The sequence below is a fragment of the Microcaecilia unicolor genome, chromosome 1 (assembly GCF_901765095.1).
Source record: "Microcaecilia unicolor chromosome 1, aMicUni1.1, whole genome shotgun sequence".
NCBI classification, from domain to species: Eukaryota; Metazoa; Chordata; class Amphibia; order Gymnophiona; family Siphonopidae; genus Microcaecilia; species Microcaecilia unicolor.
In genome coordinates, this window is record NC_044031.1 from 424,509,217 (window position 1) to 424,581,305 (window position 72,089).

General features: G+C 40.8%; 1 long non-coding RNA gene across 1 annotated transcript; it reads right to left on the minus strand.

Annotated features, from left to right (window-relative positions):
• Positions 1-25,873: 25,873 nt before the first annotated feature.
• LOC115475846 lies at positions 25,874-52,779 on the minus strand. Its single transcript, XR_003943112.1, has 4 exons — positions 52,769-52,779; positions 50,439-50,445; positions 42,379-42,390; positions 25,874-25,958 (listed from the first exon to the last, which is right to left on the minus strand). It is a non-coding gene; the product is annotated as an uncharacterized LOC115475846 (long non-coding RNA).
• Between the last annotated feature and the right edge of the window lie 19,310 nt (positions 52,780-72,089).

The following is a 72,089-nucleotide window of genomic DNA, read 5'->3' on the forward strand; positions in this document are numbered from 1 at the left end:
ATGTGTTATCAGGCCATAGCAGTTGGGCCTTGCCACATTGATTTTTTGCTGTGATTTATTATCATATTTAAGAAAAATCATTTTGTGATTATACGAGGAAATAGACCTTAGTGAGGGTGTAATTCTTTTGTATCACTTTTGTTGTGTGGAGGACGGGCCAATTTCTCAATTGTGGCTAAGATTGCTGATAGCCTTCAGTGCTTCCTCTGTTCGGATTCCGCCGGTTAATGCTTTAAGCCTGCTAGGTCTTGTCATTAGGAATAATGGGCACTAGGATTACCTCTTTAATCACAACAAAGATTAACAGATGGCATGAACCTAACATCTTAAAATTATCTAGTTATTAACAAGTACTTCTGTTAAACACATTAATAACAGGTTTCAGTTTACTGAAATGGAAGGAATGAAGACACCATCTATATAACACCGTGACCAGCATAATCAGAGAAGGTGTGTATTGCTCTTTGTCTAAATACACAAGAAGGATATATTTGTATATGTGTGTCTACATTTGTATGTACAAATATATGCACAAAAATCCCTTAATTCTATAAAAGTCACCAAACATTGGACGTGCACATTTCTATACGCAATTTAATTGAATAATAAGCTAATTAGTGCTTTCTTATCTGCAATTATTGGCACTAATTAGATTTAATTGGCATTTACACACGTAAATATAGGTACAGGATCCGCGCCTAAAATTTATGTGCAGTCTGAAAAAGGGGGCACAGAAATGGGAGGGTCACGGGTATAATGTGGTGTTCCTAAAATTAACATGTGTTTTTATACAATAACAGCGATGTGCAGCTAATGTAGGCACATCCATGTTTCAGTTGGTGCAAATGACCATGGCTAAAACTTAGGTGCAATTCCTGGGCATAAGGCTGTTCTAGAAATCATGCCTAACTTTAATCGTGGCTTATGGAATAGCGCTTTTCTTCAGCGCTGATATTTTTTGGAGCCATATATAGAATCTAGCCCAAAGCACATATAAAACATGTTATAGGTTACCTCTTTAGATGAGTATTGCAGTGTGAACAGGTGTAAAATGAAGCCAAGTGCATTTAAAACATCATTACTGCTGTTATATAGAGACTTCATTAAAAGATAATTAGAATTGTATTAAATATCTTTATGATTATATGTGAAATTTGTACATAGTCCATGGATATTAGGAAGTCAATTTTCACTACTACTACTACTATTATAAATCATTTCTATAGCGCTACCAGTCGTACGCAGCGCTTCACAATTTTCAAACAGCACTTGAACATTTGGGGGAGATTCTATATATGGTGCCTAAAAAATATGCACGAAAATATTTCTAAGAGTATTTTATTACAGGCGCCTAGATGGGATGACTTCCTTATGAGGAAAGGCTAAAGGGGCTGGGGCTCTTCAGCTTGGAGAAAAGATGGCTGAGAGGAGATATAATAGAGGTCTATAAAATAATGAGTAGAGTGGAACAGGTAGATATTTACGCTTGCCAAAAATACTAGGACTAGGGGGCACACAATGAAGCCACAAAGTAGTAAATTGAAAACAAATCGGAGAAAATATTTCTTCACGCAACATGTAATTAAACTCTGGAATTCTTTGTCAGAGAATGTTATAAAAGCAGTTAGCTTACTGAGGGGTCCTTTTACAAAGGTACGCAGAAAAATGGCTTGCGGTAGTGTAAGCGCGGGTTTTGGGTGCTCGCTGATCCATTTTTTAGCGCGCCTGTAAAAAAGGCCTTTTTAAAATTTTTGCCGAAAATGGACGTACAGCAAAATGGAAATTGCAGCGTGTCCATTTTGGGTCTGAAACCTTACCACCAGCCATTGACCTAGCGGTAAAGACTCACACGGTAACTGGGCGGTAATTACCTATGTGTGCCAAATTCCACCTGGCGCGTGTCCATTACGTGCGCCCAAAAATAATCGGACGCACACCAGAAATGAAATTACCACAAGAGCCATATGGTAGTCGGGCAGTAACTCCATTTTGGCGCACACTGGGCACACATAGATGCTTACGCAGCTTAGTAAAAGGGCCCCTGAGATTTTAAAAAGGCTTGGATATCTTCCTAAAAGAAAAGTCCATAAGCCATTATTAAAATGGACTTGGGGAAAATCCACTGCTTATTTCTAGGATAAGCAGCATAAAATGTATTGTTTTGGGATCTTGCCAGGTACTGTGACTTGGATTGGCCACTGTTGGAAGCAAGATGCTGGGTTTGATGGACCTTCGGTCTGTCCCAGTATGGCAATACTTATGTACTTATGTGGGAGGAAATATTTTTTCACTCAACGAATAGTTAAACTCTGGAACTCTTTGCTGGATGATGTAATAACAGCAGTTAGCATATCTGGGTTTGAAAAATGTTTGGACAAATTCCTGGAGGAAAAGTCCATAGTCTGCTATTGAGGCAGACATTGAGAAGCAACTGCTTGCCCCGGGATTTATAGTATGGAGTGTTGCCACAATTTGGGTTTCCTCCAGGTACTTGTGACCTGGCTTGGCCACTGTTTGGAAAACAAGATACTGGGCTAGATGGACCATTGGTCTGGTCCAGTATGGCTACTCTTATGTTCTCTTATATTCTTACTAGCCGTTAAGCCCGTTAAAACGGGCAAGATTTCCAGCTACACTCCTCGCCGCCGCTCCCTTCCCCCTCCGTGCCGGGCCCCCTGCACTGACCTGACAGTGCCTCTCACCTCAGGTCAGTGCAGGGGGCCCGATACGGAGGGGGACGGGAGCGGCGGCGAGGATTGGGGGGGAGGGGGAGATTGGTGTGCGCGATGTTCGTTTCCAAGCGGCAGCGTCCGACAGTCCGACTCCATTTCCCTCTCTGTTCCGCCCTCTGACGTCATCACGTCTTGATGCGAGGGCGGGACAGAGAGGGAAGTTTCTACTGTGCATTTGCAGGTGAGTCGGTCACTTGCCATTTATATGTTTGATGATATCCCAGCACCTAAAAATATGTGCCTCCATTTACACCATATTCTATAACTATATGCATACATTTCAGAACGCCCACAAAACACCCATTGCCCCATCCATAACCATTCCCCTTTTGCCTGCGTACGTTAGAAGTTAGGTGTACCTCATTACAGAATACGCTTAGCAAGTTGTGTGCGTAAATGCTAATTATTGACAATTAGTGATCATTATTGCTTGTTAAGTGCTGTTATCAATGCTAATTAGCTTGTTAAGCTAATTAAGTTACGTGCATTTTTATAGAATACGCCTGGATTTCGGCAAAGATCTCTAGGCGTGCTATATTGAATCTGGGGATTGATGCTGTGCCAGATGTCTAAGTGCCACTTGAGTTTGGAGACTAATTGTGAAGGGATGGAGGTGGACGAACGTATGGATAGTATGCAGAGACACGTGTACAGTATATAGGAATTATCAATGTTGCTTTTCAATAGACAAGTACTGCAATGTGCTGCAGCCTTCTAGTTCTCTCTCTTCCTCTACAAAAGCAGCCAGAAGCAGCTACAAAATGGCTGTTAAAAATGTTTGTTCCTGACACCGGTTTAGGTTTTCATTCCAATGGAACTGGAAACAGCAAAAAAAAAAAAAAAAGTGAAAAAGAAAATAAAATTTGGGGGCCAAAAAGAGCTGAGCTCATAAAATCAGGAGGCTATACGCCTCCTATTTTCAGTCAAACAGAAGTTTTCTGCTCTTAAATTTAAGCCTGCCATTCATTTTCTTAGATTTATGAGCCTAATTTGGGGCCCTATTTACCAAGTCATGCTAGAGGTGTGTTAGTGCTTTTAGCGCACGCTAACCATTAGCGTGCACTAACTGTGTAGGCGCCCACAATATTCCTATGGGCGCCTACACAGTTAGCGCATGCTAATTTTGTGCACGCGCTAAAAACGCTAGTGCACCTTAGTAAACAAAGCCCTTAGGTTCCTAATCAGTGATACATACCGAATTTTTTCCCCAACCTAAATCTATCCCATTGCTATCAACTTTTTAGACTCCTAAATTTAGGAGCTTAGAGGGCACTTCTATGACTGGCACCTGTATTTAGGCACCCAAGAAACCGTGGAAGGAGCCTAACCCATACAGGAATCTAGGCACCAAGGTTCCAGTATAACATATTTATTTATTTATTCATTTATTTAATACATTTATAACCTGCCTATCCAAATATCTAAGCAGAGTACAATAAAACACTCATGAAATAACATAGAAACATATGCTATATGGAGTGGAGGAGTGGCCTAGTTGTTAGGGTGGTGGACTTTCGTCCTGAGGAACTGAGTTCAATTCCCACTTCATGCACAGGCAGCACCTTGTGACTCTGGGCAAGTCACTTAACCCTCCATTGCCCCATGTAAGCCACACTGAGCCTGCCATGAGTGGGAAAGTGCAGGGTACAAATGTAACAAAAATAAAAAAGCACAGCAATACTAGTGTAACCTGGTATTGACAAGTCTAACATTCATGCTCACCCTATATATCTGCTTGGCTCAAATAATATTGCCTAAGGGTTGAAGTGTGCATATCTGATAGATCCAACAATATTTCAATAACTGTTTTGCAAAGAGAAGTACATAAGTACAAAAGTATTGCCATACTAGGACAGACCAAAAGTCCATCAAGCCCAGCATCCTGTTTCCAACAGTGGCCAATCCAGGTCACAAATACCTGGCAAGATCCCCAAAAAAGTACAAAATATTTTATACTGCTTATCCCAGAAATAGTGGATGTTCCCCCAAGTCCAATTTAATAATGGTCTATGGACCTATCCTTTAGGAAGCTATCCAAACCGTTTTTAAACTCTGCTAAGCTAACCGCCTTTACCACATTTTCTGTTAATGAATTCCAGAGTTGAATTATATGTTGAGTGAAGAAAAGTTTTCTCCGATTCGTTTTAAATTTACTACTTAATAGCTTCATCGCATGCCCCCTACTCCTAGTATTTTTGGAAAGCTTAAAGAGATGCTTCACGCCTACCTGTTCCACTCCACTCATTATTTTATAGACCTCCATCATATCCTCCCTCAGCCATCTTTACTCCATGCTGAAGGGCCCCAGCCGGTTTAGCCTTTCTTCATAGGGAAGTCGTCCCATCCCCTTTATCATTTTTGTCGCCCTTCTCTTCACCTTTTCTAATTCCACTATATCTTTTTTGAGATGCAGCGACCAGAATTGAACACAATATTTGAGCTGCGGTCGCACCATGGAACCTTTTGAATATATAGAAGATAGGCTTGATGTTGGTGTGATATTTTTTGACTCCTCCTTGACCAAAGAAATTGCTTCTGTGCTGTTAGGTGTGAAAAGATGAACAGTGGCCCTTTTAGTGGGTCAAACTAATAAACCAACACCTAATATTGTGTGTACTTTGCGTTTCTCTCATATTGCAAGTAACATACAGCATATCATATGCAGACATTGGCATATTCTGCAGGGACCAGTGGCGTAGGAAGGGGGGGGTGGGAGGGGCGGTCCGCCCTGGGTGCACACGCTTGGGGGGGGTGCCGGCCCCGCTGGTTCCCTGCTCCCTCTGCCCCGGAACAGGTTACTTCCTGTTCCGGGGCAGAGAGAGCAGGGAACCAGCGGGGCCAATGCAGCTCCGAGTGACGTGCACTCGGGACGGATCGGCCCTGCCGCAGGTAAGAACGCGGTCCGGGGGGGGTTCGCTCCAGAGGGGGGTGCGCCACAGGGGGGGGGTCGCACCGTGCTGCACCCGGGGGGGGGTGCGCAGTGGCGACCCGCCCCGGGTGCCATTAGCCCTCGCTACGGCACTGGCAGGGACATCAGAGTTTCAGGGACAAGAAGGAATCCTGTTTACAAAGATTGGATCCAAAGAAGTTTAGCAGAAATTAAGTAGGAAAGCTTTAAGTAGGAAAGCAGGTGCTGGGCAGACTTCTATGGTCTGTGCCCTGATCAAGGCTGAATAGATTTGGATGGGCTGGAGTGGAGCTATTCAGGGATTTTGACAACAACTTCAGAAATTTCAGAACAAGGCCAGTGCCGGGCAGACTTCCAGGGTCTATGCCCTAAAAAAGGCAAGGATAAATCAAGATCAGGTATACAAATGATGTATCACTTCATACCATATGCAATGACCTGGCTGAACCATACAGGTCTTTATCTGCCATCATCTACTATGTTTCTATAAAAATGCTGGAAGAAAAAACGCTGCGTTCCATAGTAACCAGTCCTCTCTGCGTTTTTAGTTCCAGCATTTTTATGGTTTCCTCCATGTACATTCTCTGCGCCAACCAAATTATCTGAACCATTTTGATTCCTGCGCAAGGCATTGGGCCGAAACTTTGCCCGTGTAGGGTCTTTTGGGTCAGTTTACTTTGGCAAATAAACTTTGGGATGCTCTTAGTCCTCATTTGCCTTGGTCATTTGGAATTGTCCTCGCTTTCACCCTTGCTTTTTCTGCTTGACTTTTTTTTGTGGAAATTGTGAGGATTCCCCCCTCCCTTGTTTCCTGCTTGGACTATGTTATTATGTCATTACATATTCTAGAGAGAAAAATCTTTACGAGAAACTAGTACACTCTGCATTACCGATGATAAAATCTGGATTAAAGCCATGTCGACCACAGGAGCCATATGCAGTGTGGTAGATGCAGTGTCTGTCAGCACTCTGCCATGACCTCTATATTTATAAATCCTCAAACACAAAGAACTTTTAAATTAAATAATACATCTGATTGTAATATAACTCATGCACCTTTATGTCCTTGTTCACTGGTCTATATAGGTAAAACAAAAAGGATGGTCAAAACAAGAATTATAGAGCACTGCAGCTACATAAGTTGGAATACTGTCACAGCTCCTTTGATGACTCATTGGAATGAAATGGGCCATTCAATTTGATGGATTTGTTTTTTTCCAATTAGGGGGAGCCAGGGGTGGGAAGGGGAGTGGGAGAGAGGGGGAAGGGTAAGTGGTGTTGATTTAATGTGCTGTTAATTTTTCATGTTATTTGAACAGATTGTTGCTGTATTTTTTTTTTTAAATATATTTTATTGAGTATTATTGAAAATACAAAAATATATAGTTAAATTCAGGTATAAACAAGTCACAAATGTATAATATTAGCAATAACAGTACAGCAAATACTACAGAGACAGCATGAGTACAATGAGTGAATATCCAAGATCAAATTATAAATATTCTCAGATAATAAATAACAAAGTGGCTGACCTTTGTGATTTATATACTAGATAAATAATTTTATTTATTTTAGTTATTTATTAGGATTTATTTACCGCCTTTTTGAAGGAATTCACTCAAAGCGGTGTACAGTAAGAACTTATCTAAAGTCTTCCATTTTAAAAGTTTACGAGATTTCTGGAAAGTACAACTTAAATTATTTTCATATTTCTTATACAATATAACCCAATTCCAGCACATGTGGAAAGAACGAGGTGAATTATCCTTCCAATGATTAACAGTGAGTTTAAGGGCAACAGATATTAGAAAATCAAATAGAAATTTGTCTGATTCATCAGATATTTCAGGTAGGATAATTGATTTCCATATAATAAGTTTCAAGGAGATAGTAGTTGACAAATGAAGGATATCAGATATTTTACATCGGACCAAAAAATTTGGAGAGTGCTATATTCAAACAACATATGTGAAGGTATGCCAATTGCTATGCAACATGACCAATCACAAAAGAGAGGGTAAAACAGCATACAAAATAATACAGAAACAGAAAAAAGCAACAAGCACCTGCCTCAGGGGTCAGAGAATTTGGCGGGCTTTTCTGCACCGACAGCGTTCTGTGTACTGACAGCGTTTTTTGAGCCAAGAAATACTACCCATATCAGAGATATTGTATCCTGCCTATTTGGTTATATATACATCTCTGAGAAAGTCACGAACAGGATTCTCTGACCCCTGAGGCAGGCGCTTGTGCGCCGAAACATGGCCCGTGTCGGGTCATCACTCAGTAAAGGAGGTCATTTATTATCCCAATCCTGGAAGCCCAGTGTTGCTTTTTTCTGTTTAAGGAACATGGCCAACATTGATCCGACAGCCAAGTTACTGTATTCTTACTCATTGTTCCTTAATAAAAATGATTTAACTATTAGTGATTTGAAATTTTTAGTCCTCAAATGTGAAATCCAATTGGAAAGGGGGAGATATAGATTCAATCCTTTTACGTGAGGACAGAGGTTAATTTATAAATTTTATTCAGAATATATTTTGGCACAACCTTTTTTTTATTTTACATATATACAGTATTTATAAGAGATAGCAATATACATAGATACGTTTCTTTCAATACTGGTATCGGCCCTTCTATTCCTTTGCTTACGGCATCAGAGGTTTTACCCTTGTCTACAAAGTTATTTGGTAAGCGGCTCTTTTACAATGTGGAATTTGTTTTTTTAAAGTGAGGCTTAAGATTCTTTAAAAGCACTGAACAGTGCAGCTGCGATCATTTCCCACGTTGCTCTTCTTTAGACGCCAGCGCGAGCTTGTGAGACACATGCCTAAAGGTTAGCAATATTTTTACTTTTCTATTGCACTTTAAGCTTTTATGTCGATTATCGATATAGAGTCACAGAACTTTTAAGTACTCCACATGTGACCAAGCTTTAGATCTTTTTTACATCCTCTGAGGGGACAGATTACCACCATTGCTCTCTTTTTTTATGGAAGACTTGGTCCTTATGAACCCACTTACCTTCACTCGAGTTTTAGCTTTCTTGCTAGATATAAATGCATATTAGCATGTACATTTTAGTTTTCCACACATGTGGTCTATGCACATATGGATATGCAGTTTACATATGTTTATTTATGCACTGTATATTATCTCAAGTAAGGACTGCACTGTACACCATGTTGTATGGTATCCTGTCCATGGCTGGTACCATTGTTTCATTTGTTTTTCATAACAATTGGCTGTTATTTTTATCATCTACCCATGAGTGGATGTGTTTTTGTTTTCTAAGCAGCAGTAGTATGTTTTATGGCACATCGTTTTGTGATATAGATAGATAGATAGATAGATAGATAGATAGATAGATAGATAGATAGATAGATAGATAGATAGATAGATAGATAGATAGATAGATAGATAGATAGATAGATATGAATGAGCTAAACAAATATTGCTTGTTTAGCAAGAATGTTTTCTGAATGTTGCTTTGTTCCCTGCTAAAGACCAATGGCGCAGCTGCAACTGCCTCTTGTGTTGTTCCGCTTAGATTCTGACGCAAGCACATGATTCATGTTATGATTACCCTGGGTCATGTGCTCCTTCAACCCTCCAGGCAGTTGCCCAACTCTCCCAGTCTTGTAGTTCCCACAAGTTCAGGTCAGAGCCGCAAAGCGATCCAGTCCGGGGTTTTCCCCTTTATTCCAGCCAACGTGTCTTTCAATAAGTCCAGCGAACAAAAGAAAGCAAAAATGCACAGTCCAATAATCCAAAATCAATACTGAGAGTCTTTAGGGCCCTGTGCTGTCCCCCCCCCCCCCCCCCACCCCCACCCCGGGATGTCCAGTTTAATATTCAAAGGTTCAAACAATCTCTTCTCAGCAGTCTGCCCTCACGTCCCACTCCACAGCTCTATTCTCGCTATGCCTCCCACAGCTGCCTTTACAACACCTTGAATTGTCCTTCAGGAGGATTCCCACTTCATCTCACCTTCTTCTGCTTCCCCAGTAGAGTTAGGAGTTCCTTCCTCTGTGTAATACATAACTTCAGTATTTGAGAGAGAGAGAGAGCATCCTCCAAGTCCTCCCTCTTCTGGTTCAAGCTGGTCTGTCTTCAGCTGGGCTGAAAAAACTCTTCCCCTCACTTCCAATATTCAATGCCAGCATCTGCATTCCTAACCAGGCAAACAGAGGATTGCTTTTTATGTAGATCTATCTACCCAGTTAAGCATGCAGGCACCAGCAGTGACTATCACAGTGCCTGCAGATCTTTCAGCTCTGCCCTGACTCCACCTTGGACCACCCTGGCACTGCCCAGATCATGAAGGGGTGGGCAGAGCCAATATTGAACGGACTACCTGGTTAAGTGCCACTGAATATCAGCAGCCAGCCATGCAGTGTAGTTTAAAACCCTTTAGTGTCCAATGTTCCCATCAATCTGTTCCCATATGGCTTATTACGGGAACATTGCACACTAAAGGATTAAGCAGGCAGGAGTCTCTTCTACCCATTTAAACCACACCGAATATCGAGTGCTTTATAAAAAGAAATTCCATGTGTGATGGGGAGGAGCATAGTGGTGGAGGTATACTATCATCCAGAACTTTCTTACAGGTAGAACCTTTTTCACTGCCTTCCCAAAATGCCCCATGTTTATGGTAACCAAATGCCCAGATTTTAACCCAAGAGTTCAGGTACCTCTTGTAAGTAACACTGTAATGTCTGGTCAGGCAGACATTTTTTTTTGTTTTGTAACATTCATTTTCACCTGCAGGCTGACTCTGACTGCTGCTGCCTCAGCCATATCACCCCCATACCTGCACAGACAGCAACAATAACCCAGAAAGGAAATGCAAGGCCTTGAGTCCACACCTGCACTGAAATCTCAACCACATCTGTCCCTACAGGAAGTCTGTTTTGGAAGGATTGGGATGCAGTTGAGGTCTCAATGCAGGTGCAGTCTCAATGGGTTATTGCTACTGGTGGCAGCATATCTGTGGATGAAACAGCTAAGGTGGACCTTTAGCCTTGAGGCCTAGGAAATGAGGGAGAGTAAGTGCTGGGATTGGCTGGAGGCTGGGAATGGGGATGGGGAGAGAGAGTGCTGGGGGACTGACTGGGGACTGCAGAGGGCAAGAGGGCTGAGGACTGGCTGGATATTGGGAAACAGAGATGGTGCTAGAAGGACTAGCTGGGGACTAAGAAGGAGGAGGGTGTAAGAGGACTAGGGAGAGGGTAAAGGTGAGGAAATGGGTTAGCCAGGAAGCAAAAGAAGAAGTAGGTAGCAAGGTCGATGGGTCTAGGTCAGTGCTTCCCAATCGTTTTGAGGCTGTGACCCCCATGATTGCAGCCAAATAAAATTGTGTGACTCCCTGAAGGTGCTGAATAATCATGCACCTATGGAGAGGCCATCTAAGTCATGACCCCACACTTAAATTTGTGACCCCATTTTGGGGTCCCAACTGAGAGTCAGGGAAGCTCTAGTCTAGGTGAAAGGTAAAAAGTGGGAGACTGAGAACTGGAAGGTGAAAAGAAGAGGTGAAAATTGAATAGGTAGCAAGCAGAAAAGAAAGAAACAGAGAAAATAGCTAAAAAGGCAAGATCGATGTCAGCGACAGATGCACAGGAGAAATGGAAGAAGACAAGAGAAAGGAGAAAAACCTAATGGACAGCAAACCCTGGGAAGAAAATTAGGAGAAGAGAGTCAGTGGCAGGCAGAAAAAATAGACTGACCCCAACTGATTGGAAAAATAAAATGCCCAATCAAAGTAGAAAATGCATTAATATGATTTTGTCAGCTTTGAAAAATTAACCTCTCTGATATCTTTGTATTTTGCAAAGAAATGCATTTCTAATGTCCTTTGTTCTGTTTAGTGACAGTTTGTCTGTGTTACTGTATTTTCATATATATAACCTACACACATCTATACCACACACCCATGTATATACCCTGCAGGAAAAAAGCTAATTTTGTAAGTAAAATCATATATACCCCACACCAGTGCATACCCTGCATTTATTGCAATAAAATGTAAAATTGTATATTACTCCTATTAAAAAGTACTGATTTTGTAAATAAATTTGTGTATAACTTGCACTTGTATATATCCCGCACCTCTTGCAAAAAAAATAATGTTCCATACCTCTCTACTTTTAAAAAAATGTAAAATCGTGTATGACCCTTGGATCATATACACAAAATTACGGTACTCAAATATTGATGAAAGTGGTGAATACAAACAGAAAAAGTGGCTATACACTGTGCATGGATAAAACAAAAATTTGAGCATACCTATTGCATTACACATTAAACATTTGCAGTCAAATTAGACAGTGCAAAGTCTAAGTTCAAAGGCATGCCACACTGCACCTTTAATTTTCACATATACCTTTTTTGTGGTCATATTGGGGCCGACATTAGGCCGTGGCAAGCAGCACGTTTGATGTCCTTCACCAGTGTTAAACCCGGATATTCATGCCGGGCTGTATCCAGTGACCGGCATTGAATATCCGGGTTTATTTTGGCCGCTAAAATCTTAACTGGCTATACTGATATTCAGCACTAACCAGTCAAGTCAAAGATAGGTCTGCTATTTAAGCAGCCTATTTTGACCGCTCAACATAGCCAGTATGGCGTTGAAAATCCACGGCTAACCGACTTTGTCACACTGGCTATCTCCTGCTAAATATCCATGGTTAGACACTTACGGAGTCTTCTACTAAGCCATGGTAATGTTTTTAGTTCAAGGTAGAAATTAGCTGGCGGTAAATGCCGAGACGCCCATTATATTTCTATGGGCATCTCAGAATTTACCGCCAGCTGATTTCTACCATGAGCTAAAAATGTTACTGCAGCTTAGTAAAAGGATCCCTTAAGCACTATTTAACTGGCCAGGAGCTGTTCCTGGCAGGTTAAAAAATTTTGAATATCGAGGGATTCACTTTACTGCAGTTCGGTTCTACTTTCATTCTTTATGTAATCTCTTTTTTTTTGCCTGTTTCACAAATTCATAAATTTAAATATGCATGTTTATTCTACTATTCAAATTTGCAAATGACATAAAATTATTCGAATTCCTTAAAGCAGCAGAAGATTGTGAGGTTTTGCATAAGGGTTTTGTCAGACTAAGACACTGGGCTTTTAAATAGTAGAGTGATTCACATAGGGGAAAATAATCCCAATTACAGGTAAAACAAATGCTGAGTTCTGAGTTAGGACTCGCCATCCAACAAAAAGTCTTGGAGACATTGTAAACAGTAGGGATTATCTGAAAAAGGAAGGAGAACAAAATGGGGGTAGGTAGGGATGTACGAATAGCCCTCCAATCCAACACCAGAGATGTATAGAAATGCTGAAGAAATTTTTTTTTAAGAATATCAGAAATATGCAAGCAGACTCAACATGGACCCGGATGTTTTGGCACACAGCGCCTGCCTCAGGAGTCATGTATCTGGAGCAAGGCTTGCATGGTCACGGTTTATCAAAACATTAGTAGCAAAAATGTCTTATCACAGACCTCATAATCGCTTAATACTCAGATCACCACTGGGTAGCGCAGAAAAACAGCCATTGTAGGGTTGTTTTCCTTTTTTTGCTGTGTGGTTGAACAAAATGAGAATATCATTATGCCTCTGTATAGGTCTCTGGTAGAACTGCACCTTAAGAACTGAGTGCAGTTCTGGTCTCCCCATCTCATGTAGTGCAACTGTAATAGGTTTAGAGTAGAGAGTTGCATGGGGACAGAAATCTTACCTGTCTCCGCCTGTCCCCGCTGGAATCTAACCCATCCTCGCCTGTCCCTGCAAGAATTTAATAGTACCAAAAAAAAATGCCGGTTGGCTCTCTCAGTCTTTCTCTGGGTTTGAGCCGCAGCAGCGCAGGCAAGAAAGAAAAGGAAGTTGGAACTTGGAATACTCTGGTGCGCACATGTAAAACTCAGTGGTGTAGCTATGGGGGGCCACAGGGGCCTGGGCACCCCCAAATTGGCTCTGGGGCCCCCGGTTTGGCTGGCAGGGGTCCCCGACCCCAAACCCCCACCAGCTGAAGCATTTATCTGTCCCACGCTGGTCTCGCACTTGCCTCCTCTCCTGTTTCCAGTCGCGCCATGCATGCTCTCGTTTTAATGAAACTGAGCACGCATGGCTGAGCATGTAAATATGACCAAATTCTATTAATAGTGCCGAGAAATCAGCACTGAAAAAAAAACACGCTAAGTGCTACTCTATAAATGGTGCTGAAAGTTAGGTGCCATTTATAGAATATGCTTAGCGCCAGGATCAGTGCCTAACTTTAGATGCAATGGTTTACACCAAGTAAACTCTGGTATAAATCCTCATGCCTAAATTACACACAGATACCTCTTATTCTATAATAGCGTGCATACATTGTAGGAACACCCCTGATCTGCCAATGACCTCCCATGGTCACACCCCCTTTTTGGTGCCTTTCATCATAGGGAAGTCGTCCCATCCCCTTTATTGTTTTCGTCGCCCTTCTCTGTACCTTTTCTAATTTCACTATATCTTTGTTGAGATGCGGTGATCAGAATTGCACACAGTATTCGAGGTGTGGTCGCACCATGGAGCGATACAAAGGCATTATAATGTCCTCATTTTTGTTTTACATTGCTTTCCTAATAATACCTAACATTTTATTTGCTTTCTTAGCCACCGCCACACACTGAGCAGAGGGTTTCAATGTATAATGCCCACATTCTTATCGATGATTGTTATACATTGACCATGTTTCCCGTTATCCTTATTGCTGTCCCATATCCATTCTTCTCCATCTTCCTACGCCTACCTTCTAATGCTCATTTCCTTCTGCACCCAATTCCTCCTATCTTCAATTTACTTATCCGTTAACCCCATTAATATTGCGTTTACTACAAATTGTATATTCTTTGTTTACAACTTTGTAATTCTTCTTATTGTTACTATGTAAGCCACATTGAGCCTGACATGTGTGGGAAAGCGCAGGGTACAAATGTAATAAATAAATAAATAAATCATCAACGATGACACCTAGATTCCTTTCCTGGTCAGTGGCTCCTAATGTGGAACCTTGCATCACATAACTATAGTTCGGGTTCCTCTTTCCCACATGCATTGGGACTGAAGCCCAAGTCTATGCTTTTACTGAATTCATTTAGTTGCTGTGACCTGGCCAACTTTTCTTCTTGTTAAGACTTGCAAGCCTTGCTGAGGTCTGGCTGTGGCCAGGTCTGAGTCTGAGAAAGGCTGAGAACTTACAGGCTGTTTTTGGGGTGGGGCAGCCCCACTAGCCACAGACAGCTTGGCCTGCTAGCCGGAGGCCTGCTGAAGACTGTTACTAAATAAGAGAAACTGTTACATCTGATGTTCCTGGCCTGTGAAGCAGGGCTCAGGTGAGTAAAACATTTACTTTCACATATATATATACCTTGTCTGGCTGAGTTATTCACAGGGCTACCCCATAACCCTCGCCGGGGATCCTCACAGAGTCCTATGTGGGAAGTCCCAAAATGCATCCATAGTAAAGCAATATAGGCACCTATGTGCTTTTGTCATAAAGACTACGAGAGGCAGACCCAGCTGCACACTAAGCTGACACACAAATTTACACCTGCTCTAAAGTTGCTGTAAGCATGTACTGTATGCATCTGCCTATATATTTTATAAAATATGAAGGAAGTTCCAGCTCTGCACAAAGTATGCCCTTGGGAATTCATCTGAGTACATACAATCTTAGAAGCATGAATACATATGGGCTAAACTCTAAAAAATTGGCGCTGAAAAAAAAATGCTGAGCGCTATTCTATAAGCTGCACCTAAAGTTAGGCTTATAGAATAACACTTAAGTCCCAGGGCTCACGCTTAAATTTAAGTGCATCCATATGTACCAACAAAAATGTGGTGAAATGCTTACACCTAAATTTAGGTGTGAACGGAGGCCCCTTATTCTATAATTTGTAGGTGTAACCAAAAATCACGCCCACAACCCACCCTGAACCACCCATGACCCTCCCATTTCCGTGCCCCCTTTTCAGGATTCATGTAGAATCTAGGCACAGATCACGTATATTTAATTGAGTCCAATTAGCACCAATAACAGCTTGTTAAAAAGCCAATTATTGGCACTAATTGGCTAATTAGTCAATTAAGATACACCCAAATTTGCACACCCATCTCAAAGCACCCTTTATAGAATTAGGGGGTATATGCGTAACTAGCTGCTCAGTTTTACAGTAGGCCTTTCTGGATAAAGAAATGGTTTTTACACAGAGAAAAAAAAACTTTCAAAGCTGGTATGAATGTGTGTGTGGGTATTGATGCTTTATTGGGACCTGTTCTCAGAGCCTCTTAAATTGACCCAGAATGACTACTACTACTACTTATCATTTCTATAGCACTACTAGATGTATGCAGCTCTGTACACTTGAACATGAAGAGACAGTCCCTGCTCGACAGAGCTTACAATCTAATTAGGACAAAGAGGACAAATTAGAGATCATGGGGGTAATAAAATAAGGGTACTGAACAAGTGAATAAGGGTTAGGAGTTAAAAGCAGCATCGAAAAGGTGGGCTTTTAGCCTAGATTTGAAGACGGCCAGAGATGGAGCTTGACAGACTGGCTCAAGAAGTTTATTCCAGGCATATGGTGCAGCAAGATAAAAGGAGTGGAGTCTGGAGTCAGCGGTGGAGGAGAAGGGTGCAGATAAAAATTACTACATCAAGCCCATGGTAAATATAAATTATTACTGCTCAGAAATCATGAAATGAGCGTGTTTTATAGCACACAGCTGGCAATTAAGGGGGATTATCTATATTGAGAGACTGGTGAGGGAGTGTGTGTCTTATATCCGAACCAGCCAAATAATGAGTGCTCTGTGCAGATGCAGCTTTTACAGGAAACCCCTCACGCATTTAACACAGCAGTACTAACAATGCTGAGGAACTGCTTTTACTCGCATAATAGGGAAAGAGATAGATGGTGGGGTGGGGGGGAAACAAAGCCAGCTATATCCAAACTCTAAATTTGCACTTCTGTCTAATTTAGCATTCTGAAGAGAGAGAGAGAGATTAAGCCAATGATACAGCGTCCCTTTCTCAGCGCTCGCTGGTGCAATCACTTCAACGCGTACTTAGTTGTTGGCTTTAAACATTTAAACAGAAGATTTAAAGCATTACAGGGAAATTGCTTAACCATTCCGTTCAGTTTTATATGCAGTTTGTTTCCTGTCAATTGTAGTGATGAACTTAGCGAAGGAAAGCTAATGCCTAGTGGTTGTTAATAAACCTAAAAGGCCTTAGGAAGAGCAGCAAAAAAATGTAGAAACAGCAGTCCGCAATGATGCTTTATTTTACATTCCAGTGTAGCAGGTGAATAGCTGAAATATTCCTCAGAGTAGCTCTGCGGTGGAATGGTGTTTGTCAGTGTGTGGCATTAAATGTTCTCTCTTTCACTGAAGAACAATGTTGCTTACCTGTAATAAGGGTTTTCCTTAGACAACAGGATTAATAAAGCACACAAATTGGTGATGTCATCTGACAGCGCCAGGACAAGCCTTCTCTCCCATGGCTCAAAACTTAGTGTAAAGTTCTTAACTTACACTTCCCCAGCTGTAAAGGACTAAAATACAAACTTATACACGCGACCTCCTTCTCCTACATGAGTACGCAGTTGTGGAACGCACTACCAGCTGACGTGAAAACAATCAACAAAATATCCAACTTTCGTAAATCCCTATAAACGTAGCTCTTCAATAAGGCCTACAAAGAGGACCCATAGCTTAACTATACCGCCTCACCAATCCACCCCTATCCGAAAGTCATCTTTCTATATCTATTTTCTTAGTACTTCTTTTCATCCTTAATCTCTTTGCAGCACCAATTGTATCTGACATCCTGGAATGGCAATGCCATAACAGACCTCTGTAAGCCACATTGAGCCTGCAAATAGGTGGGAAATAAGCATGCGCTGTCCTTCCCTTATACTGTGGATAAAATAAGCCAGTTGATATTGTATATCTGGATGTTCAAAAGGCATTTGACAAAGTACCTCATGAAAGACCCCTGAAGAAATTAGAACATAGTAACATAGTAGATGACAGCAGATAAAGACCTCTATGGTCCATCCAGTCTGCCCAACAGGATAAACTCATAGCACATGATACGTATGCTTGATCTTGATTTGTCCTTGCCGTTTTCAGGGCACTGGCCTTGCTCTCCAGTTATGGAAGCTGAATCTGCCAGCCATGTTCACGGCACAGACTGTAGAAGTCTGCCCAGCACTTTGTTTCCCAATTACTGGTGTTGCCATATAATCGCTGCTAAGCTTGTTTGGTTCCACGCCTTCTATACAGGATTCCTTTGTGTTTATCTCAAGCATATTTGAATTCTGCTACCATTTTTATCTCCACCACCTCCTGTGGGAGGGCATTCCAGATATCTACCACCCTTTCTGTGAAAAATGTACTTCCTGATATTATTCCTGAGTCGTCCCCCCCCCCCCCCCACCTCAATTTATGTCCTCTAGTTCTACCACCTTCTCGTTTCACTAAAAGGTTTGTTTATAAATTAATACCTTTCAAATATTTGAATATCTGTATCATATCACCCCTGTCTCTCCTTTCCTCTAGGGTGTACATGTTCAGGACCTCAAGCCTCCCCGCATACATTTTGCAACACATACCATTTTGGTTGATTTTCTCGGAACTGCTTCGTCTTTTTATGTCCTTAGCAAGATGTGGAGGGGCATAATTGAACAAAAACGTCTATCTCCATGGGCGTTTATCTCCGAGAACGGGTCTGTGAAGGGGCGGACCGAACCGTATTTTCGAAAAAAATAGACGTCCATGTTTTATTCGACAATTTGTGAGCTGGGCGTTTTTGTTTTTCAGTGATAATGGAAAATGAAAGCGCCCAGCTCAAAAACGAATAAATCCAAGGCATTTGTTCGTGGGAGGGGCCAGGATTCGTAGTGCACTGGTCCCCCTCAAATGCCAGGACACCAACCGGGCACCCTAGGGGGCACTTTTACAAAAAAAAAAAAAAAGGTAAAAGAGCTCCCAGGTGCATAGCACCCTTCCCTTGTGTGTTGAGCCCCCTAAATCCCCCTCAAAACCCACTGCCCACAAGTCTACACCATTACTATAGCCCTAAGGGGTGAAGGGGGGCACCTACATGTGGGTACAGTGGGTTTGGGGGGTTGGACGACTAAGCATTAAGCAGCACAATTGTAACAGGTAGGGGGGGATGGGCCTGGGTCCACCTGCCTGAAGTCCACTGCACCCCCCAACAACTGCTCCAGGGACCTGCATACTGCTGCCAGGGAGGTGGGTATGACATTTGTGGGTGAAAATAAAAAGTTGTGAAACATCATGTTTTGTGGTGGGAGGGGGTTAGTGACCACTGGGGGAGTCAGGGGAGGTCATCCCCGATTCCCTCTGGTGGTAATCTGGTCATTTAGGGCACTTTTTGGGGCCTTATTCGTGAAAAAACAGGGCCCAGGAAAAGTGCCCTAAATTCTAGCTACAAACGCATACGTTTTTTCCATTATTGGCGAAAGGCGCCCATCTCTCCTCGGCCGATAACCATGCCCCAGTTCCACCTTCGCCACGCCTCCGACACGCCCCCGTCAACTTTGTACGCTTCCGCGATGGAGTGCAGTTGAAAACGTCCAAAATCGGCTTTCCATTATACCAATTTATTCGTTTTTGTGAAATAAACGTCTATCTCCCGATTTGGGTCGAAATCTAGGCGTTTTTCTCTTTCAATTATAAGGTGGATAGCCTCACACAATACTCCAAGTAGGGCCTCACCAATAATGGTGGAGTATCAACCCCTCCTTTTTTTCTGCTGGTTATACCCCTCTCTATGCAGATAGGAGTAACTAGTGAGGTAATTAAATTTGCCAATGTCACAAAGTTATTCAATCGCAAGAGAATTGTGAAAAATTGTAAGAGGACCTTATGAGACTGGAAGATTGGGCATCCAAATGGCAGATGATGTTTAATGTGAGCAAGTGCAAAGTGATGCATGTGGGAAAGAGGAATCCGAACTATAGTTACATGATGCAAAGTTCCACATTAGGAGTCATCGAACAGGAAAGGAATCTAGGTATCATTGTTGATGATACGTTGAAACAGTCTGCTCAGTATGCGGCGGCAGCTAAGAAAGCAAATGGAATGTTAGGTATTATTAGGAAGGAAATGGAAAACAAAAATAAGGACGTTATAATGCCTTTGTATCACTGCATGGTGTGACCGCACCTCGAATAATGTGTGCAATTCTGGTCACTGCATCTCAAAAAAGATATAGTGGAATTAGAAAAGTTACAGAGAAGGGTGACAAAAATGATAAAGGGGATGGGATGACTTCCCTATGAGGAAAGGCTAAAGCATCTAGGGTTCTTCAGCTTAGAGAAAAGATGGCTGCAGGGAGATATGATAGAGGTCTATAATATAATATAATATAATACAATGAATGGAGTGGAACAAGTAGACGTGAATCACTTGTTTACTCTTTCCAAAAATACTAGGATTAGGGGGCATGCAGTGAAGCTACAAAGTAATAACTTTAAAACAAATTGGAGAAAATATTTCTTCACTCAACATGCAATTAAACTGTAGAATTCATTGCCAGAGAATGTGGTAAACACAGTTAGCTTAGCAGGGTTTAAAAAAGGTTGGATAGCTTCCTAAAAGAAAAGTCCATACGTCATTATTAATATGGACTTGGGGAAAATCCACTGCTTATTTCTAGAATAAGCAGCATAAAATGTATTGTGCTGTTTTGGGATCTTGCCAGGTACTTGTAACCTGGATTTTCAGGATGCTGGGCTTGGTGGACCTTCGGTCTGCCCCATTATTAGCATGACTTATGTACTTGTGGGATAAAGACCGTAAAAGTCTGCCCAAAGCTCTCTCCAGCCCATCCAAAACCAGATCGCCATATACTCAGACCTTACAAGCCAGCCCAGCACCGGCCTTAGTTGATGCAGCCAGAATCGCCACCTAAGCACCACTTGACAAGCTAACACATATGCAACCCTTTAAGTTTTGTTTTTTATATCATTCATTTTCTAATTAAAGATCCTCTGTGTTCATCTCACACCTTTTTGAATTCCACCACAGTTTTCTTTCTACCACCGACCTCGGGAGGTCATTCCAGGTATCCACCACCCTCTCTCTGAAAAATAATTTTCTGACATTACTCCAAAGTCTACCACCCCGCAACCTCAATCCATGTCCTCTAGTTTTACCATTATCCCTTCTCCGGAAAATATTTGTTTCTATATTAATACTTTTAAGTTTTTAAACATCTGTATCATATCTCCCCTGTCCCTCCTCTCCTCTAGGATATACATATTCAGGTCTTCCAGTCTCTTAGTCTCTTCTCATATGTCCTTTGGCATAAGCCCCATATCATTCTTGTCACCTTCCTTTAGACTGCTTCAAGTCTTCTTACATCTTTAGCAAGATACAACCTCCGAAACTGAACTCAATACTCCAGGTGAGGCCTCACCAATGACTTATACAGAGGCATCAACAACTCCTTTCTTCTGCTGGTTACACTTCTATTCAGCCTAGCATTCTTCTGGCTAGGCCAATGCCTTGTCACACTGTTTCTTCACCTTCAGATCCTCAGATACTATCACCCCAAGATCCCTCTCCCTGTCTTTGCATATCAATCTCTCACCGCCTAGCACATACGTCTCCCTTGGATTTCTACTCCCTAAGTGCATCACTTTGCACTTCTTAGCGTTGAATTTTAATTGCCAAACATTAGACCATTCTTCTAACTTCTGCAGATCCTTTTTCATGTTTTCCACTCCCTCCAGAGTGTCCACTCTGTTACAAATGTATTTTATTTATTTAGTCATACTTGTATCCCACAATTATCCAAAACGAGTTTCGGTTCAATGTGGCTTACATTTAACATTTGTTAGAGATTACATTGATTCAATTACATTGACAAGGTTGTATGATGCTGTGTTTTACAGTGGTTGGCAAGATAAGTATTAATACATATGGAATAGTCATTGGGTTTCTTGAAAAGATATGTCTTAGTTCATTTCTTAAATGAAAAGATGCAGTACAGTTAGAGGTTGTGTTGTGTATTGTTGTTCCAGAATGATTAGTGCATATTTTACTCATAGAATTTCCTGAAGAGGTAGGTCTTTAGGTCTTTTCTGAACTGGAGGTAGTTTGTGATGCCTCTTAAGATTAAGGGAATTGAGTTCCAGCATTTTGAGCCCAGGTAGCTAAATCCCGCCATGTAGGTGGAATTGTATAGTACATTTTTGCAGTTGGGCAGGTGGAGTAGTAGGTAACCTCTGGTTCCTGGGTTTGCATTTCTTGGTGATAGTTTGATCATGTCTAGCATGTAGTTCGATGACATGCCAAACAGTATTTTGAAGATGATTGTGCTGGTTTTGAAAAATAGTCTGGCCTTGGTCGGGAGCCATTGTAGCATTATAAATAGTGGGGTTGCTCTATCTTATTTTCACTTTTGATATTCAATCAATCTCACTGCTGTATTTTGGACAGTCTGCAACGAACATAGTAGGTTTTCTTTGCAGCCTACATACGCTATATTACAGTAGTCTAGTTGGGACAATATCAGCATCTGTACTATAAGATGGAATGACTGTGTGGGAAATAGTCTCTGATTCTTCTCAGTTTCCATAGTGTTTTGAAGCTTTTTGAAGTGATTGCAGCAACTTGGTCTTCAAGGGTCAGATGTTTGTCGAGAATGATTCCTAGTATTTATATTTGTGTATCGATTCTGTAAGATGTTGATCTATTATGATGTTTTGGTAAGTAGTGGGATTCTGCTGGCTAAATAAAACCAGGAATTTGGTTTTGTCTCGGTTCAGTTTAAGTTTGAAAGTTGTAACCCCATTTTCCATGAGGTTGAGTCCTTTTTTGGTCTTATCCAAAATCTCTGTCATGTTGCTGCTGAAAGATATGTAGATGGTGACATCATCTGCAAATATGAATGAGTTTAAACCCATTTTTTCAAGTTTCTTGCCAAGTGGAGCCATCAGGACATTGAATAATATTGGTGACATCAGGGAACCCTGAAGGATCCCGCATTCAGGGATTCAGGAGGCTGAAAATTCATTGGACATCTTGACAAGGTAAGATCTAGTTCTTAGAAAACTGTTGAACCAGGGTGCTATTGCTCCAGTTATTCCTACGTTGTCAAGTAGGGTCATTCATATTGTGTGATCTACTAGGTCGAAGGCGCTTGTTATATCAAATTGTACTAATAGTAATGACTGGCCTTGGCTTATCATTCTTCTGCATTTTGTGATCAGGGTGGTTATGACTGTTTCAGTGCTATTGCATGGTTTGAAGCCTGATTGAGAGCTGTGAAGGACTGAGTAGTGCATTAGGTATTCCATTAATTGTTGTGCTACTAGTCCCTCCATTGTTTTGTCAGCAATGGTATTGATGCCACTGGTCTGTAATTAGTGAGTTCACATCTTTCTGGTGGCATCTTTAGGGATTGGAGTGAGTATGATGTTGCCCTTGTCAGAAGGGAAATGACCTTTCGAGAACATGTATTCTGTGTTCAGTTAAGAGGTCAATGAACCAATCTGGTGGATTTTCCATCATGTAGTTTGGGCAGCTATCTAGTAGGCAATTGGCATGTAGTGCTTTAACTGAGCTAGTTGTTGGTATCTTAATGGAGGACCGGATTCTGTTGTTTGTGTTGCAGCTAGATTTGAACTTATTTTTCTTATTTTTCCTTGAAATATTGTGCGAGCTCATCTGCCGTTGGTGTTTTTTTGCTTGACGTTAACAGAGCTTGTGTGTTCAGTACATTTTTCATTAGTTCATATATTTGTTTTCATGTTTATCTCTTATGGGCACACATACGTGCTATAGTATTCCGCTTTGGCTCTTTTTATGGTGTGTTTGTACTTGCTTAGGGCTTTCCTCCATGTGGTTTTGTTCATGTCTGATTTATTTTTGGACCATTTTCTTTCCAGTTTCCTGCACAGTTTTTTCATCTCTAATAGTTCCTCGTTGAACCCAGGGTGAAGTTGTCATTTCCTCTTAGTTTTTATTTTGAGTAGTGCTATTTCATTTAGTGTGTTTCCACTTAGTTCATCCCAGTTTCTCATGAAGTGAATGCTAGTGAGTATTATGTTTGGTCATTCAACGCTGTTGACCAAAAGCTATGGTTGTCCACTTTTCCTCTGGTTAGGGCAGTGTGTGGTGTCCTCGGTTCTCTGTTTTTGCCGTTCTCTTTCTATTGAAGTGTGAAGGTGAGTTTGTTATGGTCTGACCGTGGCACCTCTGCCCAGTTATAATTCTTTATTATATGGCTGTTATTAGCTAAGAGTCTGTAAGCTAGTATGTCTCATTGGTGACATTTTACATGAGATGAGGTGGCTGGTGCCGTTTTGAAGATCCATTGGTTCAGGAAGTTTGTTAGAAGCCTGGTGTTGGCGTCATGTTGCTTGTCTAGGTGTAGATTGACAGCACCTAGTAGAAGGGCATTTAAGAAGTTTGTGTTTGGTATGAAGTCCATGAAGTCATCTTGGGCGATGGGCCATCTTCCAGGCAGGCGGTAGAAAATTATACTGCATAATTGATCAGTTAATGTTGAGTCTGTGATTTTGCATGCTATGATTTTAATCACAGGGGACATATGTTCAGCTATGGTTTCTATTGTAAAGAAGGATTTGTATATTAATGCGACCCCGCCTCCTTTCTTTTTAATTCTGTTGATGTGTGTTATTTTATATCCTGGTGGGTATAAGTCAAGCAATATTGAGTCGTCTCACATTTGCAACCACATTTCTGTTAAGAATAGTAAACCTAATTGCTCGGTTTCAATCCAGTCTCTAATTATCGTTGACTTGTTAACCGCTGATCTCACATTTATGTAACCTATAGGAATGGGTACATAAGTATCAATGTTGATGTTGGTGTACTTAACAATCTGTAAATGTCTGTGCGTTCTATCTTTTTTTATGCTGTGGCCATTTCTAGTCATTTGTTCTTCAGCTTGCGCTTTTGCTAGATGTATATCACTGTTGGCTTCTTTCAGTTTTGGAAACCAACTCCACTTGTAATAATAAAGCAGCCTAGTAATAGAAAAGCAGGTTTTTTTGGGGGGGGGGGGGTTGCTGTTGTTGTTGCTCTGGGGCCTAGGAAACATCTAAACCAACAAATCAATTGGACAGTGAGTTGCAGTTTAAACAACAGATATCACGAGTCTTATGCGGTGGGTTTTCAGCATTTCAGATGCTGTGAGCTGCCATATTGTACTTTGATTCTACAGTTTTGCATGTTTTGTTGCACTTATTTGTTATTTCTAAATTAGATTCTAGCAATGTATTATATTTGGGATTACCAAAATACTTGTGGAGGCGTTTGAGGACCCTGCAAAATATTACCATCAGATTATTGGGGGAAGTTGGTTCTAAGCAGCATGTTACACCTTTATATAAACATTTTCAATGGCTACCTGTCCAATTTAGGGCATCTTACAAGGTTTTAACGTTTGTATATCAGGTTATACATGAGAGCTTGCTGACATATTTGCAGGCCATGATTCAGCTGTATTATCCAGGTAGAACCTTAAGACCTGGCTTTGCCCATTTGCTTGCTGTTCCTTCTAACTCAAGCACGTGACTGGTTGCAACCAGAGAAAGGCTTTTTTTTTTTTTTTGGCAAGCACCAATCTTATACACCAGCTTACCAGTTCACTTGCGAACAGAGGTTTGAAGCAATTCAAAGGAAAACTGAAAGCTTTCTTCTTTCAAAAAGCTTTTGGGGATGTTTCAGGATTAGAGTTTATTTAGGACTCTTTTATTAACTTTATAATAAGTAGTTTTTGAGAATGAGAGGTTGAGTGCTTGTTCTTGTGTGGTTTGTGCATTCTTATCATTTTAATGGCATTTCTTTCTTTTAACTTTTATTGAATTTTACTGTAAACCACCTTGATTATTCAGAAAGGTGGTATATCAAATTATATAAACTATTAAACTATTAAGTAAACCCAGAAGTACAGGGCAACCTGTCTGTTCTGTCCCCCGACAGCCTTACACTAGGTTATAGTGTGACTCTAAAATGTGTTTAATGCCTTTATTGTCACTCACTGCAAAGATATATGAGCAATGCATTGTGTGAAATGTAGTCTCACATGAACCGCAGCCACCCCTGCTTATTTGTGTAAAGTCTGTTATGAGTGGTCTATTCTCCTGCAAAGACCTCCTCCCTGTCTCACCAACCTTGATTCCTTTGTTTACCTACTGCCATTTCCTAACTATTTCTACTGTCTCTGTCCTGATGGGTCAGCCAGGGTATGACCTTTCTCTCCAATTGAAGACTGCCCTCTAGGACTATCTCTGCTACCCAATAGCAGGTTCTGTCCCTATTGGTCCCTTCACCTCCTCCTCCCTAGGCTTGTGTGGGGCTTTTCCTGATCTCCCTGTCTCCGTGAGGCACATTCTTCATGTTGCCATCACAGCACTTGTCTTTCTGCTCCCCTGAAGAAAACTTATCTTTTTCACCTCATTCATTCTTTCCCATAAGATATTGCACAAATCCAGCACCCCATCTCTGAACTGCTTTCATCTATATAATCACCCTCCCATCTCTGCATCTCTACCTCCATCCACCCCTGCAGCTCTCAGAACTATGAACCCTCTTGCCTTGGGGCATGAACTTCTGAACATCTACTAACTGTGAGTAAAATATCTACATTTACTCAGGGGGTCTTTTACTAAGGTGCGCTAGTGTTTTTAGTGCATGTTAATATTTAGGGCACACTAAACGTTAGAGACATCCATATATTCCTATGGAAGTCTCTAATGTTTAGCATGCTAAAAATTCTAGCGCACCTTAGTAAAAGAGGACCTCAATAAAGTAAATTTCAGAAAAAGAAAAGAGACTTCTGGGTGTGCTGATGTGGCAAGGTTACATTTATTGGATATTAAAGTCTTAAGAATATTATGCTTTAAAAGACCTTGACACTATCAGAAAAGATAACATTTAGTAAGATGTTAATTGTATTACCATGATCAGGGCCGAGAGCAATGTCAAAATTTCTTACTAGAAGATTCCATTAAGCCCAAATATGGGCATTCACTGGAAAAAAATCTAAAATGAAAAAAGACCTTTGTCAGTCACATTCTGGTCCCCTGTTTTATTTCCACTACATTCTTGTACCTACTTATGTTCTTAGTAATATGGGGTAAATTCTCAAAAGGTCACCAAAATTTAGAGGTGGTGTGCGTTAACCTCCAGATTCTATAAAGCGTGCATAGAGATCCATGCCAAAATCCAGATGGATTCTATAACAATGCACGTAACTTAATTGGCTTAATGAGCTAATTAGTGTTGATAACAGCACTTAACAAGCAATAATGAACACTAATTGCCAATAATTAGAATTTACATGCACAACTCACTAAGTGTGTTCTGTAAAAAAGTGCACTGAACTTCTAACATGATCAGACACAAAGGGGTGTGGTTATGGGCGGGAAAATGGGCATTTCGTGGGTGTTCCAAAATTTACACGCGTAGTTATAGAATATGGCCCAGTGCCTAAATCTACGCTGCGAGATTTATACCATGTTTTCGTTGGTGTAAATGGGCATGTAGTTTTAGGCACTGGAATATCAACTAAGCATGTTAAATTTGTTGGATTATTTGTAGTAAATAATTAGCAGATTTTAGTACACACAGCTTCAGCTTTAGAAATGTTAATTTCTTTCTTCATCTCTCTCTCATTCACCCCTGAATAATTCACTGCTGAGTCACTTTAAAGTTGAAGTAACAAAACATCTGTTTACTCACAGTTTGCAGTTAGATTATAATCAGACAGGCTTATATATACATATTACTATACATTTGTATTATCAGCTCCTTCCATGTGCTTAGATGGTAATGGATGCTCACACCACCATAGATCCTCTCAGGTTAGGAGAGATCATGAGCTCCATGTGCTCCATGTGCTGCATGTGCTGTGTCTACCCCCACAGGAAGTTGCATAGCTGTGTGACCTCTCTAAGTAATTCACATCAGAGGTCACAGAGTAATCACAGAGAAATAATAGGTGACAGGCAATGCATGTAAAATACAATTACATTCCAACAAACCCCTTCTCATGCATAACTGTCATGCAATTATTTATTCATACAAAGTCCAAGCTTTATACGCAGATTCACAAAATGTTCTCTGGGTAACGGTTTGGTCATGATGTCAGCTGTCATCTCACTGGTGTGACAATAGTGTAGACTGATGACCCCTTCTTTCGCCAACTCTCGCACGTTGTGGTATTTCGTTGCGATGTGCTTGGTGCGTGACTGAACCTTGTCATTCTGTGACAGTCGGATGCAGCTCTGATTATCTTCCATTATCTGGATTGGTCTCTTTTCATCTATTCCGAAATCCAGCAAAAGTTTTTCAATCCACATCAGTTCTCTGCACGCTTCCGATACAGCCACATATTCAGCTTCTGTAGAAGACAAACTCACAATACTTTGTTTATGACTGGCCCATGAAATTTGTACATTTCCATACATAAACACATATCCACTTGTGGATTTATAATTAGAATGATCCCCTGCCCAATCTGAATCACAGTAACATATTAGTTTTGGATTACTATTGGCTGAAATCTTTAATTTACAATCAATGGTACCCTTTAAATACCTTACCATCCTTTTAACTGCAGTCCAATCTGATTTGGTAGGTGAGCTGACCCTTCTGCTCAAAATTCCTACTGCATTTGCTATATCAGCCCTGTATGTGGTAGCTAGATATAAAAGCTTACCTATGGCTGATCTATATTGGATGTTATCTGGTAAAGGTTCTCTTACTGTTTCATCCTTCAGAAAATCAGTGATCATGGGAGTGCTTACAACTTGGGCATCTTGCATACCTAAACTTTCAATAAGCTCATTTATTTTCTGCTTCTGGCTTAGAAGATAAGAACCATCATTTTGTTTCTCAATTTCTATACCAAGATAGTATGACACATTACCAAGTTCTTTTATCTCAACATTGAGGTTTAAACACTTTACAATGTCCTTGTACTCTTGCTCACTTTTGCTTGCAATGAGCAGATCATCAACAAAAGCTAAAATGTATGCATATTGTCCATTTGTGCACCTAGTGTACAAACATTTATCTGCTTCACCTTGCTTAAAACCTAAATTGGTCAATATTTCATGCAATTTTTCATTCCAACATTTTGCACTTTGCTTTAATCCATAAAGACCTTTGTTTAATTTACACACTAGCTGTCTTTGTTTTGTATTTATGAAACCTGTTGGTTGTTCCATGTACAAATCTTCAGTTATATCTCCGTGAAGAAACGCTGTTTTCACATCAATGTGGTTGACTTGCATGCCTTCTGAGACTGCAATGCTCAGAAGTGTTCTGATTGTCGTGTGTTTCACTACAGGTGCAAACACTTCATCAAAATCTTCTCCATATTTTTGAAGATATCCCTTTGCCACTAATCTGGCTTTATACCTTTCCACTTTTCCTTGTGCATTCCTTTTTAACTTGAATACCCATTTGCATCCTATAGCTTTCTTGCCAGGAGGTAATTTTGTAAGAATCCAAGTATTATTTTTATCCAATGCATCAATTTCTTCTTGTGCAGCTTTATGCCATTCAGCAGCTTCTTCTGCTGGCATTTTCTCAATCTCATCCCATGTTAAGGGCTCTTGAGCTTCTGCTGACTTTGTTAGGTAAGACAGTCTTGGGGGTGGAACACCTTTGTTTTCCCTGGATGAGTGTCTGACAACAGGTTGGTCCGACCTTTCCGCATCCTCTATATCTGAGAGTCCTTCTCCAATTGATTCCCCTTCTCCAACTGTACTGTCTTCTTCAATGATCCTTTCTGTGTCTGCTTCCTCTGCCTGTTCCTCGTTAGATACAGGTGAGTTGCTTTCAGACATCTGCCTTGGTATGGCATTTATATACACTGGCATGTCTATTATGGTTCTAGTTTCATATTCTGGATGATAAGGCTCATCTGGGATAATCCAGCCTTTATCAACCCTTTTGTTTTCATCAAAATATGTAACATGTCTTATGCCAACAATGCCAGTTTTCAGATTCAAAATTCTATATCCTTTGTGTCCTGGAGTATAGCCAACTAAAATGCCCCTTTCTGTTGTGGAATCCAGCTTATGCCTTCTTTGCTTTGGTACATGAGCATATGCTGTACTTCCAAATGTTCTTATGTGTGACAGGTTTGGCTTCCTACCATGCCATGTCTCATGTGGTGTGCGCTCAGCGCCTTTAGTTGGCATTCTGTTTTGTAGGTACACTGCTGTGAGAATGGCTTCCCCCCATAGTCTTTTAGGGAGATTGCTATCTGACAGCATACACCTGGTCATTTCCACAAGTGACCTAAATTTTCTCTCTGCAACAGAATTTTGCTCTGGTGTATAAGCTACTGTTGTGATATGCTGAATGCCTTCTTGTTCTAGAAATGTGCGCATGCTTTGTGAAGTGAACTCACCACCATTGTCGGTCTGAAGAACCTTTGGTTTTCTTTCAAATTTATTGCTCACCATGGCTACGTATTTCTTCAGCATGTCTGTGACTTGACTTTTTTCTTTCAGCAAATAGGCCACACAGTATCTAGAGAAATCATCCAAGAATATTAGCACAAATCTGTTATTTCCCAATGATGGGATATTAAACGGTCCACATAAGTCACTGTGTATTAAGTCCAGCACTTTATTACTCCTATTTCCTGTGTATGCAGGAAATGAGGGTCTCACACCTTTTTGAGTAACACAGTCTATGCATTTCTCCATTTTACCAGCATCTGCACTTATCTGAATGCCGGTGGCCAGTTGCTTACTGTAAAGATCCTGGATCACCTTAGAATCACGATGTCCCAGGCGGCGGTGCCAGATTTCCAGACTACATTTACCATCATTCTTCCTTACTTGCGCCATATGTGAGGCTTCACCTGAAATGTTCAGCTTATAAACATCATTATGCATAAAAGCTTCAGCATACACTTCATCATTTTTAGAGATTGTGCACTTACTGTTTTCAAAATGAATCACAAATCCCTTCTTATCTAATGTAGATACACTAAGCATATTGCAAACTGCTTGGGGAATATACAAGACATCACTTACAGGAATTTCTTTAACTTCATTAGACACTTTGCATTTTAAGAATCCAATACCTTTTGCTTGGATCTTAGCAGTCCCTGCGTTTGCAGTTTTAAGAATACCTTCCTCTGGACACATTTCCTGAAAGAAATCCTTACAATTGGTTAAATGGCATGTGCTCCCTGAATCCAAAATCCAAGTACTTTCATTTGAATTATTATTTACCATAGTCAAAGATTTTTCTGCCATTAGAAAAGCCCTTGTGTTTATCTTTGTCCTTCATACATTTCCTGGTTTGAAAATTCTTTAGTTCCATTGGCTTAGGTGAGCTAGAGGGAGTGTTTTGTGTTTCCTTACACCATTTAGATACATGTCCCTCCTTTCCACATGAGTAGCAAATCAGCTTGCCCTTGGGTGGAGTTTTCCCATAGCTCCGCCTTCCTCTGTTCTTTGCCAAGAAATTTGTTTCATTTCTCTCTGACTTGCTTTGAGAACACATCTCCTCAGAATCATTTATTATGCATTCCTGCCTTAGTTTTGATGTTGTCTGTTCAAAAGATTGCCCTTCAATGGCCTCATTTACAGACCTAAAAACATCAAACTTCTTTGATAGTGAGGTAAAAAGAAATGCTCTTTTCAATGCATCACACATGGGAATTCCAGAAAGTTCTAGCTTTTGAAATGAAGACATAAGATGCATAATGTGATCATTACATTTACTTTTATCCCTTAATTTGGTTTCATTCAACTCTGCCAACCAAATTGGTTGCTGCTTTGCATATGTAGTTGCATACATAGTTCTCAGTTTATAAAAAATGTCCTTTGGGGTATCTTTTCCCTCCACTAATATGGCTTGTTTCTCTGAGAGAGCTTCCAAAAGCATGCACTTCACATAATAGTTTGCATTGTCCCATTCAGCCATATTTTCAGCTGTTCTGTCTTGGTCTAAGCATATATCTAATCTTTTTGCTCGAAGGAAACATATGAATCTTAGTTCCCAATGCTGATAATTAAACTCAGTTAATCTAGGCACCTTGAGAGAATAGAAAAATGGTGAATTTCTTCCCTCAGCCATTTTCTTAGCCTTCTGTCTGCTGTGTGGGGGGAGAGAGAGACAGACTGAATCTTTCCTTTAAAACTTAAGAGAAAAATGTGGCCTTTTTTTCTGCCTGGTAATATTTCTCTTCTTTTTCAATTCCTGGACCCTGGGCCCATAACCCTTTTGTTGGATTATTTGTAGTAAATAATTAGCAGATTTTAGTACACACAGCTTCAGCTTTAGAAATGTTAATTTCTTTCTTCATCTCTCTCTCATTCACCCCTGAATAATTCACTGCTGAGTCACTTTAAAGTTGAAGTAACAAAACATCTGTTTACTCACAGTTTGCAGTTAGATTATAATCAGACAGGCTTATATATACATATTACTATACATTTGTATTATCAGCTCCTTCCATGTGCTTAGATGGTAATGGATGCTCACACCACCATAGATCCTCTCAGGTTAGGAGAGATCATGAGCTCCATGTGCTCCATGTGCTGCATGTGCTGTGTCTACCCCCACAGGAAGTTGCATAGCTGTGTGACCTCTCTAAGTAATTCACATCAGAGGTCACAGAGTAATCACAGAGAAATAATAGGTGACAGGCAATGCATGTAAAATACAATTACATTCCAACAAAATTTAGGCGCTGTTTATAGAATATGCTTATGCAAAAATGTTTTCAGTGTGGATTTTTTAGGCACCATATATTGAATTCCCCCCCCCCCCCCACTTAAGTGCAAATGCTATTCTAGTGTACATCCACATTTATGCGTCAGCTCAATGCCTGGTGTAAATATTTGCACTTAATTGTAGGCAGTTAGGTGAGTAACTGATAGTATTTTGTCATCTGTGGGCATAACTGCCTGACACACCCTCAACCTGCCCATGCCCCCCCCCCCCCCTTGAAGTTGCATGCTCTGGAATTTGAGCACGCAACTCACAAAATAGTGACTAAGGGCAGTTACACACATAATTGGTGCCAATTAAGGCCAATTATAGCTGATAGCTGGTTGTTAACTCCAATTAACAGCCAGTTATTGAATTAAATTATGCACATAACTGACCATATTCCATAAGGAGGAGTGGCCTAGTGGTTAGGGTGGTGGACTTTGCTCCTGGGGAACTGAGTTCAAGTCCCGGCACAGGCAGCTCCTTGTGACTCTGGGCAAGTCACTTAACCCTCCATTGCCTGCCGCATTGAGCCTGCCATGAGTGGGAAAGCACAGGGTACAAATAAAATAAATAAAAAAACCTGTGTGCACAAATTTGCATGCTAGTCATGTGAGCATGTAAATTTATAGAATTAAGGGGATGGCATATGTCTACTATATTATTGAATGCAGGTACCAAATTCCTTCTTATCGGCATTGCTTCAGTCAATGCATTCTATAGAATTATTCCTATCAGAAAATGAAGGTAGGCTTGAGTCTCATCCCAGATATACCAAAATCTGTTCAAAATAAAACAAAATGAAATCAGCTATTAAATCTTAACAGGATCGGGATAAATTGCCAACAAATACAGTCTGCTTTAAAATAAGTCAAAGCAAACCACACCCTACAAGTCAGCTGGTGCACTTTTTTCTGTTCATGTCAATTCATCCAGAACTGCCGTCAGCATCTCAAGAAATAGATTTGTTTCTCCTTTCTATATCTGTTTGACTTGCCTTGTCAGGGTTGTACTAGATTGTTCTCCTTTGCTATGCTAGGCTGCAGTTCCCCCAATAAATTATTACAGTACTCCTACCTTGCAATAATCGTGTGGCCGAATGGATAAACCATCCACGTGACACAACCAATATATAAATCTTTGTCAGACAGTGTGGCTGCACCCCTATATCTTAAACACGTCATCCCTGATTTCCTGTCACACGGTCTCCTAGTTTTATTTCATATTGTTTTAAGTTGCAGAAATGCAGGACCCTTGACAAACCCTGGCTAAACCGAACACTGTATCATCTGAATGTCCGCATATGGTATGGAATAGGAAAGCAAAAGAGGGAAGCTGAGGTGAAGCAAGAGTTTTCACACCTTTACTGTAATTAGTCTCGCATCAGGAACTTTTTTATTCCCTTTAATCTCACTGTTCTGCCAAAACAAAACAAGAATAAATTTTGTGGCAAAAAAATTGTCAGTTGCCTGATAACAGCGCCACAATTTTAAGTTATAATTAAGATCTTCTGTCAGGATTCTGAGCAGCAGAATAGAAGAAAATATAATAACATGACACACAGGAACAGGAATGTTTTTCAGAGTAAATTTGTAAAGGAATTATCATTTCATTTTCAAAAATATTTGTGTGCGAGTATGTGTGTGCATATAGTCAATTTTCAGTAAAACATCTTGAGAAACATTTCAAATTAGTCTTATATTTAGTGGCAGTATACAGTGCTACTGTATAAATAAGTATTAATTATACATATTTATTTATTTATTATTTATTTTAAAACCTTATACCCCATTTAGCACTAAGGGGGAGATTCTATATATGCCACCTGAAAAATCCGTGCAGAAATCATTTTCACCTAAACGTATTCTATAAGATTTAGGTGTGGTATATAGAATATGCTTAATTGATATCCTAGTGCCTAAAACTAGGTGCATCCATTTACACCTACAAAAATATGGTGTAATTCCTTGCACATAGATTTATGTGGGCTGGGCCATATTCATAACAACGCGTGTAAATTTGAGAATGCCCATGAAATGCCCATTTCTCTACCCATAAACACACCCCTTTTTGGATCTATGCATTAGAATTTAGGCGCAGTGAGTTACAGTATATGCTTAGCGAGTTATGCACGTAAATTCTAACTACACTCAATTTAAGTGCACGTCAGATAAGCGCATGCTCTGTTTAACTGCATGCTCTACTTTGGTCCCGTTTTTGGTGCCATCAATTTCTATGGGGACAAACTTCGATTTAGCACACCACTGATCAGTGCAAGATTCACTTATATGCATGGTTTAAGATCACTCCTCTGCAGGAAAGGCTTCGCATAAGCACGCGCACAGGATATGGAAGCCGATTGGCGCGTGACAACCAACGAGATTTCAAATTTACTGCCCCTTTAGCTGCCACAGGCAGAATAAGCGAAAGAATGTTGTTAGAGTGTACACTGGGGTCATCGTTGCGGCGGAACTGTAAGATTTTAACACTGGCTGAATGAATAGAAGTTCTTTAAAAATTAGAAAACAAAGTCATGCATCTATTGCTAAAGAATATGGTGTCAATCCCAGTCAAATTTCACATGTCTTGAAGCAGAAAGACCAGCTTCTGGAAGACTGGCAAAACAATACAAATCCACAACGGAAACAAAAACGGGCGGGAAAAGCTGAGGAGGTAGAAGATGCTCTTCTTCTGTGGTTTTCTCGAGTCAGGAGCAGACAGTTTCCTGTCAGTGGTCCACTGCTTATGGAGAAAGCTAACCAGCTAGATGAAAGTCTTGGACTAACTGAATTCAAAGCCACTGTTGGATGGTTGGAAAGATGGAAGGAGAGGAACAACATAAAATTCAAGAAACAGCATGGTGAAAAACAAGACGCTGATGACTTTGGTGCTATAAATTGGGTTGTTTCAGTTCTTCCTACCATCTTCAACGAGTTTGCACCTCGTGACATTTTCAATGCTGACGAAAATGGTCTCTACTGGCTAGCGATTCCTAATGGAACATTTGCATTCAAACATGCCAAAACTACTGGAGGTAAAATGTCGAAAGACCGACTGACAATCCTCCTTTGCTGCAATATGGATGGAAGTGAGAAGTGAATGGGCTGTGTCGGCATTACTGCACTGCCAGCCGCTAGCATGGCTTTGTAAGAGGGGCTAGTCCTTTCTATGTGCAACTGACAGTATTCTATAAACTTAGAAGTAGATTCAGTAAATGACACCTAAAGTTAGTCACTGGGATGATGTATGCTAAATGCGAATTCTATAATAGGAGAGAGGAGTGGCCTAATGATCAGTGCAACAGGTTGTGGACCTGGGGAACTGGGTTCAATTCCTGCTGCTGCCTGACGGTTGGCAATGGGTTGGGATCCTGGGGAACCAGGTTCATTTCCCTCTGCAACACTGTGTGACTACTAGATGTATGCAGTGCTGTACACTTATATGCAGGTGCTATGTCTGCCCCTAGAGAGATCATAATCTAAGCTTTTGTACCTGGGGCAATGGAGGGTTAAGTGATTTGTCCAAGGTCACAGGGAGCTGCAATGGAAGCTGAACCCAGGTTGCCACAATCAAAGCCTGTTGCACTAACCATTAGGCCACTCCTCCACTCCAGTAGCGTAGAGGTTCAATATATAGATTAGAGCCCATTAGAGACAGTGAAAAGTACCTGTAATAGAAATTGTAAACCACATGTCACCTCAGGGATCACTTGCAGCAGTATATCAAGTGCTGAAAATAAAAATAAAAAAATATAAAGGCAATTCTGCAGCTTAAGTCCTTTTTAGGCATGAGCATTTATGCCTGCCAACCAGGGGCGTATCTGCTATGGGGCCACAGGGGCCTGGCCCCCGTAGATTTGCCCCTGGACCCCCCTACCGACGACCCTCTCAACCCCCCCTCCCGCCGTCACTCCGCCGTCGCGCCTCACCTCCCTTTGCTGGCGGGGGACCCCAAACCCCTGCCAGCCGAAGTCTCTTTCCTTCCTTCCTTCCTTCTTTCCTTCCTTCATTTGGGTTTGGAGTCTGACATCCTGCACGTTGTACGTGCGTGCAGGACATCAGAAACCAAACCCAAACGAAGGAAGGAAGGAAGGAGACTTCGGCTGGCGGGGGTTGGGGTCCCTCGCCAGCATCAGGAGGTGAGGTGCGACGGCGGAGTGACGGCGGGAGGGGGGTTCAAAGTAGTTGGAGCCAGGTGGTGGTGTCGTCCTTGGGCGGGCGGGCGGGTGGTGGTGTCGTTGTCGTCATCTTCGGCGAGAGGGGGGTTTAAAATAGTTGGAGGTGGTGGTGGTGTTGGCAGCGGCAGTGGGCGAGCGGGCGGGGGGTGGTGGTGGTGTCGTCGTCTTCAGTAAGGGGGGGTCAGCGGCGCCAAGGGGGGCTAAAATGTGCCCCCTCAACTCGGCTCTGGCCTCCCCTACCGTTGAAGTTCAGATACGCCCCTGCTGCAGGTAGACCCGCAGCTACGCAGACCCCGAGAGAAGAATCCTCAGTGGAGAATCAGGCGATTCAGCTTGCTTCCCCTCCTATCCAGGGTTCAACCCCAGGATACATTTATTTATTTATTTATTTATTTATTTATTTATTTATTTATTTAGGCATTTATATCCCACACTTTCCCGCCCATGGGCAGGCTCAATGTGGCTCACATTAGTTCAAAAAGGCTAACAGCAGTATAAAAGGACACTTCAATGTAGTAATAGACAAACAGACACATTAAGGGCGAGGTAGTTGGTGGGGAGAGACGGAGGGAGAGAAGTGAGAGAGGGGGTAAGGAATGCAGTATGGTCGCACAACATAATGGGTCAGAAAACATTAAGGCAGTGCGGAGCTGCAGTGTAAGCTTTCCTGAATAAAGTGGTCTTCAGGGAGATTCTGAAAGCCTTTTGTTCGGAGGTAGCTTTTACTGAGTTTGGTAAACCATTCCACAAACATGCACTGATGTAGGGAAAGGTAGATGCGTGGCTGGTTTTATACTTGAGGCCATTGCACGAGGGGTAGTGGAGATGTAAATAGGATCGGGAAGATTTGCTCAAGTTCCTTGGTGGCAAGATGATAAGATTATCCATATAAGCCATTAAGGATTTTGTGCAACAGGGTGCAAATTTTGAATGTTATACGTTCCTTGACAGGTAGCCAGTGCAGTTTTTCTTGTAATGGTCTGGAGCTGACGAACTTTGATTTACCATAGATCAATCTTGCAGCGGTATTTTGAGCAGTCTGCAATTTTTTAAGAAGTAGTTCCATGCACCCTGCATAGATACCATTGCAGTAATCAAGATGACTCAAAACAAGAGACCGCACTAAATTGCAAAACACTTCTCTAGGGAAGAAAGGTTTTATACGCTTCAGTTTCCAAAGAGAGAAGAATGCTTTTTTCACGGCTGCATTAGTGTGATCTACTAGAGTTAGATTTCTGTCAAGTATTACTCCTAGAATTTTCAGAGATGTAGAGATTGGCAGGTCAATCCCTCCTTCAGTTATCTAATACCTTTAAAAGGAGAGATTGTGGATTTGAAGCAAAATTTTCAAGTTTGTCAGATAAAGTTGAAAACTATTCCCAAAGAACTGAATCAATAGAAGGGGAGATAACCAGTCTACAAAGATTATCCTCAATAGCAATCAAGGATAGAGAGGTGCAAGTTCGTAAGTTGGAGTACATGGATAACCAAAGAAGGAAAAACAACTTAAGATTTTTTAATTTTCCTAAGTCACCACTCATTTTAGCTCCTGATTTGCTAAGGAAATATTTTGGTGAAGTATTGGGACTACCAACTGAGGGGTACCCACCCATAGTCAGGACCCAATATATCACGGGAACTTCTAAATCTACTATAAGACCTCAATCTGAAATGAATCTGACTGAATGTTTAGAAAGTTCCCTAGATGTTATAACAGAACGGACTACTCTTTTGCCTAGGAATCGGGCAAAAATTATATTTTTTGAATTTATTTTCACCACATGAATGCAGAGTTTTTAGGAGCAAAAATCCAGATCTAGCCAGGGAAACACAAAAAAGAAGAACTGAATTCCTGGGTTTAAAACCAAGAATTCTTAATTTCGGTGTTACGTTTGTGTTAAAGTTCCCCTGTAGATGTTTAATTTCTGTAAATGCAAATAATTATGTCTTTTTTGACCCTAAGAAACTGCAGGAATACATTAATTCTAAAGAGGGAGTTAGAGATACCCTGGTCTCGTCTAGTAATTGATTGCGCTATATATCGACTGCAATTATCCTGCTCTCTACAGATCTATTGATAATATTTTTACCTATTTTTCTATAATTCCTAGTACTTGGATCTAGTAATGTGGACAAAATAGAAATAATAATTTTTCTTTCCCCTTGTGAAATTTATTCATTTTCTTGTTAATTCATTTGTGTTATTACTTAAACATTTATGTAAATGATATAAATGTTTAAAAATACAAACAATTCTACTCTTCTGTGCTTTTATGCTAAGCAGTAAAGACATGGAATTCTCTACCTTTAAGTTTTATATTAATACCAGTTACTGAATTTTAGAAAACAGTCAAAAACGTATCTGTTTAAACAATACCTAGATGTCTGATTTACCTTCATTTTTATTGACTTTTACTTTTTTTAATGTAACTCCCAAGAATTGCTTGGCTTTCTTCAATTGTAAACCACACTGAACCACATGCTTGGTGCTTGTGGTATATACATTAAAGTATTGCATTGTATTGTAAGTGTAGTTACACACATAACTGCAATTTGGTGTCAATTTGTGCCACTTAAAGATCATTATTGTTAACTAAAGCCAATTAACGCCTACTTAAAAATTAAGTTGGGTACTATTCCACAACTTGCATACCCAAAATTGTGCGCTCAAGAAGTAGGGGGTATATTGGATATGATTGGCTCAGATGACTCAAGGTCTACCTGGTTTCTCCACATCTGAGTTAAATGTATAATCTATACATAAGAGCCCTTTTACTAAGCCACAGTAAAAAGTGGCCTGTGCTAGTTTTAGCATGTGAAATTGGCGCAGGCTGGGCCACTTTTTACCAAGATGGCCTTTTTTTTTTAATGGGGCAGTAAATGACAATAAGCTAATATTAAAATTTGTGCACGGCTATTTACTGCCTGAGCCCTTATCACCACCTATTTAGTAGGCAGTAAGGGCTCTTGCACTAGTAATCGGACAGTGCACGGCAAGGTAGCTGTCCTGCCAGTTACTGCTGGGAATGCCCCCTCCTATGGAAAACTATGCTCCTCAAATTTGGAACTACTGCCAGGCTCCTGTGCTACCCAAACAGTGGGGCCAACTTGGCGCTCGCTACCCATATGGTAGCCCTATCAAACCTTTGGAAAAGGGCCCCATAGAGAGGCAGAATATCAGCGCCTACTTTTATCATTCATACATATTTGTGTCATGTCTTCACCTTGCTCCTTTTGCTCTATGTGCATACAGTGGATTTATAGTACTAGAAGGGCAGTTGTATAACTCAACCATATGCCCCTTTGCATTCATAAATGCACAACAAATTAACACGTACACACACATGTAAGAGCCATAAGCATTATTTTGTAAGGGCATGCGTAAATGGCATAATATGCAAATGCAAGAGGCATAAGACAGCGCATGACAAAGTTATGAGCGTGCCTCACGGTTGTCCGTGTAACTTATAGGGTACTATAAGTTACATACACCCTTGATGAATTTAGGCACGCTCTTTTTCACCAGATCTTTGGCTGGAGTAACTTGGGCCGGTTTTAGACATGATGGGGCCCAGGGTAGAAATTAAGGAGGCCCTTGATTCCCCCTCCCCCCCCCAATCTCCCCACCTGCATTGCTATTACACGGTCCAGGCATCTGTTCCCCTTCTCCCCACCACAGTCTGTCTCCTTCCCTTCCCCTCACCTTGCGGTTTTCTTTAAAATTGTTATTTCCCTTCTCAGAGAGGCCCCGGCACGGCAGCCATCTTCACAAGCTGCCTCCATCTGTTCCAAGGTGTTCCCTCTCTGCCACAATATGCCCAGGCAGAAAAAGGAAATTGCATCAGAGGGGGCGGATCTCTGCAGAGAGGGAAAACTTCATGGCAGCCGCAGGTAGCTTATGAGAATGGCTGCCACACCGGGGCTCCTCTGAGAAGGGGAAATACATTTTTAAAGAAGGTCGGGAAGGGAGGAGGAGACGGACTATGGTGGGGAGAAGGGGAAGAGATGACTGGACTGCAAGGCCCCCTGGAGCTGTGGGGCCCAGGGCAGCTGCCCTATTTGTCCCCCCCCCCTCCCCCCAAAAAAAAAAAAAAAAACTGGCCCTGGGTGTAACTGTGGGTGCCTAAATGTAAGCTGCACCAATGCCAGGTTATGTAAGTATTGTATAACAGAATCTGCGTGCCCAGATGCCTTTATGGAATATGCTCTCACCAAGCAGCATCAGGGTACCTAAAAGGAGACAACCAGTTACAGAATTGACCCCAGGATAATGAGAAGAAAAAAAAAAGCTGTTACATATATATTATGGTGCGAAACATACACCTGTTGTTTGAATAGTTACCCCATTATGTATGTATGTATACACAAACACATATATATCCAGAAATACAGATACACATGAACTCAAATGAACACATTTCTTGTGTTAGATTAGAGCAGTTCACTGAACCTAGGAAAAAAAACAGCATTCTGTACACCTTGAAGGAAAATGTAAATAAATATTTATTTTCTGGACTGTATCTAGGATTTTACTTTCTTCCACCTTCTCTGCTCCTGGCTCTTCTTTGACCTTTGCTGTGTCCAATTAGAGAGCAGCTTCCAGAATGCAGAGTCACTGATTAAACCCTGTAGGGAGTCAGACGTCTACCAGCAAAGGGAGGGCAGTGGGCTGGGAGCATGCCACAAACAATCATCAGGAAATTATTTTTATTATGCTCTTCAGGTATTTTTTATTTTTTTTAGCAAAGACTACACAGCACCACACAGAAGCAAGAATACGCTAGTGAGGAAGAGGATCGATAAAGAGTCCAAACTGTTTTGGTGACCCTAAACTGCTGCCTTAAGGGCCTTTCTATAATTTATTTCTCACCCATAGTCATACTGGAGAGACTTGTGTCTGTACTGGCATTCCCTGGATAAATAATTAAAAGAATCATCATAATTGTCATGCAATGGAATTATCACAGTCAATTCTGAAGAGACACTGTATATTCTTACTCTTTCTTGCAACAGTTTAAGTAAAAAACTCGCACACACACACACAAGACCATTTGATTAAAGTGCAGTAAAATCTCACTCTTCCCACACAGTAAGTGCCCAAATTACAACAGTGATAGTAACCCTCAGATTCTATATATAGCACCCAAAATTGGGCACTGATATTTGAGCGCCGATCCAAGATGTGTTCCAAATTTAATTGGCTGAGCCAATTAGTGCCAAGAATTAGGTGTTAATTGGCAACAATTTGAATTTGTGCACACATTTTTACTATGCGCTATTCCACTGGGTTCCAAACCTGGAGGCACCCCAGCCAGTCAGGTTTTCAGGATATCTACAAAGAATATTCATGAAGAGATTTGAATGCACTGCCTTCACTGCATGCAGATCTCTCTCTCTCATGAATATTGATTGTGGATATCCTGAACACCTGACTGGCTGGGGTGCCTCCAGGACCAGGTTTGGGACCCACCGCGCTATTCTATAACAATGTGCGCTCAAATCCCATATCGTACATACCAAAATGGGCATGGCCATGGGAGGTGCATGGGCAGGTCAGAGGCATTCCTAAAATTTGCATGCAGTGTTATAGGATACTGGGGTTGTGCGCTCAAATTGGGTTCTGGGAATTATACCTGGTTTCAACAGACTTAAGTCCTGGCTCCTAAATGTGGGTGCTGAAATCAGCACTCAGTGCTATTCTATACTGTGCGCTCATCTTTGAAGGGCCCTTTTCCTAAGGCGCACCAAAAAAACAGCCTGCACTGGTGTAGGTGCGTGTTTTGGATGCGCACTGGCCCGTTTTTCAGTGCACAAACAAAAAAAGCAACACTGGGCCTTCAAGACTGAGACAACAGGAGTATTTTATTGATAAATGACCCGACACGAGCCATGTTTTGGCATTAAATAATGCCTGCCTCAGGGGTCGAGGTTCAATTGTAAATACTATTAAGTTTGTATCTGTCCAATGCCGAGATTCGATTGTAAAAAAATGTGTTGAACTTGTGTCTATCCGATGCCTCCAAAATAGGCGGTAGTAAAAATCTAGTGAGGCCTTCAGAACTGACAGCCGCTATATAGGAGAAACTCTTGTATTAGCCTCGTCTTAATGCGAAATCAGAACAATTCTGATTTCGCATTAAGACGAGGCTAATGCAGGCCTTTTTTTGTTTGTGTACTTTCTATGTATGCTGATTACCCTCTCCATTTTTCAGTGCGCCTGCAAAAAAGGCCTTTTTTTGTGGCCAAAAATGGACGTGCGGCAAAATTAAAACCAGCGCATGTCCATTTTTGGCCTGAGACCTTACCGCCACCCATTGACGTAGCGGTAAGGTCTCAAGCGATAACCGGCAGTAATCATCAGCTCCCATTCATTGCCATGCGGTATGTTTTGGTCACACGTCAAAAATGAAATTACGGCCCGGAACTCGTGGTAGCCAAGCAGTAGTTCCAATTTGATGCACGTTGTATCATAGGCGCCGACTCCATGGGTGCTGTGGGTGCTCGAACACCCCCAATATTTGACCTGCCGGAAGTTCCCAGCCAGTCCGACCACCCGCCCTCTTCTCCCTCAACATTCCTCTGCCCTTACCTTCCGGCGTGCCACCCAGAATTCAAAACTCATCTTACCTCGCGGTCCCGGCAGCAGAAGTGAAAGGCGAGCAGGCTCGGCGCTTCAGCCTTCCCTTCTCTCTCAGCTCTGGTCCCATTTGGTTGACTCAGGAACTGGGAGAGCTTAAAATTTGGCAGCATTAGTAAGGCTATCTCTGGAAAACCTGGTTGTGGTGGGTTTTAGAAGAAAACTGTGGAATTTAGTTATTTTAAAATTACTCAAGCGGTCTCAAGGAAAAAATAAATTTTCTCAAGCTGAGTTTGGGGCAAGTCTCTGAGAAAAGGTGTGAAAGGGGAGACATTTGTTATACAAAATAGGATTTGTGTCATCTACTATGTTACTATGTTTAGCTGAGTTTTGGGAAAAAATAGAGACTTAGAACTTTGGCAAAGAGACTGCTGTTTAAAAAGCAGGAACTGCTTTAAAGCTTTTTAGGAGCAGTGCTGCTGGGTGCTAAGAAGGCGCAGGATTCTAATTAAAGGGACAGAGTTCTATTTAGCCAGCGCAGCCTGAAAGTGGCTCTGAAGTGCAATTGGAATTCTACAAGACTGCAGTGGCAAAGCAGAGTGAAATGCAGCCTGCTTATTGAAGCTGAACTGAGGTGCTGCATTGGAGATTAGGGTGCAAAGCCCAATTGTGTACTGTGAGGCACTGTGACCTGGGGTGGAAATGAGGTGTCCTTTACTAAGATGCGCCGAAAAGTGGCCTGCGCTGGTGCAGACACATGTATTGGACGCGCGCAGGATCATTTTCCAGCACACCTGCAAAACAGGCCTCTTTTTTGGCTAAAATTGGCACGCATCCATTTTGGTGCTGAGACCTTACCGCCACGCACTGACTTAGCGGTAAGGTCTCCTGCGGTAATCATCAGCGTGCATACAATGCCGATTACTGCCCGGTTAGCACCACGTGCTGGAAAGTTTTCAGCGCACTTAGTGGGAACACATAGAAAATGAAATTACCACCCGGGCCACGTGGTAGCCGGGCGGTAGTTCCAAATGGGTGCACGTTGGGTGTACGTAGGCACCTATCCTGCTTATTTTTGAAGGAGAAGGGCGCTCATCTTCCAACACAATTCGGGAGATGGGCGTCCTTCTCCTAAGGGTGCCCAAATCGGCATAATCGAAAGCCGATTTTGGGCATCCTCAACTGCTTTCCGTCGCAAGGACGACCAAAGTTCAAGGGGGTGTGTCGGCAGTGTACCGAAGGCGGGACGAGGGCGTGGTTAAGAGATGGCCATCCTCGGCCGATAATGGAAAAAAGAAAGGCGTCCCTGACAAGCATTTGGCCGACTTTGTCCCTTTTTGTTCACGACCAAGCCTCGAAAAGGTGCCCGAACTGACCAGATGACCACCAGAGGGAATCGGGGATCATCTCCCCTTACTCTCCCAGTGGTCACCAACCCCCTCACACCCAAAAAAACAAATGAAAAAACATTTTTCCAGCCTCTACAGTGGGGGAAATAAGTATTTGATCCCTTGCTGATTTTGTAAGTTTGCCCACTGACAAAGACATGAGCAGCCCATAATTGAAGGGTAGGTTATTGGTAACAGTGAGAGATAGCACATCACAAATTAAATCCGGAAAATCACATTGTGGAAAGTATATGAATTTATTTGCATTCTGCAGAGGGAAATAAGTATTTAATCCCTCTGGCAAACAAGACCTAATACTTGGTGGCAAAACCCTTGTTGGCAAGCACAGCGGTCAGACGTCTTCTGTAGTTGATGATGAGGTTTGCACACATGTCAGGAGGAATTTTGGTCCACTCCTCTTTGCAGATCATCTCTAAATCATTAAGAGTTCTGGGCTGTCGCTTGGCAACTCGCATCTTCAGCTCCCTCCATAAGTTTTCAATGGGATTAAGGTCTGGTGACTGGCTAGGCCACTCCATGACCCTAATGTGCTTCTTCCTGAGCCACTCCTTTGTTGCCTTGGCTGTATGTTTTGGGTCATTGTCGTGCTGGAAGACCCAGCCACGACCCATTTTTAAGGCCCTGGCGGAGGGAAGGAGGTTGTCACTCAGAATTGTACGGTACATGGCCCCATCCATTCTCCCATTGATGCGGTGAAGTAGTCCTGTGCCCTTAGCAGAGAAACACCCCCAAAACATAACATTTCCACCTCCATGCTTGACAGTGGGGACGGTGTTCTTTGGGTCATAGGCAGCATTTCTCTTCCTCCAAACACAGCGAGTTGAGTTCATGCCAAAGAGCTCAATTTTTGTCTCATCTGACCACAGCACCTTCTCCCAATCACTCTCGGCATCATCCAGGTGTTCACTGGCAAACTTCAGACGGGCCGTCACATGTGCCTTCCGGAGCAGGGGGACCTTGCGGGCACTGCAGGATTGCAATCCGTTATGTCGTAATGTGTTACCAATGGTTTTCGTGGTGACAGTGGTCCCAGCTGCCTTGAGATCATTGACAAGTTCCCCCCTTGTAGTTGTAGGCTGATTTCTAACCTTCCTCATGATCAAGGATACCCCACGAGGTGAGATTTTGCGTGGAGCCCCAGATCTTTGTCGATTGACAGTCATTTTGTACTTCTTCCATTTTCTTACTATGGCACCAACAGTTGTCTCCTTCTCGCCCAGCGTCTTACTGATGGTTTTGTAGCCCATTCCAGCCTTGTGCAGGTGTATGATCTTGTCCCTGACATCCTTAGACAGCTCCTTGCTCTTGGCCATTTTGTAGAGGTTAGAGTCTGACTGATTCACTGAGTCTGTGGACAGGTGTCTTTCATACAGGTGACCATTGCCGACAGCTGTCTGTCATGCAGGTAACGAGTTGATTTGGAGCATCTACCTGGTCTGTAGGGGCCCGATCTCTTACTGGTTGGTGGGGGATCAAATACTTATTTCCCTCTGCAGAATGCAAATAAATTCATATACTTTCCACAATGTGATTTTCCGGATTTAATTTGTGATGTGCTATCTCTCACTGTTACCAATAACCTACCCTTCAATTATGGGCTGCTCATGTCTTTGTCAGTGGGCAAACTTACAAAATCAGCAAGGGATCAAATACTTATTTCCCCCACTGTATGTCAGCCTCAAATGTCATACCCATCTCCATCACAGCAGTATGCAGGTCCCTGGAGCAGTTTTTAGTGGGTACTGCAGTGCACTTCAGGCAGGCGGACCCAGGCCCATCCCCCCCTACCTGTTACATTTGTGGTGGTAAATGGGAGCCCTCCAAAACCCACCCAAAACCCCACTGTACCCACAGCTAGGTGCCCCCATTACCCTTTAAGGGCTATGGTAGTGTTGTACAGTTGTGGGTAGTGGGGTTTGGGGGGGCTCAGCACCCAAGGTAAGGGAGCTATGCATCTGGGAGCAATTTGTGAAGTCCACTGCAGTGTCCCCTAGGGTGCCCGGTTGGTGTCCTGGCATGTGAGAGGGGACCAGTGCACTACGAATGCTGGCTCCTCCCACGACCAAATGACTTGGATTTGGTCATTTTTGAGATGGGCGTCCTCGGTTTCCATTATCGGCAAAAACTGAGGCCGCCCATCTCTAAGGTCGACCTAAATGTCAAGTTGGTCGACCTAAATGTTGAGGTTTGGCCGTCCCCGACCGTATTATCGAAACAAAAGATGGACACCCATCTTGTTTCGATAATACGGGATGCCTCGCCCCTTCGCCAGGGCGCCATTAGAGATGGACACCATTAAAGATGGGCACCCAGTTCAATTATGCCCCTCTATGCGGCTTAGTAAAAGGGCCCCTAAATGCTGTCCTCTGAGCTGGAGTGGGGTTGAAAGAGAGAGTGAGTCTGAACCAGCTGAATTGTGTGAGCCAGTCTTAGCTGTGGGAAGTCTAGACTAGAACTTTTATTTTCAAAAGTAGTTAGTATCATAGGCGGTCGGTGGCCCAACTGTTTGGGGAGCCTAAAGGGGCGGGGTTAGGGGTGGGGTTAGGGGTGGAGCTTAAATCCATAATTGTCTGATAACACACAGAAAAAAATAAAATAAAAATAAAAGTCACAATTAATACCTTTTATTAAATTTAGATATTAGATATGTATTATATGTCAAAGAATAAAGTGGTTGCTCAAAGCATATACTAACCACAATTGCTCAACTGCAAAACACTATGCACAACTTTGTGCAAAAACACACTCAGAACCTTACTGTACCATAAATATTACACTGGGCAGAACCTAATACACCAATATACCACCCATACAGAAAATGCAGACCGTCAACAATATGAAACAAGGGATCATAATATCACAATTCTCATGTACAGCCACAAAACACCCTAATTCATGTTTAATGTGGGATAAAATGCCATAAATAAATAAGTAAATAAATATAAACTTTTAATGTTGAGCACCTGATTCTCAAAGTAGACATATTCCAAACACTATAACGAAAGTAAAATTATCTTTTCTACCTTTGTTGTCTGGTGACTTTGTTTTTCTGATCATGCTGGCCCAGTATCCGATTCTGCTGCTATCTGTCCTCTTAACTCTGTTTCCAGGGCTTCCTTTCCATTTATTTCTTTACTTTCCGCCTTTCTTCTTCATGCAAAGAAAAGTACATTTTGAGAATGCAAGTTGCAAAAACAGGGGTGACAGCAACTGTAGGAGAATATTGAAATGATAGCTTAAATACTTGCCTAAAAGTACTTGGGAAACCTGAAAGGGAAAACCCAGGTTTCAGTAATAAGTACAATTTAGGAAAGAAACCTGGATTAGTGATATAAAAGTAAAACTTACCTGTTAAAATGGAACATTACCTGTAAAAGGGAGAAATAGTTTTAATTGGAATTGCACTTTAGTGTAACATAGCTAAGGTTTTTAACTGAATTTTTAAAAAGTGTTTTTTTAACTATTTAAGAAATGTTCATAACTTGAGAATCACTTTACTCTCACAGAGTTGATGGGAAAGCCTTATGGTTGTTTTTTAGGAGTAACTGCACACTAAAAGCAATTTTTGTTACCTTAATAAGTTGTGGCTCATTGCTTGGCTCCTGTAAGCTGGTGTTACCCTCACTCTGATATCAACACTGGCTATTTTTAGCAGCTGTGGTGCAAACCTGACCATTGTGACCGATAACAGATTGCTGAGAAACAAAGCATGGCTGAAACCTAGGGGGTGCTACACCTGCATTGAATGAAAATCCATCTCACATATATATTATTTTTTTTATTTCACTTTAATTTCAAAATACACAAGAAGCAATACAGGAAAAATCAGGAAAATAGTATTACAAAATTACAATCAAACACATCATATCTCACCAGTCCACATCAAATGGAGAGAAATCGGAATCACCCGTCGTACAATTACCTTAAAGAAAAAATATACACATGCTGCAGTGAATAAACATTTTAAACCAAATACCCATTACCAGAATTATCAGCCGTCTCTTTAGATAATAAAAAAGTCTGTAGATGCATAGGGTCTAGAAAAATATAGAAATAATTTTCATATGTGACCAGGCACTTACAAGGAAACTTCAAAAAGAATGTGTCTCCTACAGCCAACCCTTAATTGTGTTGGCTTGGCCACCTCTGGAAACATCAAAAGTAATTGACCATCTGATGTAATACGATTGGTGCAGAGTATTACTAAGCTCTCCTACCCTTTGAAAATGGAACATTGCCTTCTCCACGTCAAGCCCAGAGGGGTCAAGCCACATATTCATCATTTAGCTACATTTGTCTTTGTAGCTAGTAAGCTGGTTCTGGTGTCGGCATGGCGGCAGAGTACACTACAAGGTTTGGAGGTTGTGGTCCGCAAATTGGATCGTATTCATCTGATGTCTAAACTGACAGCAAAACGTACTGGCCATCTCATATCATATCAGAAAATATGGGACACCTATGTGACCTGGTCCTCCTGTCTGGACCCCACTCTTGGACTTTTATAATAGCGGGGGGGATTGGGATGTTAGGGTTTAAGCTGAGGATGTTTATGTTGACTAGATTTGGAACTATTTGTTTGTGTTATTAGATATTCTGTTGGCATATGTGTACTTATTGCTGTTGTAATGGCTTTTATTTTCAATAAAAGATTTTGAAATCCCCCCCCCCCCCCAAAAAAAAAAAAAGTAATTGACCATAAAATGGTACCTTCTTTTTTTGAAAATAAGCTTTTAACAATGATAATTTATTATCAAGAGAGCCTAGGACCACTATCAAAGTAGTTCTCTTAGATATCCCTTCTTGAGAGGATTCCAAAAATTTGGTTAAATCAAGACTATCAAGAGAACATCAATTATCAAATTCACCCTCCAAAGAGGGCTGTTTAGTAACCCTATGTAGATAATAAGAACATGTAACTAAGATTCAAAAGTTAATTGTAATACTTACTTTACATACATTTTAAGGAGCTCCATAGGAGATAGAAAATGAGTGAGTGGAAAATTCAATAAATGCAAATTACAGGCCCTAGAAGCATTTTCCGAAACCTCCAATCTAAAATGAGAGTCAAGCTGTCTGTTGCAGCCGCAGCTGTAGCAGATTGACACAGCTTGATCTGAGATTCCATTTTCTCCAAACCTTGAGTAACAACTGAGAACTTCTGGTCTTGCTCCTTACATTTCTCAACAATGTCGACAGTAAATTTAATAACCAAGGACAAATTCTCCTTTAAAGATCTGTCCATGTTGAAAATCAGTTCTTAAACATTTTTCAAAGATATTGCACGTTTTTATCTGTGTACTAGCAATATAAGAAAAGGAAACACTAGAATGTACCTTTCCTGTTGATGGACCTGAATTAGCATCTGAAATAGGAACTACAGGAGTGGGAACTACAGTTGAAGGCGCCACAGCTTCTAACGGAGTGCTATCACTTTCCAACAGTGAAACGGGTTGGAGGAGGGGTAGGGCCCCCTAATGATAGAGATGCATTTGGGGATGAACATGAGTCCACAACCGAAGGCAACAACACCGACATCAGTGTCTGGACATGTAGGTCCATAGGTCCCTTCATTACATTCACTGCCAAAGACATCCTATTCACCCCTTTTCATTTCCCCATCATTCCAGAGCAGCGGGACCTGCTCCTTGCTCCAAATGTGCTCCAAAGGGGCTCTAAAGGAATGGGACTTGCCCCTTAGGCCATGCCCCTTCAGGCACGTGCCCGCGGCCGCATACCACAGCGGGGCAGCCTCTTATGGTGGAAAGAAAGAGCCTCAGCCAGCAACTCTGGCAACCCGAGGTGCCCGCTTCACTGCCTACACCAGGACTTCATGTGGTTCCTCCCTGCTCTCTCTAGGAGGATCCCACAGTGGGGCAGCCTCTTATGGTGGAAAGAAAGGGCCTCAGCCGGTGACTCTGGCATCCTGAGGTGCCTGCTTTACTGCCTGCACCAGGACTTCATGCGGTTAATCCCTGCTCTCTCTCTCATCTCATATATGTTCATTGTAGATGTTTTGAAAACCTGAATGGCTGGGTGTGTCTCAAGGAACCCCTGGTCTAATACAAATTCCCTGGCAATATCTTCACTGAAAATTTGGAAAGTATTTAGTAATGATTTGAATTACACCTGTGATTTTTCATGAACCTTCAAATCATCCATATACAGCTGATGTGAAATTTTGGGAGATGTCTTTCTAAAGTGGTAACTTAAGGCTGTCTTTCTCAGTATGACTGATAGCGGAATCATAGCGAACACAAACAGCAAAGTTGAGAATAAGTCTCCCTGAAATATTCTTCTACTGATGTAAGGGTAAGGGATGTGGGGGGTATTTTCAATATGACACCTAAATCCAATTTTGGATATTTTATGAAAAATGTCCAAAACTCCAGTAATGAACATGGCCATTTTCAAACCAGAAAATTATCCAACTTTTTGTTTTTAAAATAGCCATTTGCTAGATATTTTTGTGCTCACTGCATCTATCTTTTAGGACCATATTTAAAAAAAATGTCTAAGGGAAAAATGCACAAAAACAAGCCATTAGGATGTATGGGGGGCAGCATTCTTAATTGGCCATACAGACATCCCAGCAGAGCAGTGGTGCACCCTAGGGGGTACTGCAGTGAACTTCACAAAAGGTCCCAAGTACACATTTCACCATTACCCCTTTATATTGTATGGGGAGCCCTCCAAAATCCACCAAACCCTATTGTACCCAACTGTACACCACTACAATAACCCTCATGCCTGCATGTATCACCTACATGTAGGTACAATAGGTTTTTGGTGGGTTTTGAAGGGCTCACATTTTCCACCACAAGTGTAACAGTTAGACTGGGATATGGGCCTTGGTCCCATTTCCCATTCTCTACAGTTCACTCCTGGGACCTGCTTGCTGCTCTAATAGGACTGGCCATAACAACTGAAGCTGTCATAGAGGCTGGTATGTACTGTTTCTTTCACATCTTTGGGGGTTGGGGGTCAGTGATCACTGAGAGAGTAAGAGGGGTCATGCTTTAATCCCTCCAATGGTCATCTCATCATTTAGGACACCTTTTAGTGACTTATGTTTGAACAAAACAGGTATAGACCAAAACATTTAACTTTTAGCCCTGGACATTTTTGCTTTATTCCATTAAGGCAGAAAAATTTTCAAGTTTTGGGAACTCCCAAATCCCACCCCAACACACCTCTAACATGCCCCCTTCTAATTTGCACACACTGCAGAGAAAAACATCTCAAATCCGAGTTTTGGAAATTATAATTTGGACTTTTTTCAGTGAAAATCATCCAAATGCCATTTTAAGGCATTTTTGATACGTTTTTCCTCTTTTAATAGTGAACCCCTAGATATACTACTTTTCTGTGGTACAACCAAAGTGGTATGTATATTATATACAGATACTTTCAGTGTTTCTAGTGGACTCACAATCTAAGCTTTTTTTTCTACATGGGGCAAGGGAGGGTTAAATGTCTGAGCAGAGTCATAAGGAGCTGCAATGAGAATCGAAACTGGTTACCCTGGTTCCCAGCCACTGCACTAACCATGGTTACTCCTCCACTGAGCCACTTCTTCACCACCAACTGCCAGTTATATTTTCACTTTCTGTTGAAAGTTCCTGATATTTTCACTCACTTCTGTTATTTCCAGGCATTTCAAAAACCAACTGTGTGGAAATGCATCAAACACCTTCTTATAATCAATCCACGCTACATTGAAGTTTGATTTTCTATATTTTCAAAATCATTTTATCATTCAGAAACTGATTATTTTGTGCCTCTGTATTGTAATGTAATGTGGCTCTTATATCCCGCTAACTCCCACTGACTAGAGGTTCAGAGTGAGTAGCAAAAGATAATGTCAACAGAGGAATCAAAAAATCAGGTTAATCTAACCCAAAAATATGTTTAAAGAGATAAGCTTTCAAATAATTGCGGAAGCAATAATATGAAGGACAAGTACATACATGTAGAGGTAAACCAAATATGAACTGCCTGATAGCAAAACAAGTCTTCCAAAATTTTCTTAAATTTCACTCCAGAAAAGGTTGGATAGAAGAAAAGATAAGGATCCCTGGATCTGGAAATTCAATTACCAGCAGGAAGCGAAAGTAGACTAATAAGATACTCTGGACTAGTTCCATCAAACATCTTTAAAAAACAGACAAGCCAGTTTGAAAAAAAATATGTGCTTGAACTGGGAGCCAGTGAAGAATAATCAATGAAGGAGTTACACTGTCAAACTTTTTCAGATGAAAAATAATCCTAGAAGCCATATTCTGCAGCAGCTGAAGCTCAGTGCATAATTTATTTGAGAGAGAAGAAAAAGACTATTACAATAGTCCAGGTGTGATAGAATAAAAGCCTGGGCTAATAAAATACAATGCCTTTCATTAAAGTAATGTTGGACATTTTGCAGTTGCTGAAGCTTGAAAAAACAATCAGAGCAACATGATTGATGTGTGGTTCAAAAGAAAGAGTGGTGTCCAAAATAACACCCAAAACCTTGGATGTATATTCAGCTTTTAGAGAGAGATCTGGGGTAATTGATAGCTCTGGTGTTTCAACAGTTTCCTTTTTGTTCCACTGAAAGCAAACTGTTTCTTTCCAAGTAGTTTTAGATTGTGACCGTTATTATTCCTGTCAGCAGTTTGAACATTCTTGGCAGACAGATTACTGGCCTGTAGTCGTGTGGGACTGTCCCTTTCGCTGGGTGTTTTTGCAGTAAGTATGTCTTCCAAGTTGTCAACCAGTCTTCAATCTGCCTCCTTGAAGTATGCTGTCGAACTGTTCAGCTTTTCCTGGATATAAACTGGTCAGATATTTGAGCCAGAAACCATGCAGTTGGTCTTTTCCAGGTACTGTCCAGTTCTTGATCTTCTTTGCTCTTTGCGCTATTGACTAAGAGATGTCTGTGGTTGATGGTGAATGATTTCTCCTACTTCAGTTTCCTCTGCAGCTTTTTCACAGTTGCAGGCTGACTGTTAAGTGACATTTGTTCTTGTATTTCTTCTTCTTATAAGTTCCTCTAACGTTTTTCTAATTTTATAGATCTATAAAATACTGAGTGGAGTGGAACAGGTAAAAGTGAATTGCTTGTTTACTTTTTCCAAAAATACTAGGACTAGGAGGCATGCAATGAAGCTACTAAGTAGTTTTGTTTTATTTTTTGCAATATAATTTTATTGAATTTTAGGAAAATACAAATGAAAAGTAACACAAATATGTAATACAAAAGGTGATAAAGGAGAACATTGTTATTATGCAGTATAATATCATTCAATCATGTAGTGAAAATAGAATATTTTTTCCAATATATTGGTTGAACTACAACATATCTTAAAGAGTTTGTAAATATTGTTCCAGAGGATCCCAAATTTTCTTTTTAGAGAGTATTGTATGCTGTTTCTCTGCTATAGAAAATTCAAGTTTTTGATATTGTAGAACTGAATTCCAGCAGAAGTGAAGATTAAGCAGATGTGCAGATTTCCAGTTAAGTAATACGTGTTTTGGGGCTATAGTAAGTAAAATATCCAATAACCTGGCTTGTGGGATTGTAAGATTTAGTGGCTATGAGCAAGATTTGAAAATTATTATCGAGGATGATAATACCCAGTTCAATGATAAGATCTTTTGTATAATAGACCAGATGGTTTGCCAAAACTTGAAGACATGCTCACACTCATATAGCACATGAAGTAGAGTGCCAATTTTTTGGGAGCAATGCCAACATTTATCTGAAGGGCGAAGACCAACTCTCGCCAACTTACGAGGTGTCCAATTGACTGTATGACATAAGAAATACATAGACTGGAGCATCGATGCAGAGGATAAGGGTTTCAGTACCTTCGACCAGAAATAAACCATTGTTCTTCATCGAGAACATGTCCTGTGTCCGTTTGCCAGTTATTTTGAAGCGCCACATTGAAATTGTACGTTGATTTTGTTAACATTTTATATAATTTTGATGCAGTGTGACCTTCTATAAGTAAAGACTGTGCAGTGGTATAAAGAGAAGGTAACTGGCATGACAGGTGAGAAAATACAGGTGAGGCAGTGATACAGTGAGTTAGCTGTAAGCATTTGAAATAAGCAGAAGGTGGCAGAGAGAATTTTTCTACTAATTCTGAAAAAGGTCTAAAAGACTTATTATCATTGATTATATCTGAGAGAATCCAAATTCCCTTGGCAATCCATTCCTTCCAGTAGAAAGGGAGTTTATTTATCAGTATATATGAGTTATACTGTAGTGACATGTGGAGAGATGACGAAAGAGGTAGAGTAAGTAGTTTATCTATTTCCAAAAGTGATTTAACCGTAGCAGTGATTACAGAGTCTATTTTCTGAGATGGTAAGGAAGTGGAGAAAAGTAACATTGGTAGTGTAAATGGATACACCATAAGTTCTTCAAAAGTTACCACACTGGTTTATAATCAGTCTTTTGAAATATCCAGTTGCAGCCTTGTTGAGAGATAAAGGATTTATGATAGTTGAGAAAGTCTGGGAATAATACACCTCCAGCATCTTTAGTGCTTTTGAGTTTCCTAATGGCTATTTTTGACGGTTTATTCTTCCATAAAAAGCTACTGAGCAACTTATCTAATTGAGAATAAAAGGACGGAAACATTATAGGGAGCATACTAAGGATGTAGTTAATTTTAGGAGATATCATTTTAATAGTTTCAAGGCGACCCCACCATGAAAGAGAAAGAGAGGATGCCAAGAATGTAATAATAGCTTGAGGAAGTTAAGAACTGCATCAGCATTATATTGAATGGTATCAGTAAATGAAGTATATAGGTCAATTCCTAGATATCTAATTTTTGGTTTAGCCCAAACTAAATTAAAGGAGAATGCAATATCAGGAAGAGCATAAGAATTGAGCGGAAGAAGCGCTGTCTTTTGTTGATTGATTTTGTAGCCAGAAAAGTAGGAAAATGTATTAATAACTTGAAGAAGTTCAGGTATTGAATTATAGGGATCAGAGAGATATAATAAAACATCAGCAGCATAAGCCGAACACTTGACTTCAATATCTCTAAAAACAATACCTTTTATAGGAGAATGAGCCCTTATTGTGATTAGGAGAGGTTCAAGTGCTATATTAAAGAGATAAGGAGAAAGGGGACAACCTTGTCTAGTACCACGCTTGAGAATGATTCTGTCTGACAATGTGTTATTTGTGATAACTCTGGCTATAGGATTAGCATATAGTGTTTTTCTTTTACTGAGAAATTCAGGGGGACATCCAAACCATTCCAAAGTTGAGAATAGGTAATTCCATTCAACCCTATCAAAGGCTTTCTCCACATCTAGAGAGAGGGCTTCTAAAGGTCTATGATAAGAAGCAGCCAAGTGAGAAACGTGTAGAAAGAGAGGCGCGTTGTCACTGATGAACCTACCTGGCATAAAGCCAACTTGATTAGGGTGAATGATTTTTGAGATTATTTTTTTAATTCTGTTTGCTAAGATTTTAGCATAAAGTTTGTAGCCCACATTTAAGAGGGAAATAGGATATTAATTAGGAACTAACATAGGGTCTTTGTTTGGTTTAGGTATTACAGTAATAATTGCTTCAGAAAATAAACTGTGCGATACATTATCAGGAGATATGGAATTAAATAGAGGTAAGAGATTATGAGAGAGATCATTTTTAAACAATTTATAGAACTCTATTGGAATCCCATCAGGTCCTGGAGTTTTCCTATTGGGGGTGTCCCTAATTGCATTGAAGAGCTCTTGTTCTGTAATCTGTTCCTGGAGAGATTTAATATCATTCTCCGACCACTGTGGTCTCTCAATTGAAGATAGAAATTTTTCTACCATATCATGAGTGTTGTGGGATTCCGATTGGTATAAATTAGAATAAAAATGATGAAATGCCTTAGATATATCTTCTCTGAATGTAATTATTGTTTGTTTGGGTAATTTAATAACAGGAATTTGAACTATGAGTCGCTTTTTTTTAAGAAAATTTGCTAGTAATGAACTACTTTTGTCCTTTTCAGCGTAGTATTTAGAGTGAAGTTCATAAATTTGTTGTCCCGCTTTAAGACTAAGCAGTTTATTTAATTTATATTTTAAATTACATAAGGCATTGAGCAAGCGGGTGTTCCCTGACTGAATATAATTAGCTTCCGTAGCTTTAATTTGTGATTCAAGATCAGCAATTTGAGTTTTTTCTTTTTTTGCCTTGTATGAAGCCAGAGAAATAAATTCACCCCTTAAAGCAGCTTTAAAGGCTTCCCAGACCGTATTTGTATTAATTGAGGTGGGAGTATTATTTTGAAAAAATTGTTCAATAAAAGATTTAATTTTTGTGAGTACTTCTTCGTCATTAACCAAACTAGGGGACAATCTCCATACTGGGGATTTCCTGGGAGAAAAGGCTAACCAATTTAAAGTTAAGGAGAATGGTGCGTGATCAGAAACTACTATAGGTGAGATGGAGGAAGCCTTTATTGTCTCAACAAGAGAGTTGGAAATTAAAAAACAATCCAATCTGGAAAAACGTTTATGCGGAGCAGAAAAAAAGGTAAATTCTTTAGAGGTGGGATTGCATAATCTCCACAGGTCAACAAGGTGCAACTGGTCTAAAAAGGAATATAAGGTGGTGAATGATTTGGAGGGTGATAGTTTGACTTGTGAGTGTCTATCTAGGTAATAATCCATAGGAATATTAAAATCTCCAGCCATAATAATAGGAATAGGATCTAGTGACTGAATAATTTGAAAGATATTAGAGAAAAAATCAGGGGAGTCAATATTTGGAGCATAAATGATGACTAACAATATTGAACTGTTATTTAGAGAAACTTTAGCAATTATCCATCTACCCTCCGGATCAATGTGTTGATCTAGAATAGCTGGATTACTATCTTTGTGAAATAATATTGAAACCCCTTTTTTCCTTCCTTGTGCTGGAGAGTCTATGGAGGAGGATATCCAGTTAAATTGTTTAATAAATTGTAAGGTGTTGGGAGAATGGGTTTCTTGTAAGAAGATTATTTCTGGTCTGAGTTTTTTAAGATATATAAGAGCCTTCTTCCTTTTAATAGGGTATCTTAATCCATTTACATTCCTTGTCACTATATTAATAGGAAAATATGTACAATTTTGAGACGTGATAATTCAATAGGAAACACATATCAAATGTTAGTAGTCCAAAATAGTGATTAATCTGAAGGTGTTGACTGAACTATAATGTGCATACTAGACAAGAGATAGAAAGAAACGGCATAAGAACTAAATAGCTAGTTCAACCAAAATAATGTAACTTGACTATGTGAGACTGAGAGTAAAGATGAGAAAACACTCAAAGACATCCCTGTGATATACTATAAAATGAGACCAAAATTGTCTATCCAAACCCAGATATAATAAAAATATAACAATGTTTCATATTGAGATAACAGAATTATTCTTCTCAGGAGGAATGAAACATTTCAATGATAAGAAATAGCATATTAGTGTATATACTGAGATTCATACATGCACATATGCATATGCGCATGCACGTGTATTTATATATGAAATATTCAGACATACACATATCCATATATAAATACATGCACATATATAAGCTTGACTATATGCAAACAGACCTAAAGAAAAGTCATCTTTCATAATCTCCTAACTAAGAAAAACATCTTTTTGGAGAAAGAGGATTTAAACCAGATTAACGTGAAGAAGTAACAATGATATAAATCCACACAATAGCAATCAAAAAGTTTCAAGAGTCCTGCAAAATGGGAGGAAAAAAGAAAGGAGATCCCATTTTGAAAAGCACTTTTGCTTAATACCTGAGGTATAGATGATTACTGAAATGAAGGATAAGTCACGTGCCATTCCGTTTGATTGATGTTGGTCTAGGTACTGCTGAAGTTGCTCAGGAGAGTCAAAAGATTTAGTGGTATTGTGTAAAGTTACCGTCATATGAGCAGGATATTGTCATCCATACCTGGCGCCTAGGGCCATGAGGTGGGCCCTCATCTCTCTAGAAAAGCCTTCCTTTTCCTAGCTGTGGTTTTGGCCAAGTCGGGGACAATTAGAAAGCGTTTCCCGTTGAATTGAAGAATATGAGAATTCCGTGCAGCCATCAAGATCTGCAGTGCCTGTGGGAAACGCAGGAGTTTTGCCACAATTGGCCATGGTTGTTGTGATCCTTGCCTGAGCTGCGTTGGTGATCTGTGTGCTCATTCAAATTGCAGTGGAAGATCAGAAGATAAATGTAGAATTTGGGGAAGCCACGTGGTAAGGAATGTAGTTGTGTCCGATCCTTCCGCTCCTTCTTTTAGACCGATAATTCTGATATTGTTTCTCTGATTTCTGTTGGAGAGGTCCTCTATCTCCGGTTCCAGTTTACGAATATGTTGATCTGTTTTTTCCTGATACTGCGCCATATTGAGGGGAGATTGATCTGCATGTGATTCTAGCTTTTCAATCCTGACCTGAAACGCTGATAAAGAGGAGGTAAGATTTTGCAGCTCCTCTTTCAGATCAAATGTGATTTGGTAATGTTTAGTTGTAAGTTCGTTTAAGGAGCGAATTTCCTCCATGATGATTTCTAAGGCGGGAGATGGTAACTTCGCGTGTGCGGTCTTCTCTGGCGTCAGAGGATCTGTTTTTGTTCGTTTGGATCCAGACTGCAGCAAACTCAGGGAATCTGGTTTTGTTGATTTAGATAGAAACATTGTGCAGTTAGATTCATGATATAAGTAATTTAGAAGAAAAAATTCTGTTTAAATTATAGTTTGGAATGATTTTCTAGAAAAGAACAGGGGAGAGAGTTCTTCAAGCATCTGATCTCATCAGTGACTCAACAGCGCCCCCTCGAAGATACTAAGTAGTAAATTTAAAGCAAACCATAGAATATATTTCTTTACTCAACATGTAATAAAACTCTGAAATTCGTTGCCAGAAAATGTGTAAAAGTAGTTAGCTTATCAGGGTTTTTAAAAAGGTTTGGCTAATTTCTAGAAGAAAAGTCCGTAAGCCCTTATTAAGATGGACTTGGGGAAAATGAATTGCGATGAAGCTACAATGTAGTAAATTTAAAACGAATCGGAGAAAATTTTTCTTCACTCAACGTGTAATTAAACTCTGGAATTCATTGCCATAGAATGTGGTAAAGGCGGTTAGCTTAGCGGAGTTTAAAAAAAGGTTTGGATGGCTTCCTAAAGGAAAAGTCCATAGACCGTTATTAAATGGACTTGGGGAAAATCCACTATTTCTGGGATAAGAGTTCAGTTTGGTACTGTTATTTCCACTTGCTGGTAGATAATTATCCATAATGTGTCCTTCTGTCTGTCCTTCCCTTATCCTTTTTGGTCCTGTCTGTTTGTCCTGATTTAGATTGTAAGCTCTTTTGAGCAGGGACTGTCTTCATGTTCAATTGTAAAGCGCTGCGTACGACTGGTAGCGCTATAGAAGTGATTTATAGTAGTAGTAGTAGTAGGATAAGCAGTATAAAATGTTTTGTACATTTTTGGGATCTTGCCGGGTATTTGTGACCTGGATTGGCCACTGTTGGAAACAGAATGCTGGGCTCGATGGACCTTTGGTCTTTCCCAGTATAGTAATACTTATGTACTTATGTACTTATTTCTAGGATAAGCAGAATAGAATCCGTTTTACTGTTCTGGGATTTTGCCAGGTACTTGTGACCTGGATTGGCCCCTGTTGGAAACAGGATAATGGGCTTGATGGACCTTTGGTCTGTCCTGGTATGGCAATGCTTATATTCTTATCTGTAAAAAGCTTTTGAAGCAGTCAGTCTTTTATATGAAGTCATCCATGTGGCTACATCCATGAATAAATTCTTTATTCTTTACTCTTTGAACAAACTTAGTATACCACTTAAGCTGTCAGGCAGAGCAAAACTGTTTACATGCTAAAACAAAAGGACGACAAATCTGAAAAGGAACTATAATGTCAAAGAGGATAGAGGGAAAAAGATCACAACACACATAATCAAGGGGAAACAACATGAGGAACCTAAGAGGAAAAGAGACAGGGAAGAAGGGGAAGGATAAAGGGGTAAGGAGTGGAAATTGAGGTCACTGGACCAGCTTCTGCCTTACTGACCGAAGGCCTGTCTAAATAGCCATGTTTTGATGGCTGTTTTGAATTTAGGTAGAGATAATTCCCCATGAATTTCCAGGGGGAAATAGTTCCAAGTTGCAGTGGCAAGGAAGTAGAAGGCATTGTGCCGGGTACATTTGTATTTCGCTATTCTAGGGTCAGGTAGAACTAGTTGATGGTCATTGATGGAGTGGAGCAGTCGTGGGGAAGAATAGAAAATTGTTAGAGAGGATAAGTAAGGAGGGGACCCAAGGCGAAAGGCTTTGAAGGTTAGAAGAACTTTATACTGTATGCGGTAAGACACAGGAAGCCAATGATGACTCTTGAGCAAAGGAGAGATAGAATCATATTTCTTGGCACGGCAAATGAGATATATGGCTGCAATTTGTAAGTTCTAAAGCTTTTTAAATGACATTTGAGGCAGGCCGGCAAACGAGATATTGCAATAGTCAATCTTGGATATGAGAAGTGAGAGTACTGAGGCATGAAAAGTATCATGGTTATTTCCTTATGGTACACAACTGTCTAAGAACAAAGAATCCTGACCTTGATAGAGTAGAGATAGGAGATTAAAAGCATAATAGATAGTCAAGGGCTACCCAAAGATAACGAAAGGATTGGACTGGCATGTTTGTCGCACCTTAAAGATAAAGATCGTTGGAAAGGCCAGGGAGGTCGCCTGTAATCCAGAGAAGGCTGTCTTACTAGGATTGAGGATCATTTGGTGTGAGGACAACCACTTTGCTACAGCGTCCATACAATACTAAAGCAAAGTAATGGATTGAGTTACTGTATCAGTGTAATACAGGAGAAGAATATCATCAGCATAAATGTAGGTGGATATTGAAAAACTCTGAATGAGGGTAACTAAAGAGCTAAGAAACAGATTGAGCAATAGTGAAGATAGAATTGACCCTTGAGGAGCACCACAGTGAAGAGGATAAGAAGCAGATGTTGAGGACAGGGATGAAACCTTAAATGAGCACCTGGAAAGGAAAGATTAAAAACAGCTAAGGACTGTACTAATTATCCCTAAAGATGCAAGCAAGAATAGAAGAAGCAAGTGATTGATTATATCAAATGCAGCAGAGGTCGAGAGAAATAACCAAACCAGCATGGTTATTAGAATGAATTTCACTGAGCACACTGGCTAGGACCGTCTCAGTGCTGTAATGGCTATTGTTTCCAGATTGACGGGCAAATATCTTTTTGGTATAATATGAAAGCTGATGGAATACTGCCTTCTCAAAAAAATTTTATAAAAAAACAAGGTTAGATACAAGATGGTAGTTGCCAGGATTGGTGGAATCCAAGGTTGCCTTTAAGGATTGGACGTACCAAGGACCTCTTCCAAGGACTGGGGAAGTGACCACTGGAAAGAATGAGTTTGAGAATAGGTAGTATAGTTGGAAGAAGAGATGGAGAGTCACAGGAAATCCATGATGAAGGGAAGGGGTCCAACTTACAGAAAGATGGTTTTATTTGAGTAACTAATTGGATAAGAGAAGTCAATGTGAGGGGTTGGAATGAGGTCCAGGTAGAGGAACCTGCAGACTTGGGAAAGGAAATAAAGAAGAAATGGTTGAAGATTATGGAAGCATTTGGGAATCAGTGGATGTTGGGGAGGAAGGAGAGGAAAGCACATGAGAGATAGAAGATGATGATGAAGACTGTAGTATTGATGAAGTATTGGGCCAAGACATCAGGAGAGGGTCACAATAATGACTGGGAAATATGTGGTGAGACTGAGGGATTTGTAAATGGAATCAACACTCTCCCAATTAAGCAGGAATTGTCCAATGCTCCCTCCAAGCTGCCATCTTCAAACGGGTAGCAACTGCAGGTCTAGTCCTAAGAATTTCCACATCTACCCCCTGCTGTGTGCTTCAAAAGTTATCTCAACTTATGTTCTTTATACTGGAACACTCACACACTTGGCCATGCAGACCTTGTAGCATTGGACTGCACTTTCAAAATTTTGTCTAAAAAAGTTAGCAAATCATCTCAAGCAAAACACCTGGAAATTAGATTAGAGGAATGTTAATTACACTTTCATAAACTGACTAAAACTCTGGCTGCTTAGCCAGGTATTTAACCTTTTGAATTAATTTGTATTGTTATATCTTTGTCACCCTATGAATTTCTATTTTGCATTATTGCATTCATTTGCTAAACATGCACTAAGGGGGCAGTTTTGTACAGACATAAGCAAGATTACAGACCAAAGTTCTGTTAATCCACTAAATATGTGATAGTACTGTTTTCCAATTGTAGTATTTTGGTTTGTTATATAATTATTGAATTGGTGAATTATACATATTTATAAATACAGACTTTCCCTTGACTATTCACTGTAAGGGAAATTTAATTCACTTTAAATGGATTTTGTTTCATCAAATTACTTAGAAGGAATTAGGACTTCAGGAAAAGTCATTTAAGGAGCCAAGTCACTGAAATACAGAATACGCATCAAATTGTCCTTGGTCAAGTCAAGTCTTTTATATAAACACAAACAGCAAAGGTGACAAGAAATCTGTTGGAAGGCATCAAGGACATCTTGGAAAATACATGAACACTGCACCAATATTGCGTGTCAAAGATATCCTGCCTAAATATAGCGCTGCAAAACAGCTCTGTAGTCAATTCTTTTATATGACCAGCATGTAGCCAGATAACTGATGTGAGTTTTCTACATGCTTCAGAACTGGCCAAATTTTTCACTTAGTATATTCCAAATACACAGTTACCTACATAGATGCCTTCTTCAAGTAATGGGTAATGCTTAATTATAGTAACTTAGTAAATGATGATCAACAAAGACCAATATGGTCCATCCAATCTGTCCAGAAAGGTGGCCAAGGTCATACCTGCTGCTCTGTGCAGGATACACCCCGCCCCTTATCCTTAGGATTGTAACTGCTACTCCATATAGGTTACCCCACTCTATGCTTCATGTCCATTGTCCATTCATGGTGGGGCTCCTTCTTGGTGGTTAAAAGCCTCTTCCTCTTTTCTTTCCCCTATTCTTTTGATGCTGATAAGTACATAAGCATCGCCATGCTGGGACAGACCAAGGGTTCATCGAGCCCAGCACCCTGTCACCAACAGTGGCCAAAAGAACAAGCAATTTGACCCACCCATCCTAGAAATACTGCTTTATTCCCTCATCCATTCAATAACATTCTATGGCTCTTTCCTCCAGGAAGCCGTCCAACCCTTTTTTGAAGTCCACTAAGTTAACAGCCTTAACCACCTTTTCCGGCAGCGAATTCCAGAGTTTAACTACGCGTTGAGTTAAGAAACCTTTTCTCCAATTCATTTCAAATTTACCACACTGCAGCTTCATCACATGCCCCCTTGTCCTAGTATTTTTGGAAAGCGTAAACAGACGCTCCACATCCAGCATGTATTAGGGGGTAGTTCTACAACTCACCTGTACCCTAAGAAAATGGGTTTGGATCTTTCTTTACCCTTTTTGATGAAATTGACAGAAAAAGCAGTGCTCATCCAACTTCTGACTTCTGGGATTCATTAAATATTTTTTCACCCATGCCAGTGTGGCTTTAGGGAGCACCACAGTACAAAGACAGCCCTTGTCTGTATGTTTAATGATCTTGTCTGCCATTCGGACTCAGGGAGAAACATCTTCCTTATTCAATTGAATCTTAGTGCTGAAATCTGATATAGTAGATCATTCTTTGCTTTTTACTAGGTTGAGGGATACAGGTAGTGGTTAATGGCACTTCTGCAACTATTCCTCTGTCTTGTGGGATCCCACCGCTCTGCTCTTTCCTCTTTTCAATGTTTTCTTAGTCCCTTTAGCAGCCCTAATCATGATATGGTCTCAGTTTTTAAATGTGTGGAGTGATGCTGGAAAGAGTGCAGTTACGGCGTTCTTCAAAATAAGTGCAGGATGATCTTTATTTGGGCATTATTCAGTGTATTTCATTCTGGCTGGCCAGTTCTTTTCAACTAGATTATAACGTAGAACTTTTTTGAAGATAATATTTAATAAAGTATTTACATTATAAGTATCCTGTTTATTAAGAAGAGGATTTTTTTTTTTTTTTTGAATCAGTTGTTTTTCTCCATTCTTTGGGAGTCTTTTTACACTGATTCTCTTTTTCCTCTTAAGAACCGATGACAAGAATTGACTCACATTAAGAGAGATGGTGATAAATTTGTTGCGATACTAAAGTCTAAAGAGAATCCACGTACGTAGAGAACTCAATAGAGTGGAGGAGTGGCCTAGTGGTTAGGGTGGTGGACTTTGGTCCTGAGGAACTGAGTTCAATTCCCACTTCAGGCACAGGCAGCTCCTTGTGACTCTGGGCAAGTCACTTAACCCTCCATTGCCCCATGTAAGCTGCATTGAGCCTGCCATGAGTGGGAAAGCATGGGGTACAAATGTAACAAAAATAAATAAAAATAAAATAGATCCCACTGCACATAAAGTGTAAACAAAAAGGTGGGAATATGAGCCAGGCTATCCAATAATTGGACCTGAAGTTAAGTTTAAAATAAACAAAATTTAATAATATTCAAACAAATAATAATAAAACAATTCTACATTAAAAATGACTCGACACAACATTGTGTTTCGGCCGGATGGCCTACATCAGGAGTCTATCGGGAGAGTTGAGATTTGTTTTATACAGCAACAACGGATGTAAGTTTGTTTTATCATTAACAAGCCATTTTGTATTACGTGTGGAGGGGCATAATCGAACGGCACCGGCGATCTATTTTGGCGGCGACGCAATTGCTGGCCATAACCATATTATCGAAAAAGATGGCCGGCCATCATTTCTTTCGATAATACGGTTTGGCCCGGCCAAATGCCAGAGTTCGCCGGGTTTGAGATCGCCAGTTTTGTTTTTCAGAGATAATGGAAAAAAATGCCAGCCATCTCAAACCCGGTGAAATCTAAGGCATTTGGTCATGGGAGGAGCCAGCATTTGTAGTGCACTGGTCCCCCTCACATGCCAGGACACCAACCAGGCACCCTAAGGGGGACTTCTAAAAAAATTTTAAAAAATACACAAATAGCTCCCAGGTGCATAGCTCCCTTACCTTGGGTGCTGAGCCCCCCAAATCCCCCCAAACCCCACTCCCCACAACTCTACACCATTACCATAGCCCTTATGGGTGAAGGGGGGCACCTACATGTGGGTACAGTGGGTTTTGGGGGGTTTGGAGGGCTCAACACTTAGCACCACAAGTGGAACAGGTAGGGGGGGGATGGACCTGGGTCTGCCTGCTTGAAGTCCACTGCACCCATTAAAAACTGCTCCAGGGACTTGCATACTGCTGTCAGGGAGCTGGGTATGACATTTGAGCCTGGCATACAGGCTGGCAAAAAAAGGTTTTTATTTTTATTTTTTTAGTGTGGGAGGGTGTTGGTGACCACTGGGAGAGTATGGGAAGGTCAACCCCCATTCCCTCCGGTGGTCATCTGGTGAGTTGGGGCACCTTTTTGAGGCTTGGTCATGAAAATAAAAGCACCAAGTAAACCTGGTGAAATACTGATTAACGCCGCTTTTTTTTCCCTTATCCACGAAAGCCGGTCATCTGGTAGCCACGCCCATGCCCGCCCATGTTCCGCCTTCACTACGCCGCTGACACGTCCCCTCAGCGACAGGAAAGCGGTGATGGTGTCAAAAAAGCAGCTTTCGATTATACCGATTTCGCTGCTTTTGAGAGATCACCAGCCATCTCCCAATTTATGTCGGAAGATCACCGGCGATCACTTTTGAAAATAAGCCTGATAGTCATTTTTATAGTTTGTATCCCATTAGATAGCTTGTATAACCTAACTTTGGGTGCCATTTATTGAATTCCCCCATGCCACTTACGTATACCGTTATCAATAGCACCTAGGCACCTTGCCAGCATTTTCATAGGTAAGTCTACACTTACATGCTTCAGTGCTAGTATTCTAACAATTAGCACATGCAAAGGGCATAAAATGCAGGCAAGCAGTGATAGAATAAATCAAAGAATTGTGAGTGTATAATACAATACAATTCCAGGACTCATATTCCACAAGTTACCAGGAGGTTTAGTGTGGATTACAATAAAAATAAATCTAGGAAGGAAAACATTCATTTCTGAAGTTACAATATATAAAATAGAGAAAAATGTATATTAAAAACAATCGAATATGTTATATCCTTAGAAATTTCCCAAACAGGTATGTTTTCAACAACTTGCAAAATTTAAGATAAGAGAATTCTAAGGGTAGGGAATTCCATAACGTAATGAAAATAATTCTAAATGTCTCATACAGATTTCTTGTTTTTGTGAAAATCATGACATTCCCCACCTCAGACATCATGTTTTAAAACAAACAGTATCAACTTTCCATTTCTCTGAGGCCAATGTACTGAAATGCAAATGGATTCACAAAAGATGACTTCAAGTAGAAAATCACCAAATAGCATGCACAGTGACATTAGAAAATATTTTCACATACTATTTGATTTACATTTTGCATGTAAATCTATATTTGTGAAATCATTTTGAAAAACTGTGCAAGACTGGTAAGGAGTCAAAGAAGCATACAAATCAGCTGGTTGGCAATTTTGCCATCAATTTTGCAACAGTCAAATATTTTATGAAACTTTACTACTCTTCAATGTAAGTTTTTGCTTTTTGGGGGTTTTTTTGTTTGTTTGGGTTGTTTTTTGTTTTTGTTTTTTTTGCAAAAAAAGTCCAATTGATTTCATACAGACATTTTTGCAAAACATAACCCTGCTAATACAGAAAATAAGCTAGTATCACACAACACCAGCTCATTTCATACCTTTTTAGCACACTGGCCTCTATGTCACACTCATCCTGCAAGCCCTCCATCTATTCTATGCTCAGGCACTTGTCTGCATCTCCCCTCCACAACACTTCAACAATCAGTGCAAGTCCTACTTATCAAGACTGGTGATTAAAAACCTTTACGGGTGAAGCTGTTTAATTAAAAGTAAAGTAGACATTTATTATGTATTGAGAATGCCAATTTTTGCTATGACCTGAGAGTTATCCACTAATTAAATTTGGCAATTCCTTTCCTATACTACAAACACAATTTGATAATGGAAAAGAAGCCTTAAAAAAGAAGAAAATAAGACTGACAGAATGCTAAAGCTTGAGGCACGGATGCACACTCATAAGGCAGGACCAGAGCTTGAAGTGAACACTACAGAAGTGGTCTCTGCAGTGCAAACTTTACTCCAGCATAAGAAGGACCATCTTGTTAGTGGTTGTTTGACATTTCATATAGTTTTGCACAGATTACTCTCTGCAAAATGGTATATACACACAAAATACAAGTTAAAAACCCAGAAGGTCGACATTTCACCCTTGAGTTCAAAGGAAGCCAGCTCATGTTTCCTACATCCCTTTAGTCATTATCATAAAACAGGATCATTGATGCAGTGTATTTATGAGGCTCGGGACAGAGGCAGTCACATGAAAAAAACACCTCCGTTGCTTTTTTTTTCTTTTAATATTATTACTTTAAGAGTGACATTTGACCTCTTTAGCTGCCTGTGTGTAGTGAACTGTTCCAAGCTCACACCTGGTGTCTGTAATAAAGCACAGCATGCATAAATAATGGAAGATATGTTTGTGAAATCTCAGTAAGTGGCACTGGCCTGCAACAAAGGCCCTATCACCTGCTGCTTGCAATGGTAAAGACTTGTTAATGGAGACTGCTCCGAGGATGACAGAACAGCTCAGTTAAAGTTTATCCCAAATGACACACTGGTCATAAACCAAACAAAGGGGAAATGTCTTTGAAAAATGTGATATATTGGAATTTGTAGTTATATAACTCCCCCTGCTACAAAGAGACTACTATATTCTTTGAACTTTGGAAAAATTTATTTACATCCCAGCATCAGATACCTTCAGTGTTTCTGTAGAATGGGCCGCATCAGTTTCCAAGAAGATAAAGTCAAACCCCATAACAAATGCTGCTGGATCAACAGTGCCAATAACTCAGAATGGGCAGGGCTAATTTAAAGGAGAAGACGACTCAGAATTCTGAACTAGTCTGAGAGAATAATGTTGCAGGGTGTTCTTTCACCACTTGTACATAAACATGCCAACAACATGAGTACTTAGGCCTTCCTTGATATAGCTTCATATATAGTGGAATGGATATGAACACAAAAGACCAAAGAAAAAAAAAGTATATTGCATGTGACTGCTGACTATTTGGTGTCATATTTCTTCACTCTTGCACTTTCTGGTGTCAATAGTGTCCTAAAACACTGGCAGCCTTTTCACCAGTGGCACATTGGATATCACGTTTTCTCCAGTTTGTTCAATCTACCAAAATAGTTTCCATCTCTTCCCAGTTGGTACCAGGATACTGAAGGTCTTCCCTAAGTGTGTTATACCAGGTCTTCTTTGGGCTCCTTCTCTTTCTTTTCCCACCTGTTCATGTCCAGACTGTTTATGGACCCATGGCATAAAAAATCAGCCAGTTTCAACATTTTGGTCTGCTACTGTAGTCACATTTTCCCAGAGATGGTCACATTTATGTACAAGCTGGACCTCCAACTTGTATGATCTTGGTTTCCTCTTTACTAAACTCCAGTGTTCCCAGTAGACTTCTCCAAGCTGGTGGTGAGTTCCTGCAGGTTTTCTTGTGTTTCTCTACAAAAGATTCTTCAAATTAAGGCTTTTGCAAATACCAGGGGACTAACTCATGAAAGCTTCCTCCCAAAGGTGCAGAACAAGTTGAAGAGCTAAGTTGACCATCTTGGTTTATTATTGTAATCCAGTCAGTAAACTATTCTTCCCCACTCCCTCCTTTTTCAATACTTGTTTGTCAGCCTGATTCAAAAATGATTTTTGTTTTCCATTATATGCCTCTGGCAGAAGGCTTCATTGAATCAGGCTCATAAATATGTTTACTAATATTTTTCCATAACTGAGATAACCTCACCTGCCCAGGAAAAGGGGATGAGAAAATAGAGACAGAGCCCTTTCAAGTCATTCATGTTTTACATTATGAGCAATACAGTAAGCAAAGACTAAATACTAAAACAAGCCACAACATTACAAAGTACAGCAGTTAAAAGTTAAATCTGGAATTCTATTAGCAATTTACAAGCCAAGGTCAGTCATGTACCAAAGCAGCCAGTATCAGACAGGAATAACAGAACTTAGCACTGGTGAAAGCTAACAGAGTTTGCTCCCCCTGCTCTTTGGTTACAGGTCTCGTGGAGGGGCATAATCAAACGCGAACGCCTATCTCCATGGGTGCCTATGTCCGAAAACGGGTAAGTGAAGAGGCGGGACATTTTTCAGCTAGGTGTTTGGTTTTTTTAGTGATAATGGAAACTAAAAACGCCCAGCTCAAAAACGTCCTAATCCGAGCCATTTGGTCATGGGACGATTCGTAGTACACTCGCCCCCCTGACATGCCAGGACACCAACTGAGCACCCTAGAGGTCAGTGCGGTGGACTTCAGACAACACTCCCACATGCATAGCTCCTTTACCATGGGTGCTAAGCACCCAACCCCCTCCCCCAAAACCCACTACCCACAAATGTACAACACTACCATAGCTCTTAGGGGTGAAGGGGGCACCTACATGTGGGTACAGTGGATTTTGGAGGCCTCCCATTTACCAGCACAAGTGTTACAGGTAGGGGGGGATGGGCCTGGGTCCACCTGACTGAAGTGCACTGCGGTACCCACTAAAAGTGCTCCAGGGACCTGCATACACGCAGGCCTCTAGGACTTGCTGCTATATAACATTGGCACACCAGTTGACACCTGAAGACTAATCTCTCCGAAAACATCCTTTATTGGAATAAGCATGCTTACTCACAGTTAACTGCAGATCAGAGGTTGTGCCCCACTGGCAACGAGTCTCCCTGGTACTGAGATGAGCAGTAGGTCAGAGCTGGCAGAATGCTGTACAATGCCCTCTTTCAGCAACATTCAAGGGAAGAACTAAGTTCTGTAACGTGGCTAACACGTGAAAGGGATCTAAAACTGGCTTACAAAAATGGCCACTACCTCATGGACTACCGGAAACAAAACAGGGCACACTCTGACCCCGTAAGCAGGGGGAAAAGCACCATGGGAGTAGAGCCTACCAACTACCAACATCGTGAGCATTTGCCACAAGCTAGTGGAATCACGGAGCCCAATACCCTACACCCACCACAATGCATTGCTGATGTGACTCTGCAGTGCGCATAACAGAATAGGTGTCACACTCACCCGAGAGCCACATCAGAACCAGGGAAAGGCTGTCACAGGATAGAACACATTCTGCTGTCATGGAGGTGGGTACGGCATTTGAGGCTGGCATATAGGCTGGAAAAAAAGTTTTTAAAGTGGGGTTTTTTTGGTGGGAGGGGGTTAGTGACCACTGGGGGAGTCCGGGGAGGTCATCGCTGATTCCCTCCAGTGGTCATCTGGTCAGTTGGGGCACTTTTTTGGGACCTGTTTGTGAAAAAAAAGGGTCCAAAAAAAGTGACCCAAAATCGCGGTAAAAACACCTTTTTTTTCGATTATCAGCTAAAGACGCCCATTTCTCCTTGGCCGATAACCACGCCCAGTTCCGCCTTTACCACGCCTCCAACACGCCCCCGTCAACTTTACCCGTTTCCGCAATGGATTGCAGTTGGAAATGCCCCAAATCGACTTTCGATTATACCAATTTGGGCACCCACGGGAGAAAGACGTCCATCTCCCGATTTGGGTTGCAATATAGGCGTTTTTCTCTTTCGATTATAAGCAGGTTAATGTATTTGTGTTTTAAGGAATTGCAAAAGCTGTTCTGAAGAGTCCTAAATGTTATCATTATTCTGCGTCCTAGTGGTGTAGCCCAAGACTGGAACATTACGAACCTAGTTGGGAAAGGTAGTTGATGTTTTTTGAACAAGAGGAGCCCAGCTCACCCTGCAAAAGTAGAGCATTACAGTGGACCCCATCAGGAGCTGCCAAGAGACGTTTTCACAATAAAAGCCATGGATGGCTAGAATGAGAGGTAGCCCACTGAGATCTGAAAAGAGTTTGACTTCTTCTGTCACAATATTCTTCTATGGAATATGCTGCAGAAAGATCATTTTCACCACAACACCCAGATTGTACAGAATTGTATCTTTCCCCTGCTCTAGTCCTTTCCCTGCTGAGAAATTTAGTAGGTTACATTCAAGCCTAGGTAGACCCAACAATCAAATACAGCTAAGCACTGCATTCAAAATCTTAACATACTAAAGATATTTTATACATAATAAATTAGAATTCTGATCTTAGTGCAATATATGGCTTTGATTTTTAAACAGTTTGGTGGCAGACGTTATTAGAGATACTATTAGGATTTTCTCTGCAAGGAGAATGAAGAAGCAGGGAGTGTGACACA